This window comes from Nicotiana sylvestris, chromosome 3, assembly GCF_000393655.2.
Source record: "Nicotiana sylvestris chromosome 3, ASM39365v2, whole genome shotgun sequence".
Classification (NCBI taxonomy): domain Eukaryota; kingdom Viridiplantae; phylum Streptophyta; class Magnoliopsida; order Solanales; family Solanaceae; genus Nicotiana; species Nicotiana sylvestris.
In genome coordinates, this window is record NC_091059.1 from 108,955,892 (window position 1) to 109,027,980 (window position 72,089).

General features: G+C 37.8%; 2 protein-coding genes and 1 pseudogene across 2 annotated transcripts; all 3 read right to left on the minus strand.

The window, feature by feature from the left end:
- Positions 1-9,158: 9,158 nt before the first annotated feature.
- Positions 9,159-9,611, minus strand: LOC138887818 (serine/threonine-protein phosphatase 7 long form homolog). The gene has a single exon (XM_070169606.1). It carries the CDS (start codon positions 9,609-9,611, stop codon positions 9,159-9,161), a length of 453 nt encoding a protein of 150 aa, XP_070025707.1.
- A 1,772-nt stretch (positions 9,612-11,383) lies between these two features.
- LOC104210095 (probable LRR receptor-like serine/threonine-protein kinase IRK) lies at positions 11,384-15,666 on the minus strand. Its single transcript, XM_009758904.2, has 3 exons — positions 14,008-15,666; positions 13,609-13,798; positions 11,384-13,118 (listed from the first exon to the last, which is right to left on the minus strand). Exons 1-3 carry the CDS (start codon positions 15,050-15,052, stop codon positions 11,669-11,671), a joined length of 2,685 nt encoding a protein of 894 aa, XP_009757206.1. The 5' UTR covers positions 15,053-15,666; the 3' UTR covers positions 11,384-11,668.
- A 6,411-nt stretch (positions 15,667-22,077) lies between these two features.
- On the minus strand, positions 22,078-47,721 carry LOC104210094 (alanine aminotransferase 1, mitochondrial-like; annotated as a pseudogene).
- Between the last annotated feature and the right edge of the window lie 24,368 nt (positions 47,722-72,089).

Genomic DNA, 72,089 nt, shown 5'->3' on the forward strand with positions numbered 1-72,089 from the left:
AGCTCTTTCCGTCTTCCATTCAGTTTCCCACTAAGGACAGTTTTTGATGTGGTGATCAGTCTTCCCACACTTGTAGCAGCCTCGTTGGTCTGTTTTTCAGGAACCTTTGGTTTGTTGTAGCTTGCACCTCTTGAGGAACCCTTTCCTCTCATTAGGTACTTCTTAAAGTCCTTTGTGATCATAGCCATTTCATCCTCTTCTTGATCGGTACCTTCAGTGATTCTGAATGTCGGGCTCCTTTCCTTCTTGGTCCATCTTCATGGTTTACCTTCTAAGTTTATAGGCAGTGAGATTTCCAATTAGCTCGTCCAACTTAAGAGTGGCAATGTTCTTTGATTCCTGAATGGCAGTGATTTTGCTTTCCCAAGTGACTGGCAGAACCCTTGTCAAAATTTTCTCAACTTTGTCTTTTTCAAGAATAACCCTTCCAAGAGATTTAAGTTCATTTGTTAGTGTGGTGAGCCTTGTATATATCTCTTAGATGGTTTCGCCTTCTTTCATGGTGAAATTCTCATATTGAGAATATAGCAGTGTTACTCTAGACTTCTTCACTTGAGGTGTTCCTTTATGGGCCACTTGCAAAGTGTCCCAAATTTTCTTAGCAGTTGTACAGCTTTGAATTCTACTGTACTCGTCTGGACCAAGTCCACACACAAGCCATTTCTTGGCCTTAGCATTCTTTTCCCATTTCCTCAAGTCCTCAGCATTACAGTCAGCTCTTGTTTTTGGCACATCTACTCCTTCAGCATTCTTCTTTATGGTAGCCAGGGGACCATCAGTGACAATGTCTCATAGCTCATAGTCTTCTCCGATGATGTGATCTCTCATCCTATTTTTCAACCAATAGTAGTACTGGCCATTAAAGAGTGGAGGCCTAGCAGTGGATTTCCCTTCCCAGTTTCCAGGTGGTCTGCTCATCTTGATCTGTTCCTAAGGTGCTAGTCTCTTCAAGGATAACCTGTTCTGATACCATTTGATGTTTTAACTTTAATATCACACAAGAAGGGGGTGATTTGTGTGGTGTCTAATTTTTCGCGTAAACTGATTATGGAAGGACCTGGTTCTTCAAAGTGTTCCTTAACCTACTATTGCAGAAATAGTAAATGCAGAAAGTAAAGAACACAAGTATTTTACGTGGAAATCACCTGGTTCAAAAGGCGAAAAAACAACAACCTACTTCCCAGTAGGATTTTTCCAAACTTTTCACTAAATCACTGAGCCAAAAATTGCATTTACAAAAACTCTTTTATAAACCTAGGACTAACTCTAATCTCGTTGTAGCAAACAACCTCTAATTGTTGCGACAACTTCAAGTTAACTCTAACTTGAATACTCTAAGTACCTATTACAATTGCCTCTAGATAAAGCTGAAAGGTAAAATATGAAAACACATACTACAATTAAACTAGAATGAAAGACAGACACTTGGAACTGGTTCTTCAATCTGGTTCATGTAGCTTCAGGTTTGCACACTTGAATCTCACACGAACTGCTTGCAAAATGCCTTGCTATTTTGCTCTCAATTCCTGTTTAACTTCTGCGTTTGTGCATACCTGTAAAATGAGAACATCCTGCAATATATAGAGTTAGTAGATGAAGAAATAACTAGAGTTCTAATGCTACTCTTCCTTTGTGGAAGAGTTCTAGTTGATCTCAACTTCTAACTCCTTCCCTATCTTGGATAATGTTCTCTTTGAGTAAGGAGTCCTCCTTATCAATTATGCAACATTTTCGATCAGGAGAGTCAAATATACCAAGTTAAGTTTATCTCTTTCACGTGCATCCCACATGCTCGAATCTGCCCGTTTTTTATACACCTAAAGGATGGACCCGAGTCATGCCTGAGTTTCCTTTATCAATCTTCAAAACTGATCTTCACTTGGGCCAACATTGTATAAATAATATCCATAAAAGAAATAAAGAATGCAGAAAATATATAGAACATGTTGTGCAAACAATTTTCCAGAAAAAAGAAGCAGCACATCACATTTGGTTCGAGTGATTCTCATGCTTTTCTCAATAATATTCCAACGTAACAGAGTGTTGGATTCTAAATAAAGTGAAAATGCATCTTCACTATCAACTCTCAATAAAGCAAACACACATACTCCCTATCTATTCTAAAAAGAAGTTATGTTTTGTGAGTGCACCATGCACTATCTTTGGTTCCTATAACCCCAATCTGGAGAGAAGATAGAAGTCAAGCTACGGTTCGATTGCACTCAATAGTTTTTGTTTAAATAATATATTTGTGTTAAAAAATTCATTAAATATGTATAAATATTAATTAGAATTCAGTCATTAACATTTAAAGTTATCATTTTAAAATTCAGAACCCATAAGATTAAAATTCTAATTCCACCGCTAATTATAGGCGGACCTATGCAATAGGTAGAGGGGTCACTGGCACCCGTTAAGTTCGGCACAAATTTCATATACAAATTTATATGTCTTTAGAAAATAATAATATATTAATAACGAGCTTTCTATATACAAAGTAGATTTTAGTTGAATCAAAAAATACATCCGCAATATTCAAATCCTGGATCCCTCTGCCTCTAACCCCATATCTCCCCCTTTCTTTTTCATCATGTCAAAGATTGCTTTCTCTCCTTTTCATTTTCTTTATCCTTCCTAAACAAATCTATCATGCAGCTTTATATTATCTTTTTCTTTTGCCTCACAGCCAAGCCCACTTTTTATTGGAAACTCTAACCTTTTATTGGACAACTCTCTTTTTAAAGTTTTTACATGCTCTTTAAACAAATTAATACAGTAATTTGACTTATTTTTATCTCTCTTAATCAAAGTTTTCAGTACTATTTGTACATCATGCCCTTTTATAATTTTAAAATTAAAAAAAAAAAACCTTTTTAGATCTCTTACATATAAAAATAAATCTTTTATGTGTAAAAAAAAAAAGATAAGGTCATAAAATTTAAAATAAATTAGTAAATAGCCACAAAACCAATTGATCCCTAAAACGTCAAGTACTTTAAAACAAATTCTGTTTATTAAAACGATAAATTGCATGGAGCCGAAGTATTATTCTTGAATGTTGTCCAGTAGACGTTTAGTGTTAAAAAACTCATACATGGCCAAGTGCCCTTAGCTGCATGGTTCATCAATTCTTTCAAGCGCTACTTTGGACCTAGCATACTATAAATACTTTGGCTTTCTTCAAGATACATATTTGTATATTTGTATTAGGATAAAGTTTGTACATTAGGGTAGGCTGTTTATATTATATTTCTTGGGATGTGATTCTTTCTTAGACCCTATATGAATGTGAGATGTTTTGTACACCGAACTACCTTTTTAGAGTTAAAGTTTAGCCTAAGGAGGGTAAGTTCTTGGAGGAGGAGCCATGGGTATAGCTAGCTTTCTAGAAGGCATAAGAAAAAATTGGAGATTTTGTAATTAAGAACACTGGATAATGGAAATCCCACATATAACTATGATTAGACTCTAAATTTTAAGGGTAAGGCATGTGCTTGTTAATGAATAATAACACCAACCAACAGATTAGGTTTTCTTGGGCCCAACACTATAGGTCTCATGAGACCTATGCATTCCAGATATGCAATTTCAAGACAACTCATTTTAGTTATCTTCACATGGCTTTATACCTTAGTGAGATCAACATCAGAGACTTAGCTAGTGTTTGGAAGTAAGTTTGATTGAAACTTGGAAAAAAAAAATTTTAAGTTGTGTTAGAAAAATAATTTTGAAAGTTTGAAGTTGTGTTTGAACATGTATTTTATTTGAAAAAAGTTAAAGTTCTGTGAGTGAAAAAAAAAATTCACCCATAAACTGCCCTAAACTAATTTTTGTGAACTTAAATTTGTTTTTCAAAAATTGATCATATTTCATGAACAAACAATATTTTTAAAATAATTTTGAAAAAAAATTACCAAAATTTATGGACAAACGGGAGCTTAACTAATATTAACAACCATTCTCTTCTGCTTTTCCTCTTTCTTTTTCTTATTAAAGAAACTAAAATAATGATACTCGTAGCTCATTATTTGAAGTGTATTGAACATGTTACCATTTCCTGGCAACTTAGATTTTTTTTTATGAATATTATTTAAACTAATAGGTGTGCAGAGCTGAAGAAGTTCAAAGCCTATAATTAATTTCTTATGAAAATTAATGATGTTTCTCATATTTAAGAGGTGGCATTGTCTTTGTCTGAAGATAAAGACACACAAACCAGTGTTAGGTCCTTCTTTTTATTTGATTAAAAAACTAAGATATATGTATCTTCAAGCAGAGATACTTCCAACTAGTAAAAAGACATGAAGAACAAGAAGAAAAAAACATAATGAGTTTCAGCCGCTGAAAGATGACTAAATACTAAAAACCAAAAATTGCATTTAAATAGATACTACAGTTAGTATAGTACTAGAACCTAAAGACAGATCACTGTTTCTTCAGCAGCATCATATTCCCAATTAATTTATTTCACTACTTAGAACCATTTTCTCTGTTTCATTAATTAAATTAAATATTGAGCTTTTCCTTTTCACCTTTGCTTTTGTCTGAACTAGGGGTGGGCATTCGACTCGATTTATCGATAAATCGAATCGATTATTTGTTATCGATTTATCGATATCGGTTTATCGATTTATCGATTTCGATTTCGAAATTTTCCTTATCGAGTTATCGATTTCGATTTCGATTTTTTTTTTACCCTTATTCTATAATACCCTTTCCTTTACCCTAAGTCCCTAACCCTATTATTCTATCTACCACATTTAAGGAATGATCATATTTAAAGCTCAAGAGAATGAAGTTCAAATTAATGGAAATAGAATTAGCCGTGATGATGTATTTTTTTTTTATACCGTTGGAGTGTTGGTGGCATACATTTGATCCCTTACTTTAGTTTCGTTGTATGTGCTTGTTGACACAATTTTTATGTTATAAACGGTGTTCGCCTTATTTTAACTTCTTTTTGTCCATATTAGTTAGGCGTGTGTATAGCAATATATTTTCCGTGGAATCCCGTAAATTTTCTTATTGGTGTAATCGATAACCGAATCGATAAACCCCAAAAATTGATAAATTGAAATCGAAAAAATCGAAACCTTATTGAAACGATAACGATAAGCATATGTACAAATCGATAATCGATAAGTAATTATTGATAAGGGTCAAAATCGAATCGATAAATCAAATGCACACCCCTAATCTGAACTCTATTTAATATATTCTAATAATCACTAGTTGGATTGTTTGCTTTGAAATTGGAGCTAAGAATCTTTGAGGCCCTCAGACTATCTATTCACTTTTTGACTTGGCCAATGTATTTTTCTGACATTGTCATGTTTGGTAAAGTAATCAAGAAAATAGAACATCTGACTATCCTCTTTAGTAGTAAATTCTTTCTCCTTAAAATATAACTTGGGTTTATGTCATTTTTCTATACTTTTCTTTTCAATGAAGTAAAATTGTTTATCTAAGAGGCAGAAAAGGACTACTTCCTCCATCCCTGATTGGATGCATTAGATATTACTGTATCAATAATAGTGAAAAAGGTAAAATAATAGTTAATAGTTAGTCTATGATAAAAGTTATCATATCGAAGTTTAAGTTAAATAAAGGGTTGCCTTGTGCATGATTCATTCCACGTTCATATACGGTCCAAAGAAGTGTCAAGCCCTGAGATGTGATGTAGACAGTTAAACTTGTGACGTATCAGTTACATAGAGATAAGCAGACAACTTTACAATTGCACTCCCCTTCAAAGTTTTAGCTTAAATAACTATATAAATTTAAATGCATAAAAGTTGCTTCCGAAACCTAAATGCCAACTTTTTGGACTCAAAACACGTTTTCTACAGTGTAAAAAAAAGTTACTTTTCTACCTAAAATACGGTATTATACTGCGTTTTACTTTAACGGAATTTTAGCCGTTAAAGTAAAGCGCAGTATAATACCGTATTTTACATATAGCGCAGTATTATACTGCATTTTACTTCTTTTTTGGGCCTACCAATAAGTGTTCTGCGGTTAATTGACATAACAATAATTCAAATATATAAAGCGCGGTATTATACTGTGTTTTACATAAAAAAAAATCTGTTATTTAAAGGCGTTAGGATTTTATGAAAATCCATTCAAAACTTTCCTTCAAACTTCCGTTCATACTTTTCTTCTTCTTATCAAGCATTTTTTTATAATGTCTGAAGAGCCAAAAATAAGGGTTTCATTATATTTGGTTTGGGGGGGGGGAGGTTGTAATAGAGAATAACTCTGTGAGGTATAGTTCACCTACACAGTGTCATGTTAAATTGCCGCTTACAATGGAGTACGATACATTGGTATAGTTGTTACGTAAAAAAATGTGTGTGAGGAAACGTTCGGTGAACCTTAAAGTAACCCGTAGATTTTCGTATTCTGTGACTCCGCAGGGGTTTGCTTATTATTCTAAGTTTAACATCGAAGATGATGAAACTCTTAGAGATTTTTTGCGGATTCCTGATGAATACAGGGAATTTATTGTAATAAAATTATTGTAAATGTACGTCAAGGTTGAAGATGTTCCGAATAATGAGGTTGTGCATAGTGGGGATAACCCCCAGTCATCGGGTGGTTATTCTGGGGCAGTTTTTGCTGGACAGATTCCTGATGAAACAGTTTGTCTTGATTTAAACTTATCACCACCGGCGAATGAGCAGCAAGAAAATAATTTTTCGACTTTATATAATCCACAAAACGGCTAGTAAACTTAAATTTTTCTACGCTTTAGCGATGTTTATTTTATGTTTGAATTGGATTTGTATTAACACTCATATTTTTCATAGGGGGTATCGTCCGGATATGAATTTTACAAGTTATGACCCCGCTCCTAGTTGGAATATGCGTAGTTCTGGCATGTTGAACCACGGTGGTCCATCCGAGAGTCATCACCAACAAGAAAATGTCCATCATGGAACGTCAACACAATAACTTGTAAGTGAAGGGATATAGCTATATGTAAAGTAATTTATCAATTTGAGTAGCTTATCATTTTGTTCTTTTTATGCAGTGAAAACGAGTAACTTGATGTTCCTGACCTCACACAGTTGCACGTAGACGACGTATTGACTCGTGATTTGGCAAATGCACAGAGTTAGGAAGATGATAGTGATTATGACAACAATGCTGATGAGTCTGGAGATGACGCACCCTTCCCTGATGAGGGTGATGATGAGGAGGAAGTGAATGTCGAACCTAAGCTGACGAGGGAGCGTGCTCCTCCACCACCCGTTAGACCAAGAGTGTATGAGTCCCACGTGTCATTTCATGAGCAAAATATTCCATACCTTGATAATTTTCCAAGTATGTCGGATGTGGATGCCCTCACAAGGAATGCTGACGAATTTCGGTCAGCAGTGTGGGATTAGTCTAGTCCAGCGGTGCTGGCAAAGGACATGTATTTTCCGATAAAGCTCCCCTAATCAGGGCTGTAAAAATCTACAGCGTAAGAGAGTGTCGTGAGATGACGGTAAAGGAGTCAACTACGGAGGTTTACAAGGCTGTATGCCGTAGAGACTTTATGGGTTATCACTGAATGTTGTGTGTCAGCAAGAAGAAATCAGGGTTGTGGAAAGTGGGTAAATATATTAGCACCCACATATGTGAAATGGACACATTCAATGAGAATCACTTCAACTTGGATGTACACTTGATTTCTCTTATCTTGATTCCATACTTGGAAGTGTCCATTAGGTTCAAGATCAAAGAGTGTATTACAGCCGTCCACCAAGAATAAAGGTGCACTATAACCAAAAGAAAGGCATATCTCGGGCACAAACGTGCTTTTGAAATTATTATGGTGACTGGGATAAGTTATTTTCATCTCTACCCAGGTACATGGCCGCACTGAAACACTTTAGCCCCGGAACTGTTGTTGAATGGAGGCGTGAGCGGACTCCGAAAAGACCGGAATATATTTTCAACTATGTGTTCTGGTCATTTAAACCAGCAATTGATGGTTTTGTGCATTGTCGTCCGGTAATTTCCATAGACGGTACTCATGTCTATGGAAAGTATGATATTAAGCTTTTGATCGCAGTTGCAGTAGATGCCAACGGACAAATATTTCCACTAGCTTTTTCCATTTGTGCCAATGAAATCGAAGAGACGTAGACGCTTTTTTTTGAACCACTTAAAGCAGCACGTTGTCAAACAGCGTTCAGGTATTTGTCTAATATCTGGTCCCAAGTATGGACCTGCGCCTCTAGCCATGCTACAAATGCGTCGTCCACCTTCGAACGATCATCCCGCTGATAATGTAAAGCCTCCCATGTAGGTCTCCTCGGTATAGTCTACGGACGGCCAAACTGGAGAAGTACCCACTCTGTAGCATGATGCTCCACAACATCGAGGCACATCAGCGGGACGGAGCACAAATTAGTCGGTCGGCCGAGCAATAATCTGGCAGGACACCTATCAAGTCATCATTGTATGGCATCCAGATGAACTATCAAATAATAACATAAAAGTGAATATGCGCAACACAGGTAAATTTATAACAAGTAAGTTTAGGTACATATTTACCTGTGCGGCCTCCAGCATATCTAACACATCCCTAACAAGGGGGAGATTATGATGAGCATCAATGGCTCAGTAATTTCCACGCCGGAGAACCCACCTCCTAGCTAGAGGGAGAAATGGAGGTGCTACATCCGAAGGTAATGGTGGTAGAGGTGGCTACAACGGTAGGAACCGCTCCCAGGCCCAAACCTAACATACAAGGTCGACGTAAAATTTAAGTGTCATTTTGACTATATAGAATTGGAAGTAATGAACAGAGTATTCGAATATGTTGTCACCTGTAGAAGCGGGAAAAAACTACATACGTTGCTCTGGGTGCCAATGCTAGCCCGGCACATACTCTTTTACAGGTAAGCGAGAATAGCAGCACCCCAACTATACTGGGGTAACTCATCTAGCTGCTGAAGATGATGTAGAAATCATATACTCACTAGATTTTCCGAAGTGTTTTGGAACAAGACACCCCCAAAAAGAAGGAGCAGTGCCAACCTCGTGTACCGGTGAATATGTAGATCATCTGTCTCGTCGGTGATGTCGGGGTGCAATACCTCCAAATGTTGTCTAATAGCTGTCACAAAATTGTGACTGCCCCCTAAAGCTGCATCCTCACCCTATAGCCTGAAACCAGTGAACTGTTGCAGCAAGTCCAAATACTGGGCACGCGTCATAGATCTCATATACTGAGGCAGTGCAACGGCCAGTCCATTAGCAGGCAGCCCATATAAAACCTGAACATCCTGAAGCGTGATGGTGGCCTCGCCAATGGGCAGGTGGAAAGTGTGTGTCTCCAGTCGCCACCGCTCTATCAATGCCGTGATCAGAGACCAGTCGAGCTGCAGCTGCCCAATCTCAAAAATCCTATAGAAGCCGGTATCCCTCAGGCGCTGGACTACGCGGGGATGGAAAACTTTTTCCCTTATAAAGTCCCACACATCGTCCACTCTCTTGGCGCGGAGAGTCTGCTCCACTAGTTCTCCCTCCCATACGTAGGCGGACCTATGATCGCCATGTAACACTAATATCTCATCCGAGAAGGGTCCAGGATGCACATGCAGCACGCCCATGTCGTATATTGTAAATTAAAAAAATATTAATTATGTGTTTGTGTTATAATAATTAATAATTAAATTTTTAATTGGACAGAGTATATATCTATGGGTTCCAGACTCGATATTTGAGGCCTAGTAGCACCAAGCTATCTTGAATTCTTATGTGTGTCAGTTTTAATATTTTTGTTAGTTTTATAAATTAAATATTTAATTATTTAATGGGACAAAGTATATATCTATGAGTTCCAGGCTCGATATTTGAGGCTCAGTAGCACCAAGCTATCCTAAATTCTTATGTATGTCAATTTCAATATTTTTAGAATTTTTTTTGTGTTATAATAATTAATATTTAATTATTTAATTGGACAGAGTAAATATTTATGGGTTTCAGGCTCGATATTTGAGGCTCAGTAGCACCAAGCTATCCTGAATTCTTATGTGTTTCAATTTCAATATTTTTAGAATTTTGTTAGTTTTATAAATTAAATAATTAATTTTTAATTGGACAGAGTATATATCTATGAGTTCCATGCTCGATATTTAATTTGACAGCATATATTAATTTGTCAGTTCAGTGTGTTTGTTTTATAAATTAAATAATTAATTTTTGTAAAGTGTAATTGGATAGAGTTTGTAGTTAGTAGATACTTAAACTACAGAGATTCTACGCTAAAAGGCTCTATATTTTACTACGCTAAAAGGTTCTATATTTTACTACGCTATAAGGCTCTATATTTTACTACGCTGTAAGGCTTTATATTTTACTACGTTATAAGGCTCTATATTTAAGCAAATAAATAATCTAAACTAAATAAAAACAACAAACATATTTTAATAACATAACATTCACGAAATTACATATAAAATAGTAAAAAAAAATTATGAACATTTTTATTAACAAGAAAAATTATTTCTCAACTTTTAACTATTTTTTTTTAAACACTAATAATTTAATCCGGATAAAAATAACATACAAATTTAATCGCAAACAAAACACAAAACATGGAAACACATTCAAGAGAACTAATATGCATTATTGTACGAGTTTCGACATAAACTAAATCAGAATACCTCGATTTATGTTTTTAGAAAAGTCGGAAAATTGAAATTTTGAGCCCGAAACGAGGAAACCACAACAATCGAAGGCTTGGGTTGTATGCGAGACCTACAATCTTCACTTTTTGTGTGACGGATGGGGTCCACTCAATTTTTTTTTTTGAGAAAACGAGGGGGGGTGGACCGCTGTTGGAATAGTTTAATGGAGGCTTCTGCTTCTGTCGTGGGGAAGAAGGGAGGGGGGGTTAAATTTTAATAAGTAAAACGCAGTATAATACTGCGCTATATGTAAAACGCGGTATTATACTACGCTTTACTTTAACGATTAAAATTCCGTTAAAGTAAAACGCACTATAATACCGCGTTTTAGGAAGAAAAGTAACTTTTTTTACACTATAAAAACGAGTTTTGAGTCCAAAAAGTTAGGCATAGGTTTCGGACTCCATAAAAGTTACAGCAAGTGCATAAAATAAGATTATCCTCGAATTTTACGTTTTATTTTTACCTTAAGATAAAAGTTGTTAATGAGTATCATTTAACCTGCCAAAAATATTTCATTTTGTATTGCATTGTACTGTTGCTGCTATGAGAAGTCATAATCCATACTGACAGACATGCATTTTGGCCAAAACTGCACATAGTGGCACATCCACTTTCAAAATTTTTAACTTCAAACCTAACATATCTCGTGTTCATTTGAATAAACAGTAAAATATTGCAGGAGTCAAATGTTAAGGAATTAAGATAAATTTAGATAATAACCATAAGATTCCAATACTGGAACCCGGTGAAAAGGAATCCGGCAACAATGTTAGCATAGAGAAGCAATTACAAAAGTTGTAAACTCAAAGGACTAAAGAAAGATGAACAGACGGATTCTACAACAAATAAGAGCAAAAAAATTCTCAAACAACAAATTCCAACTTCTCTGAATAAATCAACCGGATTCTTCTTCGCCAGGATAACACATTGATAATGCATTTCTTACAATCTCCTATTTGTCTAGTGAACAATCATCATACAAGTTCATCCTGGCCTTCTGAAGGACATCGGATCAGCTCCAATATGTTAACCACTTCTGCCATATCAGGCCGGTTAGATGGAACTTGTGATGTGCAGATTAATCCTAACTTCATGACAGGAATCGCCTCATCTGCTGGAAATTTTCCCTGCAGCCTTTTATCTATACAATCTTCTATCCTGCCTTCTTCTAACGCTCCTCGTACCATGTCACACAGTACTACCACATCGTCCTCCATATATTCAACTGGCCGCTTTCCAGTGACTACCTCCAGAATAAGAACTCCAAATCCATACACGTCACACTTCTCGGTTATCTTCACAGTTTTGCATGCGAATTCAGGTGCCATGTAACCGAGTGCACTCTGGATTTTGCTACTCAAAACATATCGATCTAGCATTGGTAACAATCTTGCTAAGCCATAATCTGCAACTTTAGGTTCACCTGAGCCATCGATCAGGATATTGCTGGACTTTAGGTTGTAGTGGATTATGTTCATTTGGTGCAAGTGAGCCAAGCTTTTTGCTGTCCCGAGAATGATGCTGAACCGCTCATTCCATGTGAGTAAACTCCCGGCAGATCCTTCATGGAGATGCTTAAACAAATTGCCACCGGCGACAAATTCATATATAAGTAACTGTAAAGATGGTGTCCAATAATAACCCTCAAGGGCGACAAGATTTTGGTGACGGACTTTTCCCAATTTCCTAACTTCCCTCTCAAAGTCTTCCTGAGATTTAACAAGACTGGAGACCGTAAGCTTCTTAATAGCCACCGAATGCCCATCCCCAAGGACGGTGTGGTACACTGCTCCAAAACCACCTCGCCCGAGTTCACAATCCTTGTTAAGCAGAGCATGTGCCCCTGTGCTGAAGTCAGGATCACCTGAAAACATGACAAGCTTACCGGAATTTGCATCCGTAGATGGAGAACGGCTAAAATCATCTCCACCAGAAAATGTAAGGGCTGCAGCAGCAGAGCGTGATGTTGTGGACCGCACACGAATATTGAGCACAGTAATGGCAATCACGCCAACGAAAATAACAGCAGCCGCACCAATGGCAATGAGGGCAGAGATGCTTAGGATTTTCTTCTCATGGCGAAAACTCTGAGGGACAGTGCTGGGATTAGAATCAGTGGAGTTGGGATTAAGAACAATTGGCTTGGGCATGACGGTAGAACAAGACCTATTGACAGCAGCCCCACATAGAGACGGGTTTGCTAACACAGAATAAGGAGAAATAGTATTAAAAAACCCATTAGAAGGTAGTTCTCCCTGTAGCTGGTTGTGTGAAATGTTGAATGATAAGAGATGGCCAAGATTTCCAAGTTGCTTTGGTAAGGTTCCGGTTAATTTGTTAAAGGACAAGTCAACGTTTTGAAGGTAAGTCAGGTTAGCAAGAGCTGCAGGTACAGGACCAGTTAGACTGTTATGTGATAGAGACCTGCCAATTTGGTTGAAACAAAACATTAACCAAGTGTAGCAAAAAGTTCATATTAAGGGAACACCCCACGCAATACAAGTAACGGATATAAATTGATGGATCATAAAACCAATGAGAGCCGGGTAATCTGATATTGTTGTTACTTTCATGCTTTTATGCAAGCTAATACTCTGACCTCAAAACATATTTGATGCACTTTAGCACGTTCTAATAAATGTTATGCACCTGGTATTTACAATAGAAGCAGATAATATTAATTTATTTTCATAGCAAACTAACTCTACATGATTACTTAGAGCGAACAAATTTCAGTATCACATTCGACTGAGAATCCCAAGTATGGATTTGTATTGGATCTTGAGACTCGAACAGACTAACACAACAGTTCTGAATGCTAAAAATAATGTAAACACAAAGTTTTAAGGAACTTCGAGCAGAGAAAGATATATCAGACGGATTAATTTAAGAGTAAAGAGGATCAACAACTTACAAGGACACAAGTGAAGAACAACTGCCAATTGAACTAGGAATTTGTCCCGTCAAGGCATTTTTCTCCAGCCTAAGTTCCTTGAGAGATGTGACTTCTCCAATTTCCGCAGGGACAGTACCATATAAGCGATTCTCACTCAAGTCAAGAATACCCAACAACTTCAATTGTCCAACAGTCTTAGGAACAGTGCCTGCAAGTGAATTTAAAGACAAATTCAAGGACTGCAAACTACTAAACTCGCCAAAAGCTAATGAAATTTCACCAGATAACACATTGCTAGACGTGTATTTACGAGTGATGAAACAAAAGCATTACTTAAAATCACCAAATAAATTATTCGCGAAAAACACAACTTGCTGTTATGTAATCCTAATTTAAATGCCCAAGTAGGAAAATTACCCGTCAAATTGTTATGACTAACATCCAATGTCAGAAGGTTAACACAACTGCTAATGGACTCCGGTAAGCTTCCAGAAATCGCATTCTGCGACAAGTTTAGTACTTTCAACGACTCAAGTTTCTCTAAAGAAGTTGGAATGGTACCAGACAAGTTGTTCTCGGAAAAATCAAGAATCTCAAGGCTTTTCATTTCTCCAATCCATTCTGGCACAATGCCAGCAAAAGCATTACGTCTCAAAATAACTTCATTACACAAGCTAAGCTTCTGCATTGTGCTGGGGGGCTCTCCAGAGAAAGAATTTCCACTCAAATCAATTGACCTCAAAAGCCAACAACCTCCAATTCCATCTGGAATTTCACCCTTGAAATGATTCCCCCCCAAGTTTATCGCTCTCAAATTACTCAAACCTTCAATGCCAGCTGGAATTTCACCATCCAACAAATTATTCGACAGATCAAGAGACCTTAGTCCATTCAAAGACCAAATCCCAGAAGGCACCAACCCTGAAAACTGATTTGACGATAAATTAAGTGACGCAAGCGTCGCACAAGAGCTCAAACTCTCTGGTATTTCCCCTGAAAATTTGTTCTTGGCCAGAGAAATTGATCTCAACGGCCCACATTTTTCAAAGTAATCACCAGGAATGGGACCAGACAAGCTGTTCTCACTCAAATCAAGAATCTTAAGATTTGCAAGCTGAGAAAGACTAACAACACTAATGCTTCCAGTAAGATTGTTGTTTGCTAATGAAAGCTTGTAAAGAAACTGCAAGCGTAAAAGCCCTCTGCTTATCCTCCCTGAAAGTCCAAACCCGTCAAGAACAACATCAGATACCCTATTGGATCTTGGGTTGCAATTTATTCCGTTCCAGTTACAAGGACTATCATCCTCTTCATTCCAAGATTTCAGCTTTCCATCTGGATCTTGAACGTCCGATTTGAACACAATTAGCCCCAGTACATCATCATTCAAAGATGGGTTCAATGCTCCCACAGAAATAGCAGCTAAATGACACAAAATTACAATAAGTAACAACTTTCTCATTTCCAATCTCCTTCCCAACAAATAATACAAACCAATGTACTGCTTATAATTCCATTATCAAGATTCTAAGGTATAGAGACCAAGTACGAGGTTAGCTAAAAACAATATTGAAGGAAAATACAAGAAGCTGCCTTGGCGTCCCTACTTGTTTCTTAAGACAATGTTTGGTTTGCTAAGGAAAACAAACTTCCAAAACAGGAGCTGAAATGACCCGTTAAGACTAAAGATGAAACCTTTGGGTCCAGCGGCTAAAAATGCAATCCAAATTTTTTCCTAAAAGCAAGACCCAAAACCCTAAAATTCTACGAATCTGCTAAAAGAGTAAACTTTAAGGAACCAAACGAAAAAACAGAAAAGATATGGCGAAAAAAAGTTCAATGAGAGCTAAAAATTTGGCTAAAATAGGAAGGAACTCAAAGCAGTTAGACCTTATAACGAAAGCAGCAAGAAAATGTGAGTTGAGAATTTGCTGGGAAAGAAACCGCCGGTGGCGGAAAAGTATGCTCTGACCTTAAAAAATTTAACAGGAAAGCCGCCGGAGGAATAATGAGGTTTTCCGGCGACGGCGAGTTAGTGAAGTATTTAAAGCTCTCTCTCTCTCTCTCTTTACTGTCTGAGTGGGATACAGAGAGTCTTTATTAACGGGAAAAAAGAAGAACAGGGAGGATGTGCCTTTATTATATTTGACACGTGGCATTGTATAGTAGGTTATTCGGAGTCTGATGTGGATTTACACGTAGTCTTTGTCAGGAGAGACTAACCAGTAGTAATGCTTGAAATTTTAGAAAACGTTAATTGAAAAATAAAAAACGGCAAAAATTAACAAGGTGGCCCACCTTAATTAACTAAAGAAATTCACTAAAATTGAAGTAATAAATAAAGTGGGTAATTTAATTGCAGCACCCCACCACCCACTGGCCACTGCGCAGGGAAGAAGCAATAAAAACTTGTTTTATTTATTTATTTATTATTATTTTGAAGTAAATCCATTATGTTCAATATTATTATGATGCATTTAAAAATTGTGCGCAATGAAATTTTGTAAAGTCAAAGAAATTAATGTGCTTGATGTAAAATTGTTTTAGAGTCATCTCATGCAATACCTCCTCATTTACGCACAACAAATGTTCTCACTACACTATTGGAACTTTACGGTTTTATAACATTTTGTCAACTTATACAAGGAAAAAATCGAATTGGATGACATACATATCATATTTTCACAATAGAAACATTAATGGAGGAGAAAATATGCATGCACATAATGTTTATACTAAATTACTGGAGCTCAGGGGCGTATGAAGGAATTTTGTAAGTGGTGTCGAAATTTATAGAAGAACTGGAATATAACTGTGATTATCATATTCTTAGACAAGAAATAGCGTTAGTCTATTGATTTTGTTGAGTCTTAAGTTAGAAAAGGTCGTGAGTTCAATTCTACTTCATCACTATTTTTAACCACAAAGGCTCTATCAAATATTTGCAAAAGAAAATGTGCTAGTTGAGGTTTAAACCTTTGACCTCTTAGAGCAAAATCAAGCACATAACTAACACACCAGGACACAATTTATGTCAAGTAGGACACAATTTTCCTACTTATCCGTTTCCGTACAGTATTTATATATAGATATATAGTAAAATTTTCTGACGCTTCGGTAACAGTGCATCCGCCCCTGCTGGAGCTAGTGAGGGGAAGGGAATATTGCAAAGAAATTACAGTGTGCAAATAATGTAAAAATAAAATGTTGTAAATTATATAAGTTGTTGAATTTTTCTAACGTAAAAGAAAAAAATGTATTATAATAAATGGGGTTCAAAAGTTGATTTAAGTTTTAAGTCCAAATTTCAATTATATCAATCTAGTATTTTATTTTTTTTTCTTTCAAATATAACTTTTTAACACCGTCACTAACATATATTTTTTTTAAAATGTGCAAAACCGGGACATTTAGGACCCCATTTGTCCATTAAAAAAATTCCATTTTTTCAAATTATTTTTTAAAAAATACGTTGGTCCATGGAATTTTATAAGTTTTTGAAGAAAAGAAAATCGAAAATGAGTTTTACAAAGAATCACTTTTTCAAAATTTTCAAAACAAAAAAAAAATCCTCACTCAAATATTATTATTTTTTAAAAATTATAATTTTTAGGTCCAAAAGCCTACATAGTTATCAAAGACTCAAGAGGGGTGGTTGATGTTAAGGTGAAAGTGAAAGGAGGAAAGGTAGTTGGAGAAGAGAGAAGGGAGAAGGTGAGTGTAATAAAGAGTAGTAGTAAATGTGTAACATCCGGTTGGTACGCCTCAGATTTTGCAGGACACTCTCCTCTATTTATCGCTTCCTTCAATTCCACTGAAAGCTTGCTCCAACCATAAACATGAGAAAGAATTACGTTTTTAATCACTTGGCACATCAACCCAACTAAAAATGATCGTCTTTATCCGGTTTGACCCATATTGTATATATCTTAAAAGAAATTTTTCGGTCTTTGACCCATTATTAAAGACATACTTCTAGGTAGGGGTGTTCATAAAAATCCGAAAACCCGAACCAAGCCGAAAACCAAACCAAACCGACCAAAAAAATCGATACTTTTTGGTTTGGTTTGGTTTTGGTTTTGAAATTTAAAAACCGATCAAATTTGGTTTGGATTTGGTTTTAATTAAAAAAAATCGAACCAAACCGAATATAGGAATAGCTATTTTAAATTTATTATTACACCTATATATATATGTATACTTTTATACAAAGTTTTAAAATTTTTATAGTAAATATTAATTGTTTGCACTTTTAGTACAGTTCTTTACCTTTACATTCTAGTTTAATTGGTAGTTTTCTTTTGTTAAATGTAAGAATCTATTTCATGTTAAAAATAATACTATATTTTTAATTGAGTCCTTAAATTATTCATCACTATTTGATTCAATTATCATCAATATATCTGGTAAATAATAGATTTCTCAAAGGGCAATTGATTTAATAGTGTTACGTTGAAAATGTGGTCGCCGAAATGTGTGTTTGGTAGTGTATGTCTTATATTTAAGAAAAAATCGACAAATAACCGAAAAAACCGAAAAATCGACATAAACCGAATCGAGAAAAAACCGACTTAATTGGTTTGGTTTGGTTCTAATATTTAAAAAATCGACTTACTTGGTTTGGTTTCTTTTTAGGGAAAAACCAATCCAAACTGAACCATGAACACCCCTACTTCTAGGGTTTTTTCTTTTCTTCTTTCTTCTTTCCCAGCATACTCAATCTCTTCACTCGCCTCTCTCTTCCTTCTCCCTAAAGATTACAGAATTTTTTGTACACACTCGTGATAATCCCCTCATTCTATGTCAATTAGATTTCGATTTTTGAGTTAATTAACAAAAAGAGGTTAAGGAACCACAATAAAATTTGGTATATCAGTCCAAAAACTATCAGATCTGGCCTAAAACTATCAGATCTTTCCTAAAAGAGCATCTCCGGCGACCTCGTCTCATATTTTCTTATTTCTCTTAGTTTTTGTTTCATCCTTTGCTACTGGTGAAGCCCATATTTGAATGAACTTCGCCGAAAAAATTCAACACCAGCAACCACCAAAAACTGTAATGTGGTGATGGATAGAAGGTGTTTTCTGGTGTAAACTTGTATCAGTAGTGTTTATACAAACTTATACAATATTGTATAAATATGTATATATGCGTACAATGTTGTATAAATTAGATATATTTTTAATGTATAAGTGTGATATACATTGTACGTGTATAGTAAGCATCCATGGATGTTTGACACTTTCTTCTTTTCTTCTTCGTTGTGTTATTTTTCTGATATATATTATTAGAGATTGTATATACATGTTTATACAAAGTTACATCATTATACATGTAATGCACATATGTAGTTAAATCTAAAATTAAAATTTTATATGTTCAATCTATGTATAAATCGACTTTTCTTATTGATTTATTTGCAAAATCATGAATGTGCAATAATTTTTTCAAATTTTATTTTTTATTTATGCTATTTGAAAATAGAAAAGAAGAAAACATAAGGTTTTCAAATTGCATTATATATGAATTTGAATTTTTTGTAGCTGGAATAGGAATATATACAAACTTGGGGAAGAAGAATAAAAAATCACCGAATTTTCGTGCTTGAAGATCTGCAGAATTAAAAAAAAATGCTTATTTTTCATACGTTGGCCTATTGTTAATGGGCTACAGATTTACAAAGTTGTAACTGAGTTATTCTGCTGCAATGTATATAGGTGGACTGTATTTTTGTGTAATTCTCCCTAAAGATGACCCCTCGGCCACCCTATTCAACACGCTAAGATATTTTAAGAAAAATTATTTTAAGAAACGTTATAATCTCCATATCCATAAATAGTGTACTTTATTTATTTGCCAATTAAAATATTTTTCACGTACGCTGTATACAAGCATGCAAAAGATTTTATTTTATTTTTTTATAATGTTGGTGTTTTGATGCAGTTACCCATTCTTCCGAGAGGTCTTTCTTCAATCTCTACGCATTTTACCACTCGAGATTAATATCTAATCCTGAAGATGCTCCAAAAACGTTTCGATTGTTCATTCATAAAAGAATTGTTGTACGCCTTGGATATTCTAACTCTTGGTACACTGTTGATAAGAAGAAGAAAAAATACGTGAACAAGAGCCAATTAAAATTTAGTTAATAAGTCCGTAGATATTGGGTTAGGTTGCACAACTTCGACTATTTCACCAAGGGGAGGATCTAGTGCCCAGATTATGTGCACATGAATTCATAGTCTCGTTGTCAAATTCGATAATTTATGTACATACTTCATTGAATTGATCTAATACTATCTGCTGGTCGCTATATTTCAAATTGGTCAATTGGTGCACTTGATTGAATGTTAATTTACTCACCCAAAGAAATAGAGTTCTATTCCCACTTAATACTTTCTTTCTTCTTTCTTTAGTGATGTACTCATGTTCTAGAAATCCTAAATATATCTCTGATTTATCAAGGTACCTGCTACCTCCCATTACTGCAGATATCAAATAACTTTAACGACCAGAACTTAGGGAAATAGAAAAAAATCATATAATGTTTTCTGTTTCTACTGGATTTGAATCCTAATCACAAAGATTTACATCTACTTCATTCACAACTCGATCACACTGCACACACTTGAGTGCAAGCTCGCAATATATTTGTGGAAACTTTTAAAATTTTCAAGTATAATTACAATTTCGGCTCGATAAATTTATTTTCACTAACTTAGAAGCAAAAGTAATAATCCCACTTTTAATAAGGTTTTGGTAGCACATATTCGATAATATATATTCCGCTTGCATTTACGTGAGGCCCGCATGCATGGAGTGATAATTAATTCTTCCAACGATATTCACCTGAGACATCATTAATTAGAGACATAATTATTGCTTAAATAGCATAAGTTTACTTGGACAAATTGGTGAAGCAGGAGTCAGAGGCCGATGATTGATGAAGCACGAGAAATTTGAATACAAATTATAATAACTTCAAACAGAAGTCACGCCATTCCCTTTAAGTTTTTACTGCTCTCTCCGATTCAAAATAAGTGATTTTTTAACTGTTTTCGCACAGATTAAGAAATCCACCTTTAAACATTAATTAACAATAAAATTGACCATATTAACCTTTACTATCTCTTTAAATAAACACTCCTAACACATATTCCAACATTATTAACTTCAAGGGCAATGTAGGAAAAAAATAATCAATTCATTCTTAAAATCTGAAAAAATCACTTATTTTGGACCACAAAAAATTACTTATTTTGGACCGGAGGGAGTATCACATTTCCCGCGTTTTATGCCTTTCGGACGGTAACTTTTATTTTCATCTGGTACATGGAATTTAAAGGGAAAGACTTAGCTAGCGTTTGGCCGTAAATTTCTTAAATTTGTTTTAAAAATCTGATTTGGGTGAAGTTTGGTTTGAAAATAAAAATTTGTTTGGACATAATTTTCCAAAAACATATTTCACTTTTTTTTTTTTTGAAAAAACATGAAACTTAACTTATAGTCAGGGGCGTATCTAGGTTAAGGGTCGTGGGTCCACGTGAATCCATGCTCCTCTCCCTAAACCATCACTACAACATTTTAGACCTTCAGCCACCCTTGAATAATGTGTCCTAAACTAGCATAAAGTGTGGCATTTGAGAAAAAGCCACACTTTTTAACTTTAGACAACGCTTTTAACGGAGTGCCCTAAGTTGGCGTAACCCTTGCCATAAGGCCACGCTTTTGAAGTGTTACTTTAAAAGCCACACTTCAAAAGTGTGGCTTATAAGGTACAAAGATCACGCTTGTGCATACCCTTATACTAACGTTTTTTAATTCCTGCAACAACACTCTCAAAGTGTGGCTTTTAGAACCTTATAGGCCACATTGTTCAAGCGTAGCTTCTGCTAGAATCCATGTAAAGTGCTATTTTTTTATAATAAAATTATCTTTTTTTAAATATGCCAAGTAATCACATTTATTACCTAACATATATTACCAGATATTTTGAGATCATTGCTACGTATGAAGATCTCAAGAACTACATCAAATAACAAATAACAAAAAAGTTCAAATGTGTACGCTTATATATTATGTACTACATTAACTAGCAGCACCAATTGTTCAAAGGTGCAGCCTAACAATAAACTAAAAATAAAATAAAATTATGTATCATGATAACACTTTACACATATTAATCAATTTAAATTAGCATTTATTAGAAACCCCATTTGATATACCCTACATGCCTCGTTTAACATCTTTCACATCATCTCCTGATTTTGTAACTGATCCATTTCTGTAAGCTTGACCACACCATTAATCTAATCAGCGTGTGAGGTTTTCTTGTTCAAACCCATAGAAATTTCTGAAGGTTTGTAAGCCTTAAGTTCCCCATTTACATTTTCTTTATTCCCTTTAGTAGCTTTGTCTTCCAATACCTGCAACTGAGACAAACAAAGATGCATTGTTTGTTATAGCCTGCAAATAATGTGAAATTGTTTATCTCCATTTCAGCTTCCAATATATATTATGAGATGAGAACCCTTCCCCTCCCCCCCCCCTTTTCCCCTTTTTCCCTCACAACTTCGTAAGATGCAGACAAATGAAAGAAAGACCACCAAAAAGAGAGGGATGGATGGAGGTAGTACGATCTACCTTTTGATACAGACTGAAAAGAAACTAAAGAGATGTCTTTTTCTCCAAATCTCATAGACCGACCAATTTTCTTAAACGAGTGGAACTGCTTCTCAGGCACATAAACATTTTCCTGATACACCTGTATGAGTTCCACAAAATATGAGATGCTTACAATTTGAGAATTAATTGCACAATACTCAGGAATGAAAAAATTGTGACCCCCCTCAAACAAGTGCAGAATCGCTGGTAAATTCCCATGGAAGTAAAAAAAATCCATAATCAAGCAAAGAAGCATCTAGAGGGAAATAAACTCACTTCGTCCGCCAAAAGAACGAGGCCTTCTTTCTTGCAGAATTCCACAATAGCTCGTTGGTTGGCCTCAGCAAGAACCTAAGATATACATAGAAGCTATTCATGCTATATGTAAACATTCTGAAATTTTATTGGAAAAGGGAAGGCCAGAATTTTCCACCACAGTAGGTTCTTCCTAAATGATGAAAAGCAATGATGAGATTCCAAAATCTAATAAACTATTACCTGCCTCGTTGGGTTGCCTGGATTAATCACAACCAAAGCCCTAACTTTAATATCCTTAGATTTTGCAGCTTTCAACTGATTCTCAAGCTCTGAGATCCCCAGTCCCCATCATATTTCTTCATCAAGATAATAGGGAACCTAAAATACCAGATAAAAACATACATAAGAGGCTCACGTGTCACCTTCAACTAAATAGTAAGCCAATCAGGTGAGCTCTCATTAATAAACGATTATAATAATCTCTTCCAGAAGTAGGTTAATCTAGCCTATTAAGGCCAACTATACAACTAGCACTGATCGACTTTAAATTGAAGCAAATGCACGTACGAGAGTGCCACCATGGAGGGAAATTGAAGCGGAATAAAGTGGATATTGGGGGATGGGACAGAGAGTTATATCATTCTATGAACGACTGCATCATCATGTGAACCTGAATAGAGGATGAAGAACCAACATTACCGACACCAGAAGCAATTGTATCACGTAATCCTTTGACGCCCTAGAGTTTAGCAAACACAAAAATAAGTTCTAGGAGTATACTGGCTGCAAATCTAGGACATCACAAGTAGAAGATATTGTCACCTGACTGTGGTTGTATGCACATGTCGCTCTGCCAGGAATTTGGTCGAGGATCTAGAAAGCTCATTCTATTGAATCCGCACTACAAAGTAAAGAGAGAATGAAAGACATCAAATAACAATTTCTTGTAGTTTCTAACTGGTTCTATTAGACGTAGTTCAGAAATCACCTTTTCCTTATCATAGGTAGCAGGACAAATGCTATTTAGACCACAAAATCCTGTAGAACATGGTTGAAGTTGATTCAAATTCTTCACCATACTCCTTTACATTGGTGACCGATGTTCTAATAAATGTCCAGGCAAAAGGTTTTTGCTTCTAGTTGGGTGTAAAGTCATAATCAATACCATGGTATTTAGGAAAAGGAAAAGCTCAAAGAAAGAACCTATCAACTAAAACATACAAGCTTTTGAATAACAAAAAGTGAGTGACTATAATTCAATAATACTACATTGCACTGATTTCACAGAATAAGGAAAATGTAATAGTTTGATTATAGCCACTTGCAATTTTTTTTTTAAAATACCATATAATATGTATACAGTAAGGGTGTTAATCGGGTCGGACTGACCCGTTTTCAGCCCGCTTCAACCCGGGTTAGCCCGGTTCAGCCCGCTATTGTTCATTAATGGACGGGTTGGGACGGGTTGTTTAGGGGGGCGGGTTGTGGACGTTCACGTTTAGCTTAACGGTGGCCCTAACCCGTTGAACCTGAAATGTCTTAACGGGCTAAACACGGGCTGCAGCCCGTTAGCAGCCCGGTTACCGTTGGAATTTTTTTTTAAAATTTAACTGGACCGTTCCCAACGGTCAAATTGAGAAATGACCATTGGGGAATGGCCAGAAATTGCAAAAATGGCCAATTTCGCCCCCCTCCCCCCCCCCATTAAAAATATAGCCCTCTCACCCCTAATAATTGCAAAATTACTTTTTTAGCCTTTTAAAATCTATAAATAACCCCCCTTCTTCTTCATTTTTTCTCACAATTCACTCTCTTACTACTCTAATTCTCTCTCAAGTCTCAATTCTCTCTTGATATTATAGTTCCTAAATTCTTAAATCTCAAATTCTCAATTATTTATTATTTCAAGTTTCATCAATTATTTAGTTTAGCCATTACAAAATTATTGTTATCAAATATCAATTATTCAAGTGAAGTGTGGTATCAAGTATTCAAGTATTATCAACTATCAAGTTTCGGTCTATCAATTGAAGTTTGAATTTTATATCAAAAATTCAAAATTAGTGCGGCATAAGGAATCCCGGTACACTCGTTCCATCTCTTTCTCTTATTTGGTGTACACTAATTTTATTATTTAGAATTATTAATTTAGTTTCTTAATTTAATTTCTTACTTTAATTTCTTACTTTAATTTATATTATGGATTTTCTTAGAGCGGCCAAAAAAATCTACACTAGTAGAGGTGGTAGTAAGAAAACTTCAAAAAGAACAAGAGGTGGTGTTGGTTCTTCTAGTAGCTTTACACATATTTCTGAAAGTTCACCTGAAAATTTAAATGTAGATTACGAGCGAATGCAAGAAAATTATGGTGTAGATGATGATTTAGATGCTTTGTTAGATGATATTCAATCACCCAATAATCTTGAAACACCACCACCTACATCTGAAAATTATGTAAAATGTAAAATTTGTAGTGAACATTATAAACATGAGTCCGGTAAAGGAGGAGGAACGGGTCAACTTCGTAGGCATATGGAAGAGAAACACCCTCTTGATTGGGGAGTAGATGAGTTATCTGGGCAACAAAGACTTAACCCGAGTACTGGTGGATTATTTGGGAAATACGATATTAAGAAAGATCGGGAAGAATTAGCTAAAATGATTGTTTTAGGTTGTTTACCTTTTAGTTTTGCTTCTTCACCGTATCTTGTTAATTATATTCAAAGAATTTATAACCCTATGTTTAAAGGTATTCCTAGAAGTACTTGTAGAGCTGATATCTTTAGGCTTTTTGGACAATATCAGACATATATACATTATTTGTTCGCAAGTCTTCCTTGTAAAGTTTCTCTTACTTCTGATATTGGTCGTGCTGTGAATGGAAATGATTATTTGACTGTTACATGCCATTGGATAGATGATAATTTTTGTATGCAAAAATGTATTATTGCTTTTAAATATGATGAAGATCAAAGTCATACTGGTGCATTTATAAGTAATACTATACATGAAGTTGCTATATTTTATAATCTTGCAGAAAAAGTTTTGTGTATATCATTTGATAATGCTTCTAACAATACTGCTGCTATTACAATATTAAAATTGCAATTACACCCACCAATTCCTGAAATATTTCATGTTAGATGTGCATGTCATATTTATAACTTGATTGTGAAGAGTGACCTTGAATTATTTGGAGATGAAATTACTTTAGTTAGGAGAGCTGTTGGTGTAATTCAAGAAAATAATAGAAGTGTTAGATTAAATGCATTTAAGGAAAAATGTGTATACTATGGACTAAAACCAAGACTCATGCCTGAAGAAATAGTTACTAGGTGGAATTATACTTATTTGTTCTTAAGATGTTGTTATAAATATAGAATGCCTATAACCGAAGTTGTTAATTCTCATTGTACCGATCCTAACCATTTGTTAACATCTAGAACTTGGGAAGTCATTCATGATGTTATACAATTTTTACAGAAATTTTATGTGGCTACACTTGAGTTTTCTGGACCTTATTATCCTACCATTTCAAATGGTTTAGTTCATATTGCTGAAATTTCTCTTTTACTACATAATATGAAGCAGAAAGAAGGATATGCTACTATTGTTGAATCTATGCTAGATAAATTTAAAAAGTATTTTTACCCAATTCCCTATATTTACCTAATTGGTGCTATTTTAAACCCTACTGTCAAAATGATAAAGTGTCGCCAATTAATTAGAGCTTTATATACTTATATGGATATTGACCCAACTGAAACTCCTAATATCGACACTTGTATTTCTGAGCTACACACACATTTACAAACTTTATATAATTATTATGCTAACATTGTTGATGCTTCTTCGGTTGTAGATGCAAATATTCCTTCAACTAATCCTTCAACATCTGGAACAACTATGGATGATGATGATTGTGTTCAAGATTATCAGATTTGGTCTACACTAGGAGAGCATCAACAAACCATTAGCATAAATATGTAATTGGGTCTAATATAGCCATTTTAACTATTTTACTTTATTTCGTTGCAAAAAGAAAAAATCACAAAAAATATATATATAAATTTTAGTTTATGTATTTCTCATAAACTTGAAAAAATACAAAAATTGCACTTTATTTTTGTACTTTATATAATTTCGAAAATAACCAAAAAATATAGTTCTATTAATGTTTTGTAGTCATTTTAATTTCTTAAAAATACAAAAATATTACTTTATATTTTATCCTTATTTAAAAACGAAAATTACAAAAAAATAGTTTTATTAATGCTTTGTAGCTATTTCAAATCTTGAAAAATATATTAAAAAATATATAGTTTTGTTTAAATATTAGTCTTATTTTTTGTAGTTACTTTGCTTACATAGGACTAGTTAAGAAACGTGTTCCTATTTCTCGGGTCCGGGCAAAAGAATAATATTCGGGTTCAAACTATCCGGTTTTAGGCCTAATTTTCGGACCTAGCCCATAATAAACCGAGTCCAAGACACATGGGGAACCCCACCACGCGTGGGGGACATAAGTCTCGAACCCCACCACGCGTGAGGCTCATTTTTCTGGGCAAACCCATTACAAAACATGGACAAAACATTTTAAACGCGGGGGGAGGAACGAACAGAAAAGATTTTGGGGAGGGGAAAAATAGTATACTGTTCATCTTCTTCTTTTCTTCAAAAGAAGATGAAGAAACCCTAACGACCCCGCGTCCAAACCCACCGGCAACCACCCTCCTCCTCCTAGCTCCATACGCATCTCGTCCATCACCTTCCCCTCGTCGACCACCTGCCCCGACGCCATAACCACCAACCTTCGACGAAAAACCAGTCGCACCCCGTCAACCAGTCGCACCCCGTCAACTACTAACTCCCTCCACCTCCGTCAACTGCTCAAACAACCATAACCACCAGCCCATTCATCGCCCCAGCTGCCGGAACCACCAACAAACAGCCCCCTCACGTAAAACCACCCCTCGCACCCCAGCAAAACCACCACCGAACGACCACCCCGTCTCCTACTAGTTCCATCACTCCGTCGACCACTACCCAAAACCAACCAGTCCGACACCCCCCTCGACCTTACTGTCATTGTCACCACCCAAACACCATGTCCGAAAACCATCCTCAACCCTAACCCAAAACCACCGTGAAAACCACCACTACTGTCGCGTCTCCAGCCATGGACGACCACCCCTCCTCCTTCTAGCTCCAACAAACCAGTCCGTCAGCTTCACGCCAAGCAGCCCTGCGGTGTTGAAGTCGAGTTCCAGTCCAAGGCCCAAAAGTTGAGTCGAGGTCCGGTTCGTCAAGTTTGTTCCGAGGTTTCGTCGTTGTTCCTCGTTCAGTGAGGTCCGGTTTGAGATCCGTCGAGGTTGTTGTCCGAGGTTTCGTCGCAGGTCCAACGCATCGGACGATAATATCAAGTAGGTCGTCTCTGTCCGTGTCCTTCATATTTGCTGTTAGTAACGTGTACATGCGTTTGTTGAAATACAATCCTAGTTCATGCGGATAGTACGCGAAATTACGCGAGACATATATACATGATGATTGCGAATTGCTATATTTGATAATTAACTCCGTATGGTATTGAAATTTGGCCGTGAATGTCTTTTCCGTTGTTTCGTTATTTTAAGTAGCTATTTGACATTTTGTTTCTTCATGTTTAAATTGTTGTTATCCAAATATTTGTCGTAATAGAGGTTTGCACATATTCTGAAAGGCGTTAATTATTTAGTTTGTCTTAATAGTTGTTTATACATGTGGTAGTAATGTTGAAATTATAGTAGCAATTTTAATTCCGCGGAAAAATACTCGCTTCATCAAATAGGTTCAATCTATAACCTATGATCTCGCGAAGTAGCAAAAAACATAATTATTTTAGCCTTGTCCTATTTCTAAAAAAAAAAGAAAAATAAATAAATAAATAAAATGAGACGAGCCTCGCCATAAAAAATACAAGTTGCGGGGCCCTCTAAATGTATATATTAAATACTTAGATTCCGGGACGGGCCGTTAGCAAATTTCACGGCCCTACCCAATATAATAATGCGCTAGTTGCCTTAGGCGCGCCTTTAATAATGTTATCTCCCTAAACTCGGGTGCACATTTATGTGACCCAAAACCAAATCTCAACGAAATCGAAATGTGTCTCTAATCACGGGTACATTGACTGTGACGTGGTATGAGATGCATTTCCATGACGTTGCAAATTCCTTTTTTTAATAATGAATGAGACGAACCTCGCCAAATAAAAATGCAAACTGCGGGGCCCTCAATAATTAGTCATAATAAATACTTAGAATTTGGGATGGACCGTTTAGTGAATTTCACTGCCTTCCCTAAAGATAATAACACGTTAATCTCTTTAGGCGCGCGTTTAATAATCTACTTTCTTAAACTTGGGTGTGCATTTCATGCGACCCAAATCCAAATCCCAAAACATCAAATAAAATACGTTCTGGATTGTGGGTGCATTTCATGTGACATAGTCCAAAGACATGTTTTAAGCGATGTTCACATTCTTGTAAAATAATAATAATGATAAAAGCGGTTAAAAGATAAAATTTGCACATAAGTTCATATTGTATTTAAAATCAGATAAATAAGCCAAATATAACAGTTGAGCGACCGTGCTAGAACCACGGAACTCGGGAATGCCTAACACCTTCTCCCGGGTTAACAGAATTCCTTATCCGGATTTCTGGTACGCAGACTGTAATATAGAGTCATTCTTTTCCTCGATTCGGGATTAAAATTGGTGACTTGGGACACCCTAAATCTCCCAAGTGGCGACTCTGAAATAATTAAACCAATCCCGTTTCGATTGTCCTTTAATTGGAAAAAACTCCCCTGCCCCCCCATCGGGTGCGGAAAAAGGAGGTGTGACAGCTCTGGCGACTCTGCTGGGGATCAAACCCAGAACCACTGGTTCAGGGTTAAGAATTCGAGCTTAGAATAATTGTTATTATTTGGCTTTATTTATTATCTGATTATTACATGTTTTGAGCCTAATGTGCTAAATGCTGCTTTTACCGCTTTGATATTATTTGAACTGTATATAAACTGTGCCGAAACCCTTCTCTTCTTACCTCTGGGGATGTGCTTACTGGTTGAGACTCCCTGTTCTGTTAGTGTCGTACCCTAAATAAAAGAGGCTCGGAAAGTTTCTAAGCCGGCTGGCCTTTTGGTTCCCGGAAAGGAGCTCCTTCCTCAGCTCGAGTTGTCCGCTCGGGTACACTGTCTAGAACACCGACCCAGGTTTTGAACATAGAATAACGTGACTTCATGCCGGATCCCTAGTAGGAACGCTTATTTGCATCATGTGCATTTGACTTAGGGGACTCAACACAGGGGTTGGGTCCGTCTAGGACAAGCAACCTGAAAATAATAGACCATCTTATGGCATCCTATGTGCTACATGTTGTATTCAGTCAAGGGCGAATGGGTCATTTGGTCATTTCCAGCATGATGTTATTTTAATCAAAGCATGGGGAACATTTGTGGAATCCAAGAAGCCTTGGAATTCCCTATGTCCCCCACGCTTGCTTTTTGGGAAAGCACATGGGGAACATTTGTGGAATCCAAGAAGTCTTGGAATTCCCATATGTCCCCCACGCTTCATATGTTGGGAAAAGCGCATGGGGAGCATTTGCGGAATCCAAAGAAGTCTTGGAAATCATTATGTCTCCCATGCCACATTTTTGAAAGAAATAATAAATATAAAAAATAAAATTACAAATAAAACAAAGCATGAAAATTCAAAAAGATTTTGTATGTTTTCATTATTTTCCACAGATTAAAAAAAATCGTGAAAAAGAGGAGAAAAAAATGACAGTGTAGAGATATAACTACTTATTTTTAGAGAAAAATCAATGTCCGAGTAGTATCGAAACTCTGCCGAAATTTTGAGAAAATGAAAAAAGGTCTTATTAGTTTGTTATATTAAAAGCAAAGAAAAATAGAAGAAAAAAAAATCATCATTGTTCTGTCTTGTTTTTTTTCAAAGAAATAAAATGGTTTGTTGTGCCATTAAATGAAAATCAAAATGAGTCTGATTGTTTAAAATGTTTTTTTATCTTATTATGGTTGTCTATAAAAATGCCAAATAAAATAAAAAGAGTCGGGCGTTGAACGTGATTTTATTATTTGTTCCAAAATAAATACATATAATCCAAAAAAAAATGCAAAAATATTTTGACTCTTTTTTAAAAGTTCAAGCATTTCTTTTATTAAAGGTAAAAACTCCAAAAAAAACATTTTCTTTTTCTTTAGAATAGGAAAAACAAATGAAAAAAGAAGGAATGTTTTAGGTTTTACGTTAGTTAGTTTGTTTGTAATGAATGAAAAATAATAGTTTGTTTGTTTGTTATATATATATAAAAAAAAGAATAGAAAATGGAAAAGGGTCTTCTGAAAAATAGTTTATTTGCCCGAACTACGCGGGTTTGATTCTCACCGGATGTGAGATACGTAGGCAACCCTCATCGGGTCCAACCTCCCTTTTGCTAAAAAAGGCAAAAATAAATAAATAACAAAAAATATATGTCAAATTTTAATTTTGGTGATGTTGTTTTATCATAAATAGCCGAATGTTCCCGAAAGGGACGCCGGAAGGCTGACTTTGCGTAAACAACCACCTTTGGGTCATTTTTAAGACTTGGTCCAGATGTCCAGTTGACCCCCACAGCCTAAAAATCTTCGTCCCCGAGACGTTGAATGGCCGTGTTTGCAATATTGACTTTTCTAATTTGAAAAATGATAAAAAGAGTTATAAATAAGTCAGGTGATGCTGTTTTGTCATAAATAGCCGAATGTTCCCGAAAGGGACGCCGGAAGGCTGACTTTGCATAAACAGCCACCTTTGGGTCATTTTGAGATATGGACCCACACAGCCTTAAAAATCTTCATCCCCGAGGCACTGAAGGGCCGTGTTTGCAACACCAGGTTTTTATTATAATTTGAAAAAAAAACAAAGAGTCGGCGGTCAGGTGAATACCGTTTGAATTTTGTCATAATAAGCTGAGCCAGCTTCGGCCGCGTCTTAAACCGTTCTTGCCGAAACAGCCTTAGAATATCTTTCAGTTGTCGAAAGGTTGTTTTCGTAAAAGAATGGACAAGTTTGTAAAGTGTCATAAATAATCCTCCCCGGCCTCAAAATTCATATGAAATTTGGAAGGGGCCACATTTGCAAAAATAACCGTTTGGTTGCATTTGTCGAACAGAGAAAGGGAGCTAGCCTTTTGTTTTTGAGTTTGTAAAGCTTTTGATTAAAATATGTGGGTTGTTTGATTTTTGAGTTCGTAGGTCATATTCAAACCTTTGAAACCCAGTTTGTTCTAATATGAAAAATGTTTAGTATTGTTTATCTTTCAGCGGTCCGAACTACGCAAGGTCTGATTCATGTGGGGTCATGATACGTAGGCAATCTCCATAAGATTCGACCACAACAAAAAGAAAAGCAAAAAAAAAAGAGAATGAAAAAAAGAGAATGAAAAAAAAACGAAATGAAAAAAAACGAAAAAAAATGAAAAAATGAAAAAGAAAAAAAAATTGAAAAAAATCGAAAAAAAAAGAAAAAAGAAAGAAAAAAAAGAAGAAAAAAATGTTGTCAATAATGGGGACAGACTGAGTCCATTTTAACCTGTTTCGTTTTGAATCACAAAGTTAAGGTGGTTGGTTTGTGGTAAGCCGGACAATGACACCCAGAATCCTTTACTTGCACCTCATGATGCACACTCTGCGAGGATCAGGCCTGATGACAGAAGCATTCGAATCCTGTTGGAAACTTGTTGACGGAGATTGATGATATTGAAGCTGGTAATGGTCTTGACAGTATTGATGCGAAGCTCAGTGGCTAAGATGCCAGTTTTGATAAAGTGGGAGCACGCTCCGTTCCTTGGTTAGCAAAAGAGAAGCTGGTGGTGGCTTATTTTGTTGTCATTTCTGTTGTCCGGATTATTCTTAGAGTTGTAATCCGAATATTTTCTGGCGTCAAACCTTCTTATCTTTCCATTTTGTCATGTCAGTTTGTTTAAGTTTTGTCGAGGTTGTGTTAGGATTTTATTTTGGTTGTTTTGTTTGTTTTATTATTCAAACCATTTCGCCGGTAGTCTAATGCAAAGTCGGTCTTTTGTTAAGTTCCAGTCGTCTTTTTGTTTAGTCCTTTTATCATTTCGTTCAATGCCGATTCTAGGGACATGACATGCGCACACACTTTGGGCCTAGTCTTAAAAGTTAATCATAAAACCCTGGAAAGGCGATCAGACCATTTAAAGGAAATAAAGACGGTTTGAGATTATTCAGAGCCCGAGTCATATGGAACTGGGGCAAGTTAAACGCAAAGAAAACCGTTAAAAGGCAAAGATTCGCCAAATTGGCATGAGGGTCGTTCATAATAATGAGAATGGGAGTGTCGCCAATGGTGCTTTAGAAGTGACAAATGAACAAACAGATGTTGAATATAATTGTCAAGTCCAGCACCATCAGAAGAGACTACAAATTTAAATCGTGTTGTTTGCACTTGGCATATTTTGAAGACTGGAATGAGGAAGGCATTTTGTTTTGCTACCCAAACACTTTTATCCTTCGTTACCCCTTTTGAGCCTTATTTATTTTTCTTTCATACCCCTCGTTCGGAATCAGTGGCAACGAAAAAAAGAGAGAGAAAGAAAGAAAACAACAAAACGAAAAAAAAAGAAAAAAAAGAAAAGAAAATGATAACAAAGAAAAAAAGAAAGTCAAATGAAAAAGAGGAATTGGGAACTACGTTTGACCTGATTCCTCAAAGAGGATACGTAGGCGCTTCACGGCTCGGTCATAGTTTTGAAAAATGAAAAAAAATCAGTTAGGATATCCCCAAGCAAGAAACTGGGGCAAAAGTTGCGTTTGTTGTAAATAAATCTAATTCTGAAGGTTGTAACTAATAACCCAAAAATTAATGTATTTTTGAGCCTTTTATACCCTTTCTTTCTAGCATATCCAAAACCCACATTACGGTCCAAAGAAAGACCTTCTGATCAGTCTTCAAAAAGATGCCAAGTCAGACAAATGAAGAGTCTTACCGGCAAACATAACATTCTGTTCCGCAGCAGAAAGGACTCTAATCTCCAACAGAAAGAGTCATACCGGCAACACTCCAAATCCCCCAGCTGGAGAGAGATATAAAACGAGAGAGTTTTATTGGTGAAAACCTTCACAGGCACCATAAGGCGATGAAAGCTGAAAGAAGAACCAAAAATGAGAGAGACTTGATAGTGAAAACCCTTCGGGCGCTACAAGTCAAATAAGATTAAGATGGGGAATCGCCAATTGAAGATCTTGAAAGATGATTGACGGTAAAGGATAGGCCGCATACACATGTCATGGCCATTAGAGTCGGTATCTGCATTTGATAGGTTTTTATTTATAGTTTCTTTTGTTAAAGAGTCATTTTTTTCCTTCCTTGGTCTTTTTATTATGTTCCCTTTTATCTTTTTCCTTTCATAGAAAATCCCCAATAGAGTCTGTCTGGTCAGAACAAGTGTGAATTGACTTCAGAATATGCCATCAGCTTTCCAACTATGCAAGATAATATCTGACTATTACATCCAAGTGGTATAGTCAGCGAGGAACAAGCGCGAGGCCAGTGTCAAAAATATATCCCCAGCAAAAGGAAATTGACAAAAAGATCGACAAATGTCAAGAGGGATACCCTTGCCAAAGTCAAAGGTTATAAATCCCAAGGCCAAGGCCCATAAACAAAGCAAGGAGAGCAGTGAGCATATTTGGGAAATTCATGCTAGACTAAAAGGTCGGGGAAATACCAGTTTTCGAGCTATGTCACAAAAGAAGAGGGATATCCCCAGCAGGAAGGGATTATCCCCAGCAAATAATATCATCCCCAACAAGTTGTGGAGCGCAGAGCAAGGAAGGAGAAAGGGAAAGCCCTCCCAGTAGGAGTATCACAACCAACCACCATGTTTTAAACTAACAAATTTTGTTTGATTTGAAACAGGTAAAGGAAATGGCATTGATGCAGAAACGCATGCCACAAGGGATATTATCAAACTGGGGCAGAAAATTTTCCTTCCATTTAGAAAATTTTCTGGAAGTCAGGTACCCCCAGCTGATAACATTTTACCCCCCAACAGGTAAGTGGTTCATCCGCCCTCAAATAGGATATGTCGGGTTCATCCGCCCTCAAATAGGATATGTCGGGTTCATCCGCCCTCAAATAGGATATGTTGGGTTCATCCGCCCTCAAATAGGATATGTCGGGTTCATCCGCCCTCAAATAGGATATGTTGGGTTCATCCGCCCTCAAATAGGATATGTCGGGTTCATCCGCCCTCAAATAGGATATGTTGGGTTCATCCGCCCTCGAATAGGATATGTCGGGTTCATCCGCCCTCAAACAGGATATGTTGGGTTAATCCGCCCTCAAATAGGATATGTTGGGTTCATCCGCCCTCAAATAGGATATGTTGGGTTCATCCGCCCTCAAATAGGATATGTTGGGTTCATCCGCCCTCAAATAGGATATGTTGGGTTCATCCGCCCTCAAATAGGATATGTTGGGTTCATCCGCCCTCAAATAGGATATGTTGGGTTCATCCGCCCTCAAATAGGATATGTCGGGTTCATCCGCCCTCAAATAGGATATGTCGGGTTCATCCGCCCTCAAATAGGATATGTTGGGTTCATCCGCCCTCAAATAGGATATGTTGGGTTCATCCGCCCTCAAATAGGATATGTCGGGTTCATCCGCCCTCAAATAGGATATGTCGGGTTCATCCGCCCTCAAATAGGATATGTTGGGTTCATCCGCCCTCAAATAGGATATGTCGGGTTCATCCGCCCTCAAATAGGATATGTCGGGTTCATCTGCCCTCAAATAGGATATGTTGGGTTCATCCGCCCTCAAATAGGATATGTTGGGTTCAGTCTTTATATTTCCAGAGTTGAAGTTGGGAGCCCGCCCATAATAACAGAGGCATACATTTAGTCTTTTTACTTTTAAGTGTTGAAATTGGGAGCCCGCCCATAATAACAGAGGCATACATTTAGTCTTTTTACTTTTAAGTGTTGAAATTGGGAGCCCGCCCATAATAACAGAGGCATACATTTAGTCTTTTTACTTTCAAGTGTTGAAATTGGGAGACCGCCCATAATAACAGAGGCATACATTTAGTCTTTTACTTTTAAGTGTTGAAATTGGGAGCCCGCCCATAATAACAGAGGAATACATTCAGTCTTTACTTTTAAGTGTTGAAATTGGGAGCCCGCCCATAATAACAGAGGAATACATTCAGTCTTTACTTTTAAGTGTTGAAGTTGGGAGCCCGCCCAGATAATAGAGGCATACATTCACTCTTTTTATTTTAAGTGTTGAAATTGGGAGCCCGCTCAGATAACAGAGGCATACATTCAGTCTTTACGTTTCAAGTATTGAAGTTGGGAGCCCGCCCAGATAACAGAGGCATACATTCAGTCTTTACGTTTCAAGTATTGAAGTTGGGAGCCCGCCCAGATAACAGAGGCATACATTCCACGTCTTTACCCATAGGAGATGTATTTCCTCCTAAAGTTTATTTTTACCCATAGGAGACGCACTTCCTAGATCCATTGCACCAATAGGAGACGCACTTCCTAAGAATAGTTTTACCATAGGAGACGCACTTCCTAAAGTTCAGTTTTACAATAGGAGACGCACTTCCTAAGTTTAGTGTACCCATAGGAGACGCACTTCCTAAGTTTATTTCACCCAATAGGAGACGCACTTCCTAAGGTCAGGTACCAACAGGAGACGCACATCCTAAGATCAGTTTCACCAATAGGAGACGCACTTCCTAAAAAATAATTTCACCAATAGGAGACGCACTTCCTAAGCAAGTTTCACCAATAGGAGACGCACTTCCTAAGCAAGTTTTACCAGTAGGAGACGGACATCCTAAGTAGTTTCACCAGCAGGAGACGCACATCCTAAGTTTCAGTTTCACCAATAGGAGACGCACTTCCTAAGAATAGTTTCACCCAGTAGGAGACGCACTTCCTAAGAACAGTTTTTCCCAATAGGAGACGCACTTCCTAAGTTTATTGTACCCACATGAGACGCACTTCCTAAATCCATTGTACCAGTAAGAGACGCACTTCCTAAAAAGTTGTACCCAATAGGAAACGCACTTCCTAAGTTCAGGTTTACCAATAGGAGACGCACTTCCTAAGTTCAGTTCTGCCAATAGGAGACGCACTTCCTAAGTTTATTGTACCCAATAGGAGACGCACTTCCTAAATTCAATTTTACCATAGGAGACGCACTTCCTAAAGTCCAGTTTTACCATAGGAGACACACTTCCTTAAGTTTAGTTTTGCCCATAGGAGACGCACTTCCTAAGTTTACTTTTACCCCATAGGAGACGCACTTCCTAAAATATTTTCATTCATAGAAGACGCACTTCCTAGGTTAAAATCATTAAGGTTTCACCCATAGGAGACGCACTTCCTAAGACTATTTTACTCATAGGAGACACACTTCCTAGTCTGGTTCACTCAGGTTATACTTTTGCTTTAGGAGACGCACTCCCGAGTTTGGCTTTTTAGATTATATTTTATTTCAGGAGACGCACTTCCGGAATTGAGATTTCACCCCTAGGAGATGCACTTCCTAGTTTGATTCATTTTAAGTTCGACCATAGGAGACACAATTCCTAGTCCAGTTTTTTGAAGTTTACCCGTAGGAGACGCACTTCCTAATCGAGATTTTATTCATAGGAGACGCACTTCCTAGTTCTAGTCACTGAAGTTTTCACCCTTAGGAGACGCACTTCCTAGTTTAGCTCATTCCGATTCAACCATAGAAGACACACTTTCTAGTTTGAGTCATTGAGGTTTTTATTTTAGCAGACACATTTGCTAGCAAGAGTTTTGGTTTTACTCAGAGGAGATGCACATCCTAGCCTAGTCTTTAGTTTACTCTCATCATTGCATCAATAGTGTAAGTGAGTTACAATTTTGCTAACGACTCACAAATCTTCCCAGTACAAACTGGGTTAGGAAATTTTGTTTGTTTTGTTTGTTTTGGTTGTCAGGGACCCGCCTGTAGAACGGAGTTTGTGGTATGTCAAAGATCGAAGAAGTCAGGAGTCCGCCTGTAGAACGGAGAAACATTTTTCAAGATCAAGCAGTGACCCACTGGAAAGCAGAAGGTTACAACAAAAATCCCCAGCACTCAATCCAAGATAGAAGCAACAAGAAGCTCGCCCCAAGAATGCAAGTCAACAGTCTGGGATGATCAACAGAAGCTGGTCACCAAAAAACAAAAACAAGAAGAAAAAAAAAGAAAAAAAAAGAAAAAGAAAAAGAACCCAAATTACGGAAGTGGAGAACAGATGTGGTCTGCTCAAGAACTAACACCTACAACTAGAAAGTCAAGGTTCAAATCCAAAGTCTGTATGAAACACCATTCAAGACTCAAGACCAAGTTTCAGAAGACTTAAAGATAGGAATCCTTGTAACTAGTAGCTGATAGGCTTAGTTAGTCTTTTTCAGTTTTTATTTTTGTTGTAATGACAGGGCCGCGGACCGGAACCTCAACGGAACGGCACCTCGATCGGCTCTCCACCTCGGTGCACTCTACCATCTCTCTCTCATTCCCGAACTACACGTGGACTGATTCCTGTATAACCAAGGATATGTAGGCAGCTCAGATACCAGGGCTCGGTCACATTCCCTCCCCTTTCCGTAGTGTAGTCCCCTCCAAATAATGGTCGGGTCAAAACACGTCTAGTCGTTCTTTGTCGGAAAACTCTTCGTGTTTCCAGTCAAAGAGGGGCAGCTGTAAGCACGTGATTTTTGACCCTCTCCGAGGATTTTCACATTTTTAGCATAAATATGTAATTGGGTCTAATATAGCCATTTTAACTATTTTTACTTTATTTCGTTGCAAAAAGAAAAAATCACAAAAAATATATATATAAATTTTAGTTTATGTATTTCTCATAAACTTGAAAAAATACAAAAATTGCACTTTATTTTTGTACTTTATATAATTTCGAAAATAACCAAAAAATATAGTTCTATTAATGTTTTGTAGTCATTTTAATTTCTTAAAAATACAAAAATATTACTTTATATTTTATCCTTATTTAAAAACGAAAATTACAAAAAAATAGTTTTATTAATGCTTTGTAGCTATTCTATTTTAAAAATCTTGAAAAAATATTTAAAAATATATAGTTTTGTTTAAATACTAGTCTTATTTTTGGTAGTTATTTTGCTTACATAGGACTAGTTAAGCAACGTGTTCCTATTTCTCGGGTCCGGGCAAAAGAATAATATTCGGGTTCAAACTACCCGGTTTTAGGCCTAATTTTCGGACCTAGCCCATAATAAACCGAGTCCAGGACACATGGGGAACCCCACCACGCGTGGGGGACATAAGTCTCGAACCCCACCACGCGTGGGGCTCATTTTTCTGGGCAAACCCATTACAAAACATGGACAAAACATTTTAAACGCAAGGGGAGGAACGAACAGAAAAGATTTTGGGGAGGGGAAAAATAGTATACTGTTCATCTTCTTCTTTTCTTCAAAAGAAGATGAAGAAACCCTAACGACCCCGTGTCCAAACCCACCGGCAACCACCCTCCTCCTCCTAGCTCCATACGCATCTCGTCCATCACCTTCCCCTCGTCGACCACCTGCCCCGACGCCATAACCACCAACCTTCGACGAAAAACCAGTCGCACCCCGTCAACCAGTCGCACCCCGTAAACTACTAACTCCCTCCACCTCCGTCAACTGCTCAAACAACCATAACCACCAGCCCATTCATCGCCCCAGCTGCCGGAACCACCAACAAACAGCCCCCTCACGTAAAACCACCCCTCGCACCCCAGCAAAACCACCACCGAACGACCACCCCGTCTCCTCCTAGTTCCATCACTCCGTCGACCACTACCCAAAACCAACCAGTCCGACACCCCCTCGACCTTACTGTCATTGTCACCACCCAAACACCATGTCCGAAAACCATCCTCAACCCTAACCCAAAACCACCGTGAAAACCACCACTACTGTCGCGTCTCCAGCCATGGACGACCACCCCTCCTCCTTCTAGCTCCAACAAACCAGTCCGTCAGCTTCACGCCAAGCAGCCCTGCGGTGTTGAAGTCGAGTTCCAGTCCAAGGCCCAAAAGTTGAGTCGAGGTCCGGTTCGTCAAGTTTGTTCCGAGGTTTCGTCGTTGTTCCTCGTTCAGTGAGGTCCGGCTTGAGTTCCGTCGAGGTTTTTGTCCGAGGTTTCGTCGCAGGTCCAACGCATCGGACGATAATATCAAGTAGGTCGTCTCTGTCCGTGTCCTTCATATTTGCTGTTAGTAACGTGTACATGCGTTTGTTGAAATACAATCCTAGTTCATGCGGATAGTACGCGAAATTACGCGAGACATATATACATGATGATTGCGAATTGCTATATTTGATAATTAACTCCGTATGGTATTGAAATTTGGCCGTGAATGTCTTTTCCGTTGTTTCGTTATTTTAAGTAGCTATTTGACATTTTGTTTCTTCATGTTTAAATTGTTGTTATCCAAATATTTGTCGTAATAGAGGTTTGCACATATTCTGAAAGGCGTTAATTATTTAGTTTGTCTTAATAGTTGTTTATACATGTGGTAGTAATGTTGAAATTATAGTAGCAATTTTAATTCCGCGGAAAAATACTCGCTTCATCAAATAGGTTCAATCTATAACCTATGATCTCGCGAAGTAGCAAAAAACATAGTTATTTTAGCCTTGTCCTATTTTTTAAAAAAAATAAAATAAATAAATAAAATGAGACGAGCCTCGCCAAAAAAAATACAAGCTGCGGGGCCCTCTAAATGTATATATTAAATACTTAGATTCCGGGACGGGCCGTTAGCAAATTTCACGGCCCTACCCAATATAATAATGCGCTAGTTGCCTTAGGCGCGCCTTTAATAATGTTATCTCCCTAAACTCGGGTGCACATTTATGTGACCCAAATCCAAATCTCAACGAAATCGAAATGTGTCTCTAATCACGGGTACATTGACTGTGACGTGGTATGAGATGCATTTCCATGACGTTGCAAATTCCTTTTTTAATAATGAATGAGACGAGCCTCGCCAAATAAAAATGCAAACTGCTGGGCCCTCAATAATTAGTCATAATAAATACTTAGAATTTGGGATGGACCGTTTAGTGAATTTCACTGCCTTCCCTAAAGATAATAACACGTTAGTCTCTTTAGGCGCGCGTTTAATAATCTACTTTCTTAAACTTGGGTGTGCATTTCATGCGACCCAAATCCAAATCCCAAAACATCAAATAAAATACGTTCTGGATTGTGGGTGCATTTCATGTGACATAGTCCAAAGACATGTTTTAAGCGATGTTCACATTCTTGTAAAATAATAATAATGATAAAAGCGGTTAAAAGATAAAATTTGCATATAAGTTCATATTGTATTTAAAATCAGATAATCAAGCCGAATATAACAGTTGAGCGACCGTGCTAGAACCACGGAACTCGGGAATGCCTAACACCTTCTCTCGGGTTAACAGAATTCCTTATCCGGATTTCTGGTACGCAGACTGTAATATGGAGTCATTCTTTTCCTCGATTCGGGATTAAAATTGGTGACTTGGGACACCCTAAATCTCCCAAGTGGCGACTCTAAAATAATTAAACCAATCCCGTTTCGATTGTCCTTTAATTGGAAAAAACTCCCCTGCCCCCCCAACGGGTGCGGAAAAAGGAGGTGTGACAATTATCAGATTTGGTTTACACTAGGAGAACATCAACAAACCAGTAGCAGGAATATTGATGAACTATAATTCTACTTGCAAAAGTCACCAGAGCCCCTCACAAAGGATTTTGTACCGCTGGGTTGGTGGAGGAGCAACTCAAATCAATTTCCTGTTCTTTCGGCCATGGCTCGAGACGTGCTAAATGTGTCGATTTCAACAGTCGCATCAGAGAGCGCATTTAGCCAAGCAAGGCAGCAGCTAGGAGATACCCGTCATTCATTGGGCAACAACACTTTGGAAATTCTAGTGTGCTTCAGAGATTGGATAAGATCAGAACGGCGAAATCAAGGGCGTGACAAGGTAGACGAAAAGGAGGACCAAGAAATTGGAGATATAATGATTTATGGTTCCGATTCAACCAATACCGGAAACCAAGAACCTCATGTTGACATGGAAGAACTTACAAAAATGATGCAAAGCGTGTGATGTACTATTTTTTATTTTTTATAATTATTGTAAACTTTTAAGTTTTAATTTGCAAGTTCAAAAATAAAAAAATAAAAAAAGAACTTGCAAATTAATTTGACGTATTAAAAGTATAAATGAAAGCCTTCGGAGTTTGTTCCTTACATTGCCTATTGGTCTTATACTCTTATTAAATAATTTTTTGTAGCCACTTACTTTCTAATTTCAATTTTATAATTTTAAAATACAAATTTCAAATTTAAAACTTTAAACTTTAAACTTCAAAGTTTAATTCTAACCCTTAAAAGTTTGCAAATACTTAACTATCAATAACATTGAATAAGAAAAATAAAATTTAAATTAAAAAAAAAAAAAGAAAAAAACTGGAGCTCGGCCCGCCCGATCCCGTTTGAGCCCTAACCCGTACGGGCCCACAAAAACCCAAAAAAATACAGCCCACTAAGAGCCCGCTATCCCCAGCCCGCTAACACCCCGCTCGCTAACCGAACGGGCTGGGGTTTTTCCCGTTCAGCCCATCCCAACTCGCCCGATAAACACCCATAATATACAGTTTGAAGCTAAAACTGAAACAATAACCATAGGCAGTAGGTGCAAATAAAACAGACTCATCAATTATCTCAAAGTGTTCACGATCAAATATATTACCTCGGAGCTTCTCAATCATCACAACATTCCACATTCTATTGATCTTTTAGCTTAAAGTAATACATTTCACTTTTTTCAGACCTCAAAAACATTACTTGATATGTCAAGATGACATGAAATAGCATCAAGCCACCACTCTCATAGTTCACTTTTGTTAACTTGCATCAATTACAATAACAATCACATCACTTGGTTTTATAAGTTGGACTTTGACTTCAAAACACTAAAAAGAATAATATCATTAATATTCGGATGCAAATTATTTACTATACAACAGCAAGGACAAAAGCTTCCATCAGTAGAAAGAGATTTAACTGTGCCATGTTTGAAAAATACAGGGGAAAACATTTGATTTATGAAAATTAGACATGTTAGTTCCACTTCTTCAGACATCTCTAGAAACTAAGGCACATGAATTGTTTCATTGTGCTACAAGGTGCAAGGAGGTTAATAGACAAACTTCATACCTAAACAGACCGTATGTTACATTTTTGTCCAAAATAACTGAATGATCACATAATGCAAGGACCTAAATAAAAGAGTCCACCTTAGACATTGCTCGACAAGACAAGTAACATAATCTAGAATCAAACAATTTATTCCTATCTCCGTAAAGAATGTAATAGGTTGTTGACCCAAGGATTGAGGATTTCCAATATTGCAGTATGAGATCTGCATGAATTAGAGGAATGAAAGAAAAGATTAAGACAACAATAACACTCCAGGTCACCTATATTACGCTTTGATACGGGATAGAAGAAAAATTCGTTAAGATCTGCAATATTAACCCACCAGAAGTATTTTAACCCACTCTACTCTGCTTTACTCGATCTGCTAAAAGATAAGAGAAGAGCCCCAACTTTGCTTATGGAATTTTAGGAAAGAAGAACGAGGAGATTCTTTTAGTGTGGGTAAAATTTGAAAGATAGGTTTTGGCGAAATATTTTAGGGCATAGTTTTTAACAAAATTTTAGGGGGAAATTGTAGCGGGAACATTTAGAAAATATTTTAGAGCACACTTATATAGAGTTGCCTAACAAGCACGCTCAGAAAGCGTTGCGTCACATACGAATAAATGTTGCCAATAATTTATGATTTGGCAATACTTAAAAAGTGTAGCCTATAGTATTAACAGGAACGCTTTATAGTCGTCACCTAATAAATCATAGTCAAAAGTTCTTTTTAAAGACCACCCTTATAAAGTGATGTCATAGATATAGTTGGCCACGCTTTTCAAGCGTTGTCAAAAACTAATGTGGCCTTAGACCAAATTTGTTGTAGTGCATGTATAATAATATTATATTTTTTTTGAAAATGCTTAAATATATGTATGTGCACTCATGCTCAAAGAATTCTATGGTGCAATAATTATTGGGTGCACCTCTATAATTAAAATTGGCAGTTCAAATCCCACTCGAAATGGTCTTATTTTTGCCACAGAGTATAGATATATATGAGAAAATCATTAAAATTTCAAAAAGCATATAACTTTAAACGTATAATTTTAAAAATGTAGTGGATTCAAGATAAGAAACTAAAGATAAACCCGTGAAATGTAAATTTTACATTACAATAGTGCACACATCTTTTTAAAATTCTTTATCCGCCTCTGTTTATACCCATAAGTTCTAAAAACTATCAAAAATACCCAACAATGCCAAAAGATATAATGTAAATTGTCTTATAGTATTGTAGAATATAATTTTATTAATAATTACCACCTAATTCTCGAAATATAAATTTAAGTTCCCTCATTAAGCAATTACAATATTTAAGATCACTTATTTTTTTTTGTTTTATTATATGACCGACAATTGAACAAATGTCTTTGGAATTAATAATTTAGAATTATAGTCGATTTCTAACAACTACGCATTAACATATTTTCCTTAACAAGTTCTTTTCGATGAAAGGTGAAAAAAATGATTTTTTCTGCTTATATATATATATTTTTTTGGATAATCCATTTGAAATACTTTCCAAATTACAGAGTGTTCCATATCGAGAACAAAAATGTTGGAAAATATTTTTTGAAAATGATTTTCCTTCATACCAAACACACAGGGCGGATCCAGTAAAAGGAAAGGGGTTCAAATCAATTGAATTCTTTTAGCCGAAAAATTATATTGTATAAATAGATAAAAATTAAACTTCTTTTCTTGTTATATATAATTTTTTCATAAGATAATATGCTCGTGTAGGGTAAAGGGGTTCAAAAGTTGCATTATGTATTAAGTCCAACTATGATATTCTAGTAGATTTTTTAATTTTCTTATATAAATTTCTGGCTTTGTCGCCCAAATATAATACGATGGACAAACACGAGTCACCTTCATTTCCTATCAAAAGGTTGAAAGTCTGACTGTTATCAATTAAAGTGAAGAACTACTATCAAGTCATCTGCAAGGCTGCAATGAAGTGAAGTGATAAGAAAACAGTTCTTTTTTCTGAAGCAAACAACTCCTGGTAAAATCACCCACAGAAGGCGAGTTGAGAGAAAGTACAAAAGAGGCTAAAAAATTTCCTCCAACTATTTCGTGAAACATTACACTAAAGTAAGCATGTCCTTGGGTGTTTGCTTTTAAACTTTAACTACCTTGTTTGGATGGTTGTTATATATCATTTAGTGATGCATCGAATAGAATAGTATTGTATTATATTATATTATATTATTTTAATATATAATAATATTTGAATAGATTGTATTATTCGTCGCTATTTTATAATGTCATACACTAATAATATGAAAAATAAATTTTTAATATTATAAAGAAAAAGTATAGTACGAGATAAAACTATTTTATAAAAGGAAAGGGTAAAAGATAACATATGATTATTTAATAATAATTAAAAAAGGCAAGATGGGAGGAAAAAAAATAAGATAATGGCACAACCATACTAAATGGGTTGTTCCATAAAATGACACTTTTCCTCGCTACAAAATGGTAGATTTAATGATACGAAAAAATTTAAGTAACAGTCAAAACAAATATTGTACAATACAACAGGTATAAATCATCCAAACAAGAAAGAAGAGGTTTAAGTTTTTTTTGTGCAAATTATTTCTCAAACTGATGTCCGAAATGGAAGAAAAAAAAATTAAAAATTGGATTGAACTTATTTAAAATTTTGAATCAAACTCTTCTGAAATGTGCCAGCCAAATTTCTCACTGTAAGGAGATGGAGGTCACACAATTAAAAATCTTTATTGTTCTATTTCAAAAGACAAAAGGTGTATACAGCTGGAGAAAGTGAAAATACAGTGTGTTTAAAGTCAAAAGCCGTTTGTTTTTTTCACGGCGTTAAGAAAATACACTACACAACAAGAATTAGGGCAACAAGGCTAACAAAAGCAAAAAGACAAAAGGTCAGAATGCCGTTATGTCACTTTTCCCCTGTTTCTACTATATATACGACTTTCAAAGCAAGAACAACGTAGTCAGACTAGCTATATAAAGGATTATTAGGCCAGCTATCGTCAATTCAGTGTGGACCTCTCTCATTGGCCTAATGTGCGCACTTTGGTTTTGAGTCTTGTGTTTCTTCTAATTACTCGGCTTATAAGAATGGCTTCCGAGTCAATTGCATTATGTGCTAACTTCAATCAATATAGGTACAGAATAAAGGTTAGACAAATATAAAAATCTCACCTAATTTTATTGCTATTACAATCAGATATCTCTATAACTTCATCCTGGTATAACAACTATTTATTATAAAAGTCAAGTCTTTTGCGGAACTAATTTTTATGTCATATTATAATATATGTCATTTATAACATCATTTTACTATAGCAACCAAAAACTATCGAAACAGACGAGACTGTTATAGAGAGGTTCGATTTTATAATTTGAACCCTAATTTTGTCATATCCTTTGAATTTGTACATGTACTTAATATAATTTATATCTATTGTCGAAGTAATAAAATTTTGTATCGAGTGTAATTTAACTTGCTATAAAGATTATGCGTCTTATTTTAAGATTATTAATTTTACTTATTATAAGTAATTACTATCATTACTTTTTAAATAATTTAAAAGTATAATTCTTTGAACATTATATCATGGCATATCATTCCGCTGTCTATTAAAATAGATGTACCAATAAGTCCAGACAGTAAAATGACACTTGCGTTTGGCTTTTAACTAATTAGAGAATATATACATTTATTGTTGATAGGTGCATTTCGCTTGTTTGCTGACAAAAATAACGTGAGATTTTAGTACCCAACAGATTGTGGCTATGCGCTTGCTAGTGAGGGTATCATGAATATACTTCCGGATTAATATTTTGTCATATGTTTGTTTTGGGAGTATGCAGGAGGAACTTAATTTTTGTGACAAATATTTATATCTATATGTCAATTGGTGTAAATTGATCATCCAGCACGCATTAAGAGAAATAATACAAACATATAACCACTGAGGATTGTGTTAGAAGAGAGAAGATCTCTCGTCCTTAACTAGATGTCTTGGGTTTGAACTTTGGGAATAAATATAATTCTGATAGAAAACACTTCCCTCTTTAATGGACTTTACATGAATCCGAATTAATGGAAAAAAAATGGAAGAGGGCCAAATATATCCATGTACTATCAGAAAAGGTTTAAATTTATCCCTCGTTATACTTTGAGTCCAAATATACCCCTGTCGTTATACTATTGGTGATTCAAATATATCCATTTTCTATTAAGTTTGTCCAAAGTGGACATCCAATCTTACGTGGCACTGACATTTGATGAGGTGGATGCCACATGGCTTGTTCCCTTCAAGACCCAAACCATTTATTCTTCCTAATAATAACATAGCTATATCAAAACTACAAGACTAATTCCCTTAAGAAAGTTGTCTATCTATCCATCATCGAAAAAAGTCGACAAAAATTCTCTACAATTACCCGGTTCAAGAAGAAAATTGGCATCCTTGGAAAAAGAATTGTGGTATAAAGAAAACCAAGGATATCGCCACCAAAATACAACATACTATATAAACAAAAATTTAAGAAGCTAATTAACATCAAGTAACTAAAACATAATATATATATATATATAAACAAGAAGTTAAGAAGCTAATAAACATAATATCACACATCACATGAAAATACAATAACAACAAAATGAAAATAACCACAGTTTCAATCTGCCATACCCACAGTTATCGAAAATTATACAAGCACCACAGTTATACAAGAAGCCACCCCTAACCAAAAATGTTGCAATGTCCCCAATGCAACTAAACATAATAAAGTAAAGTGGTGGAAATTGTTCCCTGAATACTGCATTAGTCGGAGCTGGAGGTGGTGGGAAATTTGTGCTCCACGTCCGCATCATCATCCTCCGACTCATATGAACCACAAAATGTACTCAGCTTTTGCATCATCTTGGACAGAAGTTTGCTCTTCTTCTTCTCATGCTCCTTGAACTTTATCTACCTCTTCTCAATCTTTCCTTGCCGGCGACTCATGTTCTCCAACCTGGTGTTAATGCCCTCCATCTTGCCCATGATTGCTTTTTGCTCTTTGACCATATTCTCCATGGATGGTGGGCAACAACCCCAGTAGATGTGCTAGTCCCAGTAAATGTGCCAGCCCCAGGTGGGCCAGCTATAAGCTGCCTAACATGCGCATCTACTCCATATATCTGACTGGATAAGTGACACATAGTATGAGGTCCGGACTGGAGTGGTCCCATGGAGTCAAAGGACCCTGATGAAGGTGTAAAGGATTCGGCGGGATTAGTGGTGGCCTCAGAGAACTTCCCAATTGAAGAGGAAGCAACATCAATTCTCCTCTTTTTCTTTTTGTCACTGGGTCCCTTTTTCAGCAAGGGATGGATCATCGGCTTTCCTGGACCTTTCTCAACATCATTGTAGATATGTAATTTTTGACCCTCCCCAAGATTTTATGCATTTTAGTGTTAAATATTTAGTTTAGGTCTAGTATAGCTATTTCAACTAGTTTTGATTCTTTTACTTTATTTTGTCACAAAAACAAAAATTACAAAAAAAAATACTTTCTTTTATTTAACTAGTTAATATTTCATCTAGTTATATATAGTTTATCTTACTTCCTATAAGGTGAAAAATCACAAAAAAAGAGAGTCATATTTTGTTTTCAAAAAATAAAATGAAAAGTTTTAAAAATATTTTCACTTAGTTTAGTGTTACTTTTAAGTTGTAGGTGTTTAATGAAATATAGAGTAGTGTTTAGATTTTAAAATATAGTTATTTTATTTCTTTCTTTTAATGTCCTATTAGTTTAGATAAGCATCAATTTTGTTTATTTTCATAAGAAAAGAAAAAAAAAAGAAAAAAAATAGAAAACGAAGGAGAGGGAAAGAACGTTTGAAACAAAACAAAGAAATGAAATGGTTCCTTTTATCTTTTCACAAGGTGATCACACCCATTTTCATAATTTCCTTATTCTATCTTTGTCTCCTTCTTTAAAATATTATTATCACATTGACTTCTACTTCATTTTCTTATATTTGCACTCATAATATTTTCTTCTAGATATTCCTTGTTCTTTCTTTTCATCAACTAATATCACCTTGACACCTCATTATTGTCACATGCTCTCATACAATCCTACACATTCTACTCATGCCATACACATCCGAGAATTTGGATTTTAGCATTTTTATCCCATAGGGACCACACAGTTTGTGGGCATGGTTTTGCTTTCTCCCCGTGATATTTTTTGGATAAAGAACCACACACAGAGAATTACGGAGGGGAGACTGAAAAGCAGAGAGCAAAAAAGAGAACAGAAGCGGCGAGATTAGCAACGAGAAAAATCTAGCGCCGCAGCCTCTTCATCCCAAAAATCTACCTCTACAGCTACACCACCATGGAAATACCATAGCTAATCCTCATTTTCTCCATTGAAATAGCTTAAGTTTCCAGCACTAAAATCAGTCACAAAACCCATTTATAAATACCATTTCGGATCAAGAGTTCAATGATTTCAAATCTCCGGCTCTCTGAATCTGAGTCGAGTTCGATTTTCAGTCAAGAGGTGGTCCGTTCGTGGATTTTGGTCCGTTGTTAATTTCCTGCAGAATCCATTCTTTTAATATAACTTTGTGTTGGAAGCACCTTGAAAGGTCCATTTCTAACTTTGTCTCTCTTCAAATATTCAACATATCCTTGCAATTAGTTTTGATGGAATGAAATAATCTTGTGCATATTCTTTGAGATTATGTGTTGATTTGTTTGGATGGTATTCGTACCGTTTTCAATTATCATTAGTTTAAGGACTACGGAGTCTTGTGATTGTTGAATCATTAGTCTTTTACTAAGCTTTGTTTTTAAAAGAAAAATAGTGCACTAAGAATTTTGGATTAAACGAGTCATGAAAATCTCAAATGGCTTTTTCTAGTTTTGATCCATGTTATTTACGAATTTTAGGCTTCTCTATTTTTTTTATATGGTTTATTTGTCTTAGATGTTTTGTGGTTGTAATAATTGTCAGAAGAATTGGAGCCACAGTTTTGAATTAAACAAATTAACGGAAGAATATTTGCTGGCATGAAGTTAATAAAGTTTTGTTAGTAAGAATTGAGAGATGATTTTGGCTCAAGACAATTTATGTTGCTACTTTATTCCTGTCTCATTAATCGCATCGTTAGGAGTATGCTTAGGCCGTCCTCACCTCGGGTAGGCAAGCCATAGAATTTTTGCTAGTTTTGAGGCGAGAGGTCGTTCCTTTAGTTAAATTTATCCGGGGAATGCTCCGAAGGATTTGTATATATTTTGTTTTGGGGAATGCCCCATAGTATCATGTATTTGAAAGCCGTGACGAACTTCATGGAAGAAATATAGAATATATTAGCATTTAGGACTTTACTTTAATTTTCTTTTATTAGGTGGGGACAACCTCGAGCCTCTTGTGTGTTTATTTTTCTTTTCTGTGTTTATTTTTACCTTAATTCGAATATTCTAAAAGCCAACTAGATTGAGTACGCAACCGTGACTTTCACGGGACTTGGGGAGTGTCTAACACCTTCTCCTCGAGTTAAATGAACTCCCTTACCCGAATCTCTGGTGCAGATTTAGTTTTGGAGTCCAAAGTGTTTAAAAAGAAAAAAAATCATTTTTATGAAACGGTGACCTAACACACCGAAACCAATGTCAGGTGGCGACTCTGAGTTATTTCCTTTTGAACACAATTTTGTCACTTTTTAATTAAAATCCCTTTTGAGCTTTACGATTTTTTTATTTATTTAAGAGGGTTAGTGAGGTGGTTAAAAAAGGGGTGTGACAATCATTGGGGCGTTTAGGCACCCCAGTATCATAGCAAAGTCTAGTGATCAAGGATGGGAAGAAAAGGCTCTTGGACTCCCATGAGTGGCTTCCTCAATTTCTCGGACAATGTGTTCCCCCACGTTCACAGGTAGTCCATCCATGATAGCAGCAATGATCAATGCCCTGGTGTAGGAGACATATGAGACGTTTCCACAAGGAGACACCCTGTTGCATAGGATGTACAGTCACATTTTTGCTTCAACTGTGAAGTCAATTGACCTCAAACATTTTCTCCCGTTTTCCCATTTTGCTCTCATGCTTGGAGGGTAGAGTTTGGAGACAAGCCATTCCCCGTTGTCACACTGATCTTTCTCTCGCATCGGCTCCATTGGATAGTTATGAATTCCAAGGGTGTCATTTATCTGTTTTATCCCAAACCTTACCAGTTTTCCTCTAATGATGAATTGTGGGTTGGCAAAGTCTATGCGCTTAAGGTTGGTATAGAATTCGCGAACCCACTCCTCATTAGCTTTGCATGGAGTGAGAATGAAGCATGACCATCCGGAGGCATGAAGATGGGCATAGAAATCTGGGAGCTTCTCGACCAATTTTTCCTCGTTGATTCCTTTCTCAAGCACTATCTTTTTGTTGATGAGGTTGTCATAATGTCTGCGTGGACAGTCAGATGGTTCCTCAACCCCCTCCTCAATTTCATGTTGTTGTGGAGCATTTTCGTTCATGTTTGGGTCCATTTTAGATCAAAGTACCTTTATAAAATCAAAACAAAGTCAGTCCGGCAATAGAATCATGTTAAGCAATTTAAAACACTACAATTAGGCCAAAGAATCAACTTGAATGGGCCCGGGAAGGGCTTGTTGCAAAGCTACTGGAATTTGGCATTCTGCCTAGTTTTCGCATCTGCAGAACAGTAACCGCAGGAGCGATTTCGCTTCTGTGAAATTTTTACCGTATCTACGGTTCTGCTCAGATTGGCCAAAATCTCACCTGCGGAAAAATCATCGCAGGTGCAAGACCGCATTTGTGGTAAAAGTTCCGCATCTGCGGTGCTCGATCAAGGGTTGACACTCAAATCTTTTCAACATTTTTCAATTCTTAAACCGATTTTGGCACCTAATTTATACTCAAGACTTCTAAATTAGTGCACTACATGAAACTCTGATTCTATTGAGACCAATTTTGTGGTACTTAGCAAGGAATTTTCTTTGAAACACTTTATCGAACACCTTGCAAGCAATTTAAAATGGCCTCTTCTTCACATAATTTGGATACTCAGATTTCCCACAAATTTGATTCAACAATAGCAGCACACACACATGAACTCTCAACCAATTTCCCTCACTTCCTAAAACTAACAACAATTAAATCGAAAATAGAAACATCAAATAAAAAAAAAAGTGGGGCTGTTGCAATGACGAAGAAGAGAGATAGAAAAAAAAGAAAAGAAAAGAGAAGTAGAAGAGAGGAGTAGATAGGAGATACCTGTGGTGTCTTGTGCAAGAGCTGTAGAGATCAGGAGCAGTGGATGTTTTGGAGTCTGTTAGAGCTGGGGGAGTTAGGGCTGGGAGACAAAGGAAGAAAATACCTGAGAAAATGAGAAATCTATTTTTTTAGACCCTGTCCAACTTTCGCATCTGCGGTTTTTTACTGCTTCTGCGGAGCCGCTTACGGAAGTTGTCAAACCGGTTATTGTCAAACCGGTTTTTTACCGCAGATGCGAGAATGGCCGCTTCTGCGGCAAAGCAGCCGCTTTTGCGTGACCACATCTGCGATCAAAATTTCGCAGATGCGGTTACACCAGATAACTGGTGCCTAGAATTGCAACCACTATTTTGTGCCATTCCAACATCCCAAACTCCTTAATTCAGCTCCAAAAAATCTGAAACTTGGCAGATTAGTCAAAAACAATATACTAAGATATTCTAAAAAAGAAAATTTCAAAAATGACTAAAATTTTTGAAAAACGATGGGTTGCCTCCCACCAAGCGCCACATTTAACGTCGTGGCATGATGCAAAACAACTTTACCACTTTTCTCACCACTTGGATGATATGAATTGGGCACCCAACTTGGAATCAAGTTTGTGACCACGAGCGGTGGGGGGTGGTAAGTTGATGATCAAGCCAAACCTCAATTTCTTTATTTTGCAGCACTTGTCTTTCATGTGAGAAATGTCATTTTGCCTTCTTGTTCCCTCAAATTGTAAAATGTATGGCTTTTGCCTTTCCTCCTCGAAATCCCTCATTGACTCGTGTAGTACAATTCCCATATCACCACACAATTCCAATGTTGAAAAATGCTTGGAATGTGACATCAAACCTCCAACTTGCAATTTTTCCCGGATTTTGACATCCTCTTTTTCCCCCAGACTAGAGTCAATTTCAACAATATTTTCAATCATACCGGTTGACTCTAATTCCATATTTTTCTTGGCATCAATAACACTCATCGAGTCGGTTGGCAGATGTTCAAGTCTTGATTCCTCAAAGTAGAGCTCAATTTCTTCCTCGAAATCGGACTCTTCTTGACTTTCTTCCACACTCTCAAGTTGGTGGGCATAGTGAGCCTCAACCAATATTTTCATTTGATCTTCCAATGTGCAGATATGTTCATCATTGTGAGCCAAGCCTTGTTTTAATTCCTTGAGTACAAAGTTGTGCTTCTCCTCATTTTCAAGAATGGTATCCAACATGAGCATCATCTTCTCATTTTGAGCATTTGAGAGTTCTTCTTGGTTTTGATCACGCGCCAACGAAGGATTTTCGGCTTCCACATCTAAGAAAAATTCTTGGCTATCATTAACCTCCGAGGCTTTTTGGACCTCTAAAACTTCAAGCATTTCTCCCATTTATGAGTGCAACCTTTCAAGTGCCAAGTCATTTTGGAGACTATTCTCTAAAAGCTCCTCCAAGGCACTTTGCTCTTTGTTTCCTCCTTCAAGTAGGCAATCTAACATGAGCTTCAACTCTCCGTTTTGACCATGCTCAACTTCTTCCACTTCCATATCCCATTTTCATCACAAAAAGTAGAATCATCATAGCGGGGGCTTGGGGAAGGGAAGGACAAATAATCACAATACTCCCAATGACCATTTTGACAACCACACTTATCACAAATACTCCACTCATGGGGCTGAGATTGTGCGCACAATCCACCCCCGGGAGAATTTAAATAATTTTGCCACGAGTGTGGTCCTCCACAATAAGAACAGGGGTCATCAAAGTATGAACAACTACCATCCGACCAATTTTCATTAAATGATGCCATTTTTTAAAATTAAGAAAATAAACAAGAAACAAACAAGAAAAATAGACCAAGGTAAGAAAAATTAATTACACAAATATTCACAAGTTTGGACCAAGCACTTACGCTTATTTCTCAAACAACCTAAATTACGCCAAATTGTTCCCCGACAACCGCGCCAATTTTGATGACGTCCAAATCCACAACTAAAACGTAAATGGACACGGTCGCATGCAATATAATTTACCCAACTATGAGTCGGGGTCGAATCCCACAGAGAACAATATGTAGGCAATTAGGAATGTAAGAGAATTATCACTTATTATGCAATGCCAAACACTTAGAATTGGTTTTTGGAAAATATTTATATCTAAATGCGGAAATATAAAATAACCTAGAAAGCAAGTAAAATGATCAATGGCTACAAGTATGACTGCATCGAGAATTACACTCAAGTAACGATCCAATGTATTTCATGATTACGTCCAAATTGTTCCCCGGCAACGATGCCAATTTTGATGACGTCCATATCCACTACTAAAATGTAAATGGACATGGTCGCATGCAATATAATTTACCCAACTATGGGTCGGGGTCGAATCCCACAGAGAACAATATGTAGGCGATTAGGAATGTAAGAGAATTATCACTTGTTATGCAATGACAAACACTTAGAATTGGTTTTTGGAAAATATTTATATCTAAATGCGAAAATGTAAACTAACCTAGAAAGCAAGTAAAATGATCAATGGCTACAAGTATGGTTGCATCGGGAATTACACTCAAGTAACGATCCAATGTATTTTATGATTTTACAAATATGAGCAAGTTTATGTTAATTAGCCACGGGTAATAATTCTATGTTAGCTTCTTCCAAAGACTAACAAGACTTCCTAATTGAATTATCCGTAAAATAATTAAGAGATTAAGCACACCCGGAATGGCTACAAGTAGCTCAATCCTATCCCTAGGCAGAGTCTATAAAATGAGGGTTAACACCTCAAGTTCCTGTTAATTAATCTTTTCCAACCCCAAATTATCTTTTCCAAAATTAATTCGAAGTTAATAGGCGAGTCCTAGGGTTTGCTAATCCCTTTGGAAATATTAAAGAACAAGAATAATTAAAGAAACAATAACTCACTTCATAAAAGGATAAAAATCATTCAATACATAAGTACAACAAGGTATTTAATCCACACTTTAAACATGAATATTTCCATAAATAAGATTCAAGTGTTGAATAAAATACTACATACTTAGATATACAATACAAAGTAAGGAAATGAAGAAATAAACATAAATGGGTAAGAAATTCTTAACCACAGGCTTCAAATCTTCAAGACCAAAGTGTGTGTGCAAATCCTAGCTTCCAAAACTTGTTCTCTCTAGTTCTAAGAACTGAAAATAAGCCAAAAGATCTTTAAAATATCTGCTAGGTCGTGTATAAAAATGGCTTGGGGGTTGAGAACATGTGAAATGCCTTAATTGCCCAGGTCTGATGCCCGTTGACCGCACCTGCGGAAGAATCCTTGTAGGTGCTGCTTCGCAGATGCGGAGATACCGTCGTAGAAGTGAAATGCCAACTAAAACTCTGTCACCGCAAATGTGGTTCACCAGGCGCATATGCGCAACCGCAAAAGCGGTAATCCAACCGCAGATGCGGTTTCTTGCAAGCTTAGACAACTTCGCAGAAGCAGCCCTTTTCACGCAGAAGCGGGGTCGCTTCTGCGACCATCCTTCCATAGATGCGGAATCACATGAGAGTTTTTGCACGGTTTTCACACTTTTTTTGCTCAATTCCACTCCAATTGAATTCAAATCACTTCATGGCATCATTTACCTGAAAATCTAACAATACACACCATAAACAACCTCATATTATAGTTAAAGGACATAAAAGCTAAAAAAAAGAGGCTAGAATGAGTGGTAAAATCTACAGTCATCATCTCCCTCCAAAGACAGGAGTGCGTAACCTAGTCCATCTGTCCAATAGCTTCTGCAGCTCGGCGGATGCAGCTACTCTAGGCTCAAGTATGGCTGCTGCCACTGGCGGGTCCGCCCACCTGGTAGTATGCCTGGGGTCTAATCCACGGCAACTGCATGCCTTGGAGCTTGAGCGGTAGGGGTCTGTGCTCCCCTTCATGCCTGTGATATGGCCGGGTCTACTAGAAATAAACCAGCCTAAGTCATAGTATCTATGAACTGTAGCATACGACCCATGACCTCCTAGAATCCCCGTGCTGACATGAAATCTACCGGGGTTGGCTCTACTGCAAGCACCTCCCCTTGCTCATCAATAATAGGGTCCTCTTCTGGATCCGCTAGTGGCGTAGCTGGAGTAATTCTGGGACATCCTCGTCTTATACCATGGGCAGGAGTCCTCGCTCGGCCTCTGCCTCGACCTCTAGCAACAGGGGGAGCAGCTCCTTCATGGTCTGGAACATCCGCTGCGTGCGTTCTCACCATCCATGAGATAATAAGAGAAAGATACTTAGTACCACATCAACTGCATGATAAGAGATGAAGAAAGAGTAGTTTCCTAACACCCTATAACCTCTCTAAGATAAGTACGGACGTCTTTGCACCGATCCACAAGACTCTATTAGGCTTGCTTATAACTTGTGAGACCTATGTTAACCTAGTGCTCTGATACCATGTTGTCACAACCCAATTCTCTTATAGGCTGTAACGGTACCCAGCGTCGCCTCTAGGCAAGCCAACGGTGAACTAACCGCGTGATTTCTCTTTTTAACAAATTTCTAAGTAATTCAATTTTCCTTAATTAAGAGATTTAAGACAACGCAGGTTTAAATAAATAAAACAAAAACAACTGAGTGCAATCATAACCATAGTACTAATCCAAAACCACAGTCTACTAATTTGTGCCAAGACCTGGTGTCACACTTGTATGAGCACTAATAGATTATACAATTCTAGCTACTGTATGAAATGAAAATAGACAAAAATGAATATAAAGGAGAGATACTAGGTGCTGCAGAACGACTCAGGAAGCAGCTCACCACTAGGCCTCCGGATAACGGGGATGAGCGTCGATGTGATCTCCTGATGCACCTGCCTCAGATCCTGCACAGTCATTGCAGAAGTGTAGCGTGAGCATATAAACAACATATACCCAGTAAGTATCAAGTCTAACTTCGAAGAAGTAGTGACGAGGGGTCGACTTCGACACTTACTATGGCTAATAATATGAATACAGAAATTCTAAATGAATATGGGTTATGTGAATATTAATAATAACTCATTAGCAAGCAGGACCTAATAATTCTTTCACAAATAAATAAATAAATTCCAGTCATTAATAATTGTAACCTCACAAGCCACAAAATAATATCAAGTATGATTAGGCTCCGAGTATTATTAAGCACGATTTATGCCGAGGTTGTACGTCCCATCCAGAATAACATGTACACTGCTGAGGGACATGCGGCACGATCCATAGATGCATCCATTCTACTGACGAGGCGTTCGACCCGCTCCACAAGAAATGAGGGTATTTTATAAATATTTGACTTAAACATTATTATAAGGCTAATACATAATGTAAAATAATTTCCATTGACGGTCAAGTAATCCGCTCTAAATTCAAGCAAGTGAAGTTCGGTCTCTTACAATTCCTTTATCAAGTTCTAATACGATTTAGACAATTTAATTAACAAGTTGGGCACAAACATTACAAGTATTTCATTATTTGGGCCCTAAACTATCCGGACATAAGCATAATTAGTAGCTATGCACGGACTATTGTCACTTCGTACGTACTGGCCCCCACAATTAAAAGCAAATATTAATTTAAATCACCTATGAGGTAAATTCCCTCTTACAAGGTTAGGCAAGAGATTTACCTTGTCTCAAAGCGCGTTTTTCGACCTCAAATTCACTCTAAAGCCTCAACTCGGTGCTGAACAATCCGAAACTAGTCAAATGTTGTATAAATCAATTAATATATGTTCAAAACTTCATATTCTAACTATTAAAGTGATTACCCAACCCAAATTGAAGGATTCTTAAAATTCATCCCTGAGCCCACATGCTCGGATTCCGGAAATTTTCGAAGAAAGCTGTTACCCATAACCTCACGAACTCAAACATATACTTTTCACTAAATTCCATAACTATTTTCGTGGTTAAATCCCATTTTTATCAAAACCTAGGTTTTTCATCTAAACCCATGATTTCAAAATTTTACATGTTAAATCTACCCATAATCTATATATTTAACTCACATTGTATAAAAAATACTTACCTCAAAGTGCTAGGTGAAAACCCCTCTCAAGGAGCTCCAAAAATCGCCTAAGGAATGCAATAAATTAACCCAAAATGTTTAAGTCCCGACTTAAAAGAAGGTTCTGCCCAGCAAAACTTTTGTATCTATGGTTACTGGGCCGCATTTGCGGTGCCGCTTTTGCGTTACTAGGCCCGCTTCTGTGGAACTCCCCAGGCCCAGCACTGGCCGTATCTGTAGACGGGATCGCTATTTTGTGGTCCCGCTTCTAGGGCTCCTCATCACAGAAGTGAGGTCGCTTCTGCGCGTGCCTCTTTGCTTTTGCGGACCACTGGCCAATTGCTGCAAAAATGACGCATCTGCGGGCTCGCACCTGCGGTCAAAAGCTCGCAGGTGCGGGCACATTAGAACTGGTGTAGCAACAACCCTTTTGAGTCCTAACTCAATCAGTGCATCATCCGAATTACACTCGAGGCTCCCGATGCCTCGTACAAACATACCAAAAAGTTTGAAATCATAAAACGGACTCGCTCGTACCCTCGAAATGCGGGAAACAACATTAAAACTAAGAATTGCAACTCAAAACCAATAGAATCAACTTATGAACTTCAAATTCTTCCAACTTTCTCCGAATGCACCGATTCATACTTAAACTACTCGGAATGACACCAAATTTTGTGTGCAAGTCTTAAATCATCATTCGGAACTATTCCCTGGCTCAAAATCTCAAACGCACCTCAATAACACCAAAACCTACTCCAAACTAAATTTAAAGAATTTTAAAACCTTCCATGAGCCAACTTTCTCTATTAAGCGCCGAAATGCTTCCGGATCATCCAAAAACCCGATTCGAACATACGCTCGAGTCCGAAATCATCATGCAAACCTATTGGAATTGTCAAATCCCAATTCCGAGGTCGTTTACTCAAAGTGTTGACTCAAGTCAAACTTAGCCTTATTTAGCTAACATTAAGGAACCAATTGTTCCGAATTTCAACCCGAACCCTTCCAAATCCCGAACTAACCATCCCCCCAAGTCATAAAACATTTAAAGAACATACGAGGAGTCTTATTTAGGATCTAGAAAGCAAAACGACCGGTCGGGTCGTTGCAAACATAGTAGCAAATAAAGAACTAATACGTAAAATTGGGGGGGGGCATGCAACTGGGGAACAAGATACGATAATTACAATAGGAATGACAACATAAGACGGTCAAGTAAATCCCCAACCAATGAAAACAGATAAACATAATATGGCATCACCCATCATGCTTTTACTCTCAATCTCTCCATGAATTAATAAATACGGCACAACATCACCCTTCGTGCTTTAACTCTCTTTCTCACCATGTATTAATAAATAAATGAAACAAATAACGGCACGGCATCACCCTTCGTGCTTTAACACTCTCCCTCACCATGTAGTGATGAATGTAAAAATAAACAAGAATATACCTTACGTCTATAATGGTTCCGAAACATCAATCCTCAGTTTCAAAGAAATACTCAACCGTCACAACTGAATTCATAAATGCGGGGAGAACAATCATATAAGAAATAAACTAATCTAAGCATGGATATCATGAGTAAATAAGACAATAAATTACAAGCAACAAGTACCACCTACATGCTTTAATCTGACAATAATGCATTAGTACTCGTCACCTCACTTATACGTCGTACCCAAACTTTTAAACACGTAGAAAATAGGCAAACAAGTCCTAATCTCTTACCTCAAGGTTAACCACGGCACTTACCTTACTCCGTAGTCAACTTGGAGTTCTACCGGGGCCTTTCATCTAGAATCTGCCTCCAAACCACTTATTTGTAACCACAATCGACTCGATACGTCAAATAGTGCTAAAGAAATTAATTACAATACATAAAGATATGATTTTTATACCTTTCCAAAAAAGTCAACCCCGGGCCTGCTTGGTCAAAACCGGAGGTTCGGATCAAAACCTATTTACCCATTCACCCGAGCCCGATTATGTAATTAGTTTCGAAATTCGACCTCAAGTTGAGGTCTAAATCCCGAATTTGCAAAACCCCCCAGTTCTTCCTAAATCCCTAGTTTTATACCATGGAAGAACAAAGATTAGGGATAGAAATTAATAGGTGATGTTAGAAATGGAAGAGAATGAGTTAAAGTGTACAAACGTATAAATCGATGTTGAGTTTTTCCTTCAAAATCGCTTCTAGGCCGAGCTCTAATGGAGTGTTTATGAAAATGGGTGAAATCTCGTTTTTTGAAGCTTTTAAATCACTATCATCAGGACTTCTTCACTTTCGCGAAGGGCCTGCCGTGTTCGCGAAAGGCAACGACCAAAAGGCCTACGCGTTCGCGAGTACATCCATGCGTTCGTGAAGGTTGCCTGCATACGCGAGCCAATGCTCGAGTTCGTGTAGAGTAAAGCTGGTCCCGCCAGGTCTAAAACCTTACACGTTCGCGAAGGCATGGGCGTGTTTGCGAAGGGCAGACCCCCCGCTGCTCTGCATTTGCGTCCATCTCCTTGCGTTCCCCTAGAACAATTGTCCCCCAGTACCAAGTTCCCCCTTCGCGATTGCGAGAAAGACTTCATGATCACGAAGCATATTACACTAGATGATAGCTGAAGCTAAAAACCAGATTTCTTTCTAAGTTCAAACCACACTTAGCCTATCCGAAACTCACCCGAGCCATCGGGGCTTCAATTCAAATATGCACACAAGTCCAAAAACATTATACGAACTCGATCGCGCGATAAAAATACAAAAATAACACCTAAAACTATGAATCGAACACCAAAAAATGAATGAAATTTTCAATAGAACTTTCATTTTAACAACCGGACGCCCGAATCATGTCAAATCACTTCTGTTTTGCACCAAATTTGGCAGACAAGTCATAAATACAATAATGGACCTATACCAAGTTCTGGAACCACAATACGGACCCGGTATCAACAAGTCAAACATCGATCAAATTTATAAAGTCTTTAAAACTTTAAACTTTAAATTTTTGGCAAAATGTGATAACTCGAGCTAGAGACTTCCGAATTCGATTCCGGGCATACGCCCAAGTCCCAAATCACAATAGGGACCCACCGGGATCGTCAAAACTTGTATCTAGGTCTGTTTGCTGAAAACGTAGACTGAAGTCAACTCAAATTGATTTTTAAGGCACGCATTCACATTTTAATCAATTTTTCACATAAAAACCTTCCAGAAAAAGGCACAGATTGCGCACGCAACTCAAAGAAGGTTTAAATGAGCTATTTGACGTTTCAAAACACAACATTAAGGGTTAAAGCTAGATGACCCATCGGGTCATCACATTCTCCACCTCTAAAACAAACATTCGTCCTTGAACCGACATAGAAAAGTACTTGGACTGGTGAAAGGTGTGGAGATATACTCAACATATCCGACTCAGACTCCCAAGTGGCTGCCTCGATCGACTGACCTCTACACTACACTCGAACTGAAGGATAACTCTTAGACATCAACTGTCGGACCTATCGGGCTAGCCACCGGCTCCTCCTCATAAGTCAGATCCTTATCTAACTGGACTGAGCTGAAATATAACACATGAGATGGATCACCGTGATACTTCCGGAGCATGGACACATGGAACACCGAATGGATTGTTGATAAACTAGGTGGCAATGCGAGCTTGTAGGACACCTCACCCACTCTCTGAAGAGTCTCAAAGGGTCCGATACACTTAGGGCTAAACTTGCCCTTCTTCCCGAACCTCATCACACCCCTCATAGGTGAAATCTGGAGCAATAATCTCTCTCAAACCATGTATGCAACATCACGAACTCTACGATCGGCATAACTCTTCTACCTGGACTGAGCTGTGCGAAGTCGATCCTGAATAATCTTGACCTTATCCAAGGCATATTGTACCAAATTCTGTACCCAATAACCGAGCCTCCCCCGGATCGAACCATCTAACTAGCGAATGACACCGCCTCCCGTATAATGCCTTATTGGGAGCCATCTGAATGCTCAACTGGTAGCTACTGTTGTAGGCAAACTCCGCAAGCGGCAAAAACTGATCCCAAGAACCCCAGAAATCTACAACACAAGCACGAAGCATATCCTCCAATATCTGAATAATACGCTCGCACTGTCTGTCTGCCTGGGAATGAAATGCGGTGCTCAACTCAACCTGCATGCCCAATTCACGCTGCGCTACCCTCTAAAAATGCGAGGTAAACTGTATACCCCGATAAAAAATGATAGACACGGGCATACCGTGAAGATAGGTGATCTCTCAGATGTAGATCTTAGCCAACCGCTCTGAAGAATAGGTAACTGCCACAGGAATGAAATGCGCTGACTTAGTCAGCCTATCCACAATGACCCATACCGCGTCAAACTTCTTCTGAGTCTGTGGGAGTCCAACAACAAAATTCACAGTGATACGCTTCAACTTCGACTTAGGAATCTCTAACTTCTAAATCAAACCACTAGGTCTCTGATGCTCGTACTTTACTTGCTGATAATTTAGACACTAAGCTACATATGCAACTATATCCTTCTTCATCCTTCTCTACCAATAATGCTGTCGCAAGTCCTGATACATCTTGGAGGCACCCGGATGAATAGAATACCGGGAATTGTGGGCCTTCTCAAGAATCAACTCACGAAGTCCATCTACATTAGGCACACAAATACGACCCTACATCCTCAAAACCCCATCATCTCCAACTATAACCTGTTTAGCACCACTGTGACACATTATCTACCTCAGGACAAGCAAATGAGGATTAGCATACTGCCATTCTCTGATGCGCTCACACAAGGAAGATCGACCGGCAGTACAAGCTAGAACATGACTGGGCTCCGAAATATCTAACCTCATGAACTGATTGGCCAAAGCCTGAACATCTGATGCAAGCGGTCTCTCACCAACTGGAATGTACGCAAGGCTGCCCATACTCACTGCCTTTTTACTCAAGGCATCGGCCACCATATTGGCCTTTCCGGGGTGATACAAAATGATGATATCATAGTGTTTTAACAGCTCCAACCACCTATTCTGCCTCAAATTGAGAACATTTTGCTTGAACAAATACTGTAGACTTCGATGATCCATGGATACCTTGAACGACACGCCGTAAAGATAATTCCTCCGAATCTTCAGCGCGTGAACAATGGCTGCCAATTCTAAGTCATAAACAGGGTAATTCTTCTCATGAACCTTCAACTGCCGCGATGCATATGCAATCACCCTGCCATCTTGCATTAATACCGCACCGAGCACAATACGAGATGCATCACAATACACCATGTAAGGCCCTGAACCTGTGGGCAACACCAATACTGGCGTCGTAGTCAAAGCAGGTTTGAGCTTCTGAAAGCTTAACTCACTATCGTCCGACCATCTGAACGGGGTACCCTTCTGGGTCAATTTGGTCAATAGAGCTGCTATAGATGAAAACCCCACCACGAACCGACAGTAATAACCCTCCAAACCTAGGAAACTCCAGATCTCTGTAGCTGAAGTGGGTGTAGGCAAGTTCTGAACTGCCTCAATCTTCTTAGGATCCACATGTATGCCCTCTACCGATACAACGTACCCCAAAAAGGAGACTGAGTCTGACCAAAACTCGCACTTTGAAAACTTGGCATATAATTGGCTATCCCTCAGAGTTTGAAGTACAATTCAAAGATGCTGCTCATGCTCCTCTATACTATGAGAGTAAATCAAGATATCATCAATAAATACAATCACAAAAGAATTCCGGTAGGGCTTGAACATCCGATTCATCAAATCCATAAATGCTGCTGGATTATTTGTCAACCCAAATAACATCACTAGAAACTCATAATGCCCTTATCGAGTTAGAAAAGCTATCTTAGGGACATTGGAGCCCTAATCTTCAATTGATGGTAGCCAGACCTCAAATCAATCTTCGAAAATACTTTGGCACCCTGAAGCTGGTCAAATAATTCATCAATCCTCGACAACTGATACTTATTTTAGATGGTGACTTTTTTCAACTGCTGATAATCTATGCACATCCTCATCGATCCATTTTTCTTCTTGACGAACAACACAGGCGCACCCCAGGGTGAGACACTAGGTCTAATAAAGCCCTTATCAAACAAATCTTACAACTTCTCCTTCAATTACTTCAATTCTAGCGGGGCCATATGGTACTGTGGAATAGATGGGCTAAGTGCCCAAAGCCAAATCAATACATAAGTCAATATCTCTGTCGGGTGGCATCCCCGACAGATCTGCAAGAAACACATCTAGAAACTCACGAACAACTGGTACTGAATCCATGGAAGGAACCTCCACACTAGAATCGTGGGCATAAGCCAAATAAGCTAAACACCCATTCTCGACCATACGTCATGCCTTCGCATAAGAGATAACCTTACTAGTAGAACAACCATGAGTCCCCATCAACTTTAATCAAGGCACGCCCGACAAGGCTAAGGTCTCCGTCTTGGCGTGACAATCCAATATAGCATGATAAGGTGATAGCCAATCCATACCCAAGATAACATCAAAATCTACCATATCAAGAAGTAGAAGATCTAAACTAGTCTCAAGACACCCAATAGTAACCACACATGTATGATAGACACGATCTACAATAATAGCATCTCCCGCCGGTGTGGACACATACATAGGAGCACTCAAAGAATCATGAGGAACAACTAGATATGAAGCAAAATAGGATGACACGTAGGAATAAGTAGAGCCCAAATCAAATAGAACTGAAGCATCTCTATGGCAAACTGGAATAATACCTATGATAACAACGTGGGATGACTCAGCCTCAGGCCTAGCTAGGAAAGTATAACATCGGGGTTGGGCCCCACCACTCTAAACTACATCTCTGGGATGGCCTCTAACTGGCTGGACTCTACCTCTAACGCCCTGACCTCCACCTCTAACAGCCTGACCTCTACCTCTGGCTGTTTGGACCACGCCTCTAGCTGGCTAAGCGAGTGGTGGAGCAAATGGTGCCGGAACCATGGCATGAGAACCCTGTTGTTGTGTGCTACACGGAGTCTGGGGACAAAATCTAGCAATGTGCCTCGGATTACCATAAGTATAACAAGCCCTCGGGTGCTGTAACTGCTGACCCTAGAACTGACCCTATCGACCTAAGAAACCACCCTGAAAATTCTAGAGCAGAGGTGCACTAATAAGAGTTGGTGGTGCACTGTAGGCCAACTGGTCTGGATGAGGCACATAAGGGCCGCGGCCACCCGGAGCATTATGAGATGCATGGAGCACTGACTGAAACGGCGTGGGAGGATGGACCCTACCGAAAGTACCTCTGCCTATAGAGGAGGCGCCGTTGAACCCACAAAAATGACGAGGACTCTTATCAGACCCCTGCCCTCTCTCTTGAGCAAGAACCATCTTGATCTGCCTAGCAATATTTGCGGCCATCTGAAAGGAAATATCACTCCCGGTCTCCTTGGCCATATAGTGTAGGTAAGTCCATCAATAAATCTCCTCACCCTCTCCCTCTCAGTGGGAAGTAAGAGAATGGCGTGATGAGCTAGATCCACAAAATGGGTCTCGTACTGAGTAACATTCATACTACCCTGATGGAGACGCTCAAAATGCCTGCGGTAATTCTCTCACAGTGTGATAGGGAGGAACTTCTCTAGAAATAGCCGAGAGAACTGGCCCCAAGTAAGAGCAGGTAACCCAGCTGATCTGGTCGACATATAATCCTTCCACCACCTCTTGGTGGAACCCGTCATCTGAAACACAACAAAATTGACCCTATTGGTCTCAACTATACCTATGTTCCGCAACACCTCATGGCAGCGGTCAAGATAACCCTATTGGTCCTCAGAAGTTGCACCACTGAGGTGAATTGGAAAGAGCTTTGTAAACTTGTCTAATCTCAATAAAGCCTCAAAGGACATAGAGGTCCTATCTTCGGCCTGTACCGCAATAATCGGCTGAACTACCCCAACTAGAAGGACTGCTGGAGTTTGATACTGGGGAGCCATCTACTTCGGAGTGTGAGTAGCGAGAATCTATGCTCCTCCCCTAGCCTGAGAGATGGCTGGTGCCACCAGAAATGACCGGCATGGGCCACACTCTTCATAAGGCCCACCAAATGGACTAGAGTGTTCTAAAGCACTAGAGTGGCGATGAACCCCTTCGGGACCTGAGCTGGTCCAATAGGTGCAGTCTGAGCTGGAACCTCCTCATCAAAATCTACATGAGGCTCCATTGCTAGTGCTGCTGCTCGAGCTCTAGGCTGACCTCAGCCTCAATCGCTGCCCTTCATAGGAGCTGCCACTGGGGGCTCCGGCTACTGTCCAGCTAAAGATGCAGAACGTGTTCTCGCCATTTGCGAGAGAATAAAAATAGAAGAGTTCAATCATCAATGATAGAACAAAATCGCACGACAGAGAATAATAGAAGTGAAATTGTTCCTAAACTCTATAGCCTCTAGAAGATAAATACAGACGTCTCCGTACCGATTCTCCAAACTCTACTAAGCCTACTCGTGACTCGTGAGACCTAGGCAACCAAGTGCTCTGATACCAACTCTTCATGATCCAGAATTTCCACCTTCGGGATCGTGATGACACCTAATATTTCACTTGCTAGGCAAGCTAACGTTAGAGTAAATTACATGCCATTTCAACAATTCAAGTAATTAAAATGCAATTAAACTGAAATGAAACTAAAATGAAGTACAAAGTGACATAATAACCCAAAATATCTAAGTATAACCCGGACCTAGAGTCACAAGTACATGAGCTACTAGAGTTTCTACAAAGAGAGTCTGAAATAAATACAACTGTCTCGAATGAAATGAACAGTAACTAAGGAAAGAGGAAGGGGACTTCAAGGTCTGCGGATGCCAGCAGATCTACCTCGAGTGTCAAAGTAAGCCAATCCGAGCTGATGCACCTCACGTACAACTGGGACCAATACTAAAATCTGCACAAAAAGTGCAGAGTGTAGTATGAGTACAACTGACCTAATGTACACCATAAGTATCGAGCCTAACCTCGACGAGGTAGTGACGAGGATATGATAGGACAACCACATAACTAAACCTGTGCGAGCAAAGATATATGTAACACATAGTAGCAAATAAAGAATAAATACGTAAAATTGGGAGGGGACATGCAAATTGGGAACAAGATATGATAATTACAACAGGAATGACAACATAAGACAATCAAGTAAATCCTCAACCAATGAAAATGGATAAACATAATAAATAAAGATGGCATGATATCAACCATCGTGCTTTTACTATCAACCTCACCATGAAATAATAAAAATGGCATGGCATCACCCTTTGTGCTTTTACTCTCAATCTATCCATGAAACAATAAATACGGTACGACATCACCTTCGTGCTTTAACTCTCTTTCTCACCATGTATTAATCAATAAATGAAATAAATAATGGCACGACATCACCCTTCGTGCTTTAACACTCTTCCTCACCGTGTAGTGATGAATATAAAAATAAACAAGAATAAACCTTACGTCTATAATGGTTGCGAAACGCCAATCCTCAGTTTCAAAGAAATACTCAACCATCATGACTAAATTCATAAATGCGGGGAGAACGATCAAATAAGAAATAAACTAATCTAAGCATGGATATCATGAGTAAAGAAGACAATAAATTACAAGAAACAAGTACCACCCGCATGCTTTAACCTAATAATAATGCATAAGTACTCATAACCTCACTTATATGCCGTACCCAAACTTTTAAACACGTAGCAAATAGGCAAACAAGTCCTAATCCCTAAAGTCAAGGTTAATCACGATACTTACCTCACTCCGCAGACAACTCAGAGTTCAACCAGGGCCTTTCCTCTAGAATCCGCCTCTAAACCACTCGTATCTAACCACAATCGACTCGATAACATCAAATAGTGCTAAGGAAAACAATTACAATATAGAAAGATAGGATTTTTATACCTTTTCAAAAAAAGTCAAAAAAAGGCCAACCCCCAGCCCTTGGTCAAAATCCAAGGTTCGGACCAAAACCTATTTACCTATTCACCCCCGAGCTCGATTTGTAATTAGTTTCAAAATTCGACCTTAAATTGAGGTCTAAATTTCAAATTTGCAAAAAAACCCCAATTCTTCCTAACTCCCTAGTTTTCTACCATGGAAGAACAAAGATTAGGGCTAGAAATTAATAGGTGATGCTAGAAATGGAAGAGAATGAGTTAAAGTGTACAAACGTATAAATTGGTGTTGAGTTTTTCCTTCAAAATCGCTTCTAGGCCGACCTCTAATGGAGTGTATATGAAAAATGGGTGAAATCCCATTATTTGAAGCTTTTAAATGACTGGCGTCAGGACTTCTTCCCATTCGCGAAGGGTCTGCAGCTTTGCGAAAGGTTGCGACCAAAAGGCCTACGCGTTCGCTAGTAAGTCTACGCGTTCGTGAAGACTGCTCCCCTGAGGCCTCCGCGTTCACGAGCCAATGCTCGCATTTGCATAGAGTAAAGCTGGTCCCCCCCCAGGTCTAAAACCTTATGCATTCATAAAGGCATGGGCGCGTTCGCAAAGGGCAGAACCCCCCTCCACTGCTCTGCTCGGACACCAAAACAAATGAAATTTTCAATAAAACTTAAGAACTTTCATTTTAACAGCTGGATGTCTGAATCACGTCAAATCACTTCCGTTTCGCACCAAATTTGGAAGGCAAGTCATACATATAGTAATGGACCTACACTAAGTTCCAGAACTACAATACAGATCTAGTATCAACAAGTCAAACATCGGTCAAATTTATAAAGTCTTTAAACCTTTATACTTTAAATTTTCGACAAAATGCGATAACTCGAGCTAGGGAGCTCCGAATTCGATTCCGGGCATACACCCAAGTCCTAAATCACGATACGGACCCACCTGGACCATGAAAATTCAGATCCGGATCCGTTTACTTAAAACATTGATCGAAGTCAACTCAATGGATTTTTAAGGTACGAATTCACATTTTAATTAATTTTTCATATAAAAGCCTTCTGAAAAAGGCACGCACTGTGCACGCAAGTCGAAGAAAGCTGAAAGGAGCTATTTGAGGTTTCAAAATATAGAATTAAGGGTTAAATCTCTAGATAACCCATCGGATCATCACATAGATACCTAAATGCCCCTATATCGGCAAGCAGTAATGACAATTATTTAAGGCGCTTTTATATAGTAGAAAGACAAAAAGAAAAAGCATTATAGTATAAGTATATACCATATAAGAGTTGACTGCAAAATTTGAACACTCAAATGTCTCGTACTTTTAAGAAAATCATTGAAACTACATCTAGTTTCATTTAATCTATCATGGACAGACCCTTTCAAATGAGTGAGATCAAAATGGCTGTCTTCTCCGGCAAACCCTTCATATCCCCAGGTCCTGATGGCCTCCACCCTTTTTCTATCAAAAATACTGGGATATTGTTGGGGATTTTATCTCAGAATTTTGCCAAAAGTGCTTCAGCACAAGCTCCATGGATAACACCATCAACCAATCCCTTCTGTGCCTAATTCCTAAATGCCCACAAGCCTCAATGTTGAAAAACTTGGACCCATTGGCCTTTGTAACATCATCTACAAAACAGTCACTAAAATCATTATAAACAGGATAAAAGCTATCCTACCTCACATCATAGGACCAAGCCAAGCAAGCTTCCTAACTAACAGAAGGACCTGTGACAATGCCATCATTGTCCAAGAATATATTAACCATTTCAGGAAAATGAAGGGCAAGGGTGGCAATATGATTCTAAAAATAGACCTAGAGAAGGCCTTTGACAAGCTGAAATGGTCTTTCATTAGAGACACCCTAGATGCCTTTAATTTCCCCAAGGGCCTATCCAGGCTCATTATGTCTTGCATAAGTACTTCCTCCATCTCCATCTTAGTCAATGGGGGGGGGGAAACTGAACCCTTCAACCCCTCTAGAGGCATAAGATAGGGAGACCCTATGTGCCCCTATCTATTCATTCTGTGTATGGAAAGACTTTCTAAATCCATTGACAAGGAAGTTTTGCAAAACCAATGGCACCCCATAAGCATAAGTAGGTTTGGACCAAAAATATCACACCTATTCTTTGCAGACGACCTCACTCTCTTTGCCAAAGGTAACATTAGAAACTGCAATACCATCCTCTCCATACTGCACAACTTCAATAGTCAGTCAGGACAAAAAATAAACCTAACCAAATCTAGAGTCCTGTTTTCCTCAAACACCACCCAAGATACCTCACAACACATCACCAACCTCATGTCCATCAAACACACAACCTACTTTGGAAAATATCTTGGTTTTATCATTTTTCACAAAAAACAATCAGCCTCAGACTTCCAATTCGTTATTAACAATATGCAAACCAAGCTGGCTGGCTGGAAAACAAAATGCCTTAACATGGCTGGGAGAATAGTACTGGCCAAGACCACCCTAAGCAGCATCCCATGCCATGTAATGCAATACATCACCCTTCCTACCAAAGTAATCAACCAAATTGATAGAATCCAGAGAAATTTCCTGTGGGGCACCACCCCTCAAAGGAAAAAGCTCCATTTGATTAAGTGGGATGTAGTCACTAGGACCAAGTTTGAGGGAGGGCTAGGGCTGCAAAAAGCTAGCTTTAAAAACAAAGTTGCTCTATCAAACCTGGCATAGAGAGCGTACAAGAACACCAACAGCCTTTGGGCTAGAGTCCTTATTCACAAACATTGCAATATGTCCAGACTTACACATGTTTTGAGGCATCCAAGGAAACCTAAATCCCCGATTTGGAAGGGTTTACTAAAGGGCTGGGAAATCTGTAGCAAAACAAGTAGATGGGTTGTTAATAGGGGGAATAGGGTCAACTTTTTAAATGACATTTAGATTCCTAACCAGCCAGCTATCAGGCATATGATAGAAGGCCCCTAACCCAAAATGACCTCCAAGTCAGGGTTGAAACAATTCACAATATGGGCACTTGGGACACCTCAACACTGTCCATCACCATCCCCCCACATATCCTAAACCTTCTTAAGTCTGTGTTCGTTCCCAGTTCCACCACTAAAGAGGACAATCTAATATGGGACCTGACAGCTAATGAGCAGTTCTCCAACAGCTCTGCCTATTCTTTTATAAGCAGGAACACACCAGACTACCCTCTTGGGAAAGAAGCACCCTTCAAATGGGTTTGGAAGCTTCAAACCCCCAACAAAATCAAGCATTTTATCTGGCTCTTAACCCATAGAAGACTCCCAACCAGGAGCTTTCTACACTATTGAAATAAACTGCCCCTCTCATTGCCACTTCTGTGGCTTTTATCAGGAGGACATTGACCACATCTTCTTTCTCCGTCCCAATGCTGCCCATTACTGGAATGTCATATTGTCAAAATCAACAGCTTCCACATCCTCCCATCTAGTCCTTAACAACCACCTTTGGCAATCAGCATGGCCAACTCTCAAAGGTGTGAAGCATAACAGCTGCCTCAACTGGGACAGCCTCATCCCCTTCTGCCTCTGGCATATTTGGTTGACAAGGAACAACAATATCTTCAATAACAAAAAGGAGCACATTAATGCCAACAATACCATAGCAAAGGCAACAGAGTACCATGTGCTTACAAATAACAACCCAAAAATGGTAACACATCAGATCTTGCTAAATTGGGGACCACCACCCAGAGGTTCCTATAAATGAACACTGATGGAGCAGCAAAAGGCAACCTAGGAATAGGTGGAGTAGGGGGGATTTTCAGAAATCATAATGAAAATTGGATATTGGGCTACATGAATAACATACCTCAAACAACAAACACAAGGGCAGAAATTCAGGCCCTTATTAGAGGTCTACAATTAGCTGAACTAAACAACCTAGTTCCGCTAGAGATAGACACTGGTTCAACAGAAACAATCAATATGTTGATAAATGAAAATATGATTTTTGACCCTCTAATTTGTGAATGCAGATCAATG

Excerpts from the sequence above, each read along its gene's own strand:
- LOC138887818 (XM_070169606.1), bottom strand. The coding sequence starts at position 9,611 with ATGGGCGTGCTGCATGTGCATCCTGGACCCTTCTCGGATGAGATATTA.
- LOC104210095 (XM_009758904.2), bottom strand. The coding sequence starts at position 15,052 with ATGAGAAAGTTGTTACTTATTGTAATTTTGTGTCATTTAGCTGCTATT. Across the intron at positions 13,799-14,007 it reads TAGTCATAACAATTTGACGG|GCACTGTTCCTAAGACTGTT; the intron begins GTAATTTTCCTA and ends ATTCACTTGCAG. Across the intron at positions 13,119-13,608 it reads TGTTCTTCACTTGTGTCCTT|GTCTCTATCACATAACAGTC; the intron begins GTAAGTTGTTGA and ends CCAAATTGGCAG.